At 43.1% G+C, this 71,772-nt stretch overlaps 2 protein-coding genes and 1 long non-coding RNA gene across 9 annotated transcripts; 1 reads left to right on the top strand and 2 right to left on the bottom strand.

Moving 5' to 3' along the window:
* The first annotated feature begins 1,559 nt into the window (after positions 1–1,559).
* Positions 1,560–9,198, top strand: LOC109196754 (uncharacterized). The gene is made up of 3 exons (XR_002058118.2): positions 1,560–1,764; positions 7,364–7,420; positions 8,215–9,198. It is a non-coding gene; the product is annotated as an uncharacterized LOC109196754 (long non-coding RNA).
* A 2,150-nt stretch (positions 9,199–11,348) lies between these two features.
* Positions 11,349–31,321, bottom strand: nrd1b (nardilysin b (N-arginine dibasic convertase)). 6 transcript variants are annotated; one of them, XM_005478752.4, is made up of 31 exons: positions 31,169–31,321; positions 27,172–27,375; positions 26,492–26,750; positions 26,286–26,367; positions 25,155–25,308; positions 24,045–24,118; positions 23,820–23,915; positions 22,946–23,068; positions 22,629–22,686; positions 22,228–22,301; positions 21,717–21,786; positions 21,115–21,192; positions 20,884–21,004; positions 20,703–20,761; positions 19,850–19,910; positions 19,465–19,569; positions 19,245–19,368; positions 18,217–18,303; positions 17,754–17,873; positions 17,120–17,171; positions 16,595–16,745; positions 15,806–15,933; positions 15,283–15,445; positions 14,592–14,623; positions 14,325–14,463; positions 13,917–13,964; positions 13,372–13,424; positions 12,933–13,016; positions 12,650–12,857; positions 12,133–12,222; positions 11,349–12,010 (listed from the first exon to the last, which is right to left on the bottom strand). In XM_005478752.4, exons 2-31 carry the CDS (start codon positions 27,360–27,362, stop codon positions 11,804–11,806), a joined length of 3,291 nt encoding a protein of 1,096 aa, XP_005478809.1. In that variant the 5' UTR covers positions 27,363–27,375; positions 31,169–31,321; the 3' UTR covers positions 11,349–11,803. The 6 variants fall into 6 exon arrangements, with proteins under 6 accessions (XP_005478809.1, XP_005478810.1, XP_005478811.1 ...); XM_005478753.4 differs by lacking the exon at positions 31,169–31,321 and adding an exon at positions 30,925–31,156; XM_005478754.4 differs by lacking the exon at positions 31,169–31,321 and adding an exon at positions 30,990–31,156.
* A 1,180-nt stretch (positions 31,322–32,501) lies between these two features.
* rab3b (RAB3B, member RAS oncogene family) lies at positions 32,502–48,368 on the bottom strand. Of its 2 annotated transcripts, none has more exons than XM_005478751.3 (5): positions 48,090–48,368; positions 45,271–45,495; positions 39,827–39,945; positions 39,626–39,750; positions 32,502–36,787 (listed from the first exon to the last, which is right to left on the bottom strand). In XM_005478751.3, exons 2-5 carry the CDS (start codon positions 45,493–45,495, stop codon positions 36,603–36,605), a joined length of 654 nt encoding a protein of 217 aa, XP_005478808.1. In that variant the 5' UTR covers positions 48,090–48,368; the 3' UTR covers positions 32,502–36,602. The 2 variants fall into 2 exon arrangements, with proteins under 2 accessions (XP_005478808.1, XP_003451390.1); XM_003451342.5 differs by lacking the exon at positions 48,090–48,368 and adding an exon at positions 47,900–48,050.
* Between the last annotated feature and the right edge of the window lie 23,404 nt (positions 48,369–71,772).

Raw genomic sequence — 71,772 nt, 5'->3', positions numbered from 1 at the left:
GAATACATTTTGGGGCATGTATTCAGTATTCTGTAATGGAATACATTTTAAAAGTAACCTTCCCAACACTGGAAATGACACACTCTTCACTAGTCAGGACAGTTACAAAGCTTTCCTCGTTATGAATGAGCTATACGTTTTTATGAAACATTTGAACATAATACAACACAAACTCTCGTAGAGGAGATAAAGTCCGATACATACATGTTTTGAAACGAGGTGCATTTAGTACACCTAGAGCGGCCGCTTAAAAACGATATACAAGCAGAGCTCAGCAGCCAGCGCAACAAATTCTGGATCCTTCACTCTTAGTTATCGGTGAGCACAGCGCATGTTGCATCCGATGTGAAACGGCCTTTATGCTGCATAGTGTGACTCATAGCAGTGGTCCCGGGTCAACCCTGAATTTATATTAAAGTAATAGAAAAGTAATAATGGTATTTCTGACCACTAGTATACCACAACTACATGCTTTTAACAGCTCCTCCAGCTTCAACTGTATTACCCTTCAAGGACCTGCAGTTCAAAAAAGCTTCCCTCTGACAGCCAAACCCATCTGTTCTCTGAAGAAAACCATTAATCAACATCTGAACATTACCTGATGCTGCTGAAGTGAAGCAGAGCAAAGTTAAAGGTTTTATTAGAGACACAGCTAAGCGTTTTGCAATTTTGCATAATTTTGCATAATTTTCAAGTTTAAATTTCTTCAGTATTGAACAGCAGAAATGAGGTTTTCTTTTCGTAAGTAAGTAAAAGGGAAAAAAACAGCAGCAGACAGCGCTGTAAACAACAGTAGACTTAGTAGTGCGTAACAAGCAAGCGAATAATGCAGAAAACAGATTTTTAGACGGGAAACTGTTCTTGAAGTATACTGAGAGAGAAAGATGTGCATGAAGCGTGATTTTATCGTGGTGGAAGCAAAACAGCAAAACTAAAAATGAATTCATGACGATGTTTTTGTGAATGTGATGTGTTTGGATCTTCTTTTGCTGCTGGTTCAGTCAGGATTGTTATTGTTATTGTGAGGTATTGTTTGGAGAGAGATAAAACCTGCAGCTTCAGAATCTAGCACAAAAACGGCGTAAACAAAAAGCGTGGACTCGCCGAAACATCAGAATCAGTGAGCTGTCGCCTTTCACCCCCGACCGTGTTCGTGCCGTTGGCGTCACGGTCCTGGGTCGGTGACCCAGTGTTTCGAGTTTCTTGTGTCTCTGAGTTTTTGTACTTTTATCTTAGTTCTCTTTGTTGCCCCAGTTTATTGTATAGTCTAGTGTCTTAGTTTGGCTTTCTTGTATTCTGTTTAGTTTTCTAAGTATTTGGTAGCTGCCCTCTTTGTCTCTTTGTTGTTGTTCTCTGTGTTTCTTAGTTGCTCTGTCTCCCCTAGTCAAGTTCGCGTCTCTGTGTTATACTTCCTGTTTTACTTTGAAGGTCTGTGTCTTATGTGAATGTGTCCTGCTTTGCTTCCTTGTCTCATCAGTTCTGATTTCTTCCAGCTGTGCCCTCCTTCTGTGTCTCATTCCCCGCGTTACTTCCCAGTGTATTTAAACCCTGTGTTTCTCTGAGTCAGTGTCGTGTCGTCCCTCAAGCTGTGTGTTTCCTTGTGTGCCTTGCTGTAAATTGTAGTTCATATTTTCCCAGTTTAGTTTTGTATGACTTTCCCCTGCCAGTAAATAAAGCTGAGTTCTTTGTATTTAAATCTCGTGCCTGAGTGCCTGCATTTTGGGTCCAACTCCTGCTTGCCACACAACACTTCCTGACAGTCGGGTGAGAAAGGCGACATCTCACTGATTCTGATCCGTCGGGGGTTCACGCTTTGTGTTCCTGCTCTCATTTACTGTTTTAGCTGTTTGGTGGTTATTGAAATTTTGTGAGGTTTAACCTGAGATTCTGACATTTTGGGCAAAATAAATTTATATAAAAAAATCGATTCAGGATTTTAATGAATTGATATCACATTATCCAAGCTAGAATTGATTTTAATCGATAAATCAATAATCAAAATCCACCTCTAGTAAACAGATCTACAGTGTCCTATGAGTATATCTACAGCAGTGGGAGTAGACAGTGTACGGACTATACCAGAAACTATACTATGTCAGTGTTCTAAACGATAGCATTAACCGATGTAATTAGAGCAGGGCAATATGGCCAAAAATATTTAACACGATATATATTTGAAAATTGGCGATAACAATGTAACTGACAATAAAATTGACGCGAGACAAAATACTTTATAACTCCACAACTTTAGTGCAAAAAAGAAACCCCATTAATGTATTTTCACTTAAACAAACAGCTGTTTTTTTTATGTGCATAAAAGTTATATAAAAATTTAAAAGTGCAAATGCAAATTCCTCACTGACAGTTTAACAAAAGGCATTTCCAGTGGAAATTGGCCGACATATCCTCAGCACAACCATGTATAATAACCACAAAACTTAAAAAGAGGTTATACACAAAATGCGGTAATATTATGTTGAGGCACAGTACGTGTTACAAGGCTCCTGACTGCGGTAGCCGTAATGCTCCAACAATCCGTCAAGCGGTGCGACTTTGTAGCTTAGCAAAGTCGTACTAAAACATTTTTGAGCACCATGTACGACATAAAATTGGTTCGGTAACAGTGTTGGGGAGTAACGGAATACATGTACCGCCGTTACATATTTAGAATACAAAATATGAGTAACTGTATTCCGTTACAGTTACCGTTTAAAAAGGTGGTATTCAGAATACAGTTACTTTGTTGAAATAAATGGATTACACGGCGGTACTTTCCTGTTTCATATTATCGCGGGTCAGGACTGTTTGGGTTTGTTTGACAGCTATGTTCTGTTGTTCCAGGCGGCAGCGTTACGGTTGCCATGGTTACAGGGTGACGCTCTCTCTCTGCGTGTTTCCTGGGTGAGAGAGCGCTTTTTTTGTTGTTGTTGTTGTGCTAAGCTAATAGGCAGAATGCTACAGGCATTCAATTCAATTTTATTTATATAGCGCCAAATCACAACAAAAGTCGCCTCAAGGCGCTTTATATTGTACAGTAGATAGCACAATAATAAATACAGAGAAAAACCCAACAATCATATGACCCCCTATGAGCAAGCAGTTTGGCGACAGTGGGAAGGAAAAACTCCCCTTTAACAGGAAGAAACCTCCGGCAGAACCAGGCTCAGGGAGGGGCGGCCATCTGCTGCGACCGGTTGGGGTGAAAGAAGGAAAACAGGATGAAAGACATGCTGTGGAAGAGAGACAGAGATTGATAACAGATATGATTCGATGCAGAGAGGTCTATTAGCACATAGTGAGTGAGAAAGGTGACTGGAAGGGAAAAACTCAATGCATCATGGGAATCCCCGGCAGCCTACGTCTATTGCAGCATAACTAAGGGAGGATTCAGGGTCACCTGGTCCAGCCCTAACTATATGCTTTAGCAAAAAGGAAAGTTTTAAGCCTAATCTTGAAAGTAGAGATAGTGTCTGTCTCCTGAATCCAAACTGGAAGTTGGTTCCACAGAAGAGGGGCCTGAAAACTGAAGGCTCTGCCTCCCATTCTACTTTTAAATACTCTAGGAACAACAAGTAGGCCTGCAGTGCAAGAGCGAAGTGCTCTAATAGGGTGATATGGTACTACAAGGTCATTAAGATAAGATGGGGCCTGATTATTTAAGACCTTGTATGTGAGGAGCAGGATTTTGAATTCAATTCTGGATTTAACAGGAAGCCAATGAAGGGAAGCCAAAACAGGAGAAATCTGCTCTCTCTTTCTAGTCCCTGTCAGGACTCTTGCTGCAGCATTTTGGATTAGCTGAAGGCTTTTCAGCGAGTTTTTAGGACATCCTGATAATAGTGAATTACAGTAGTCCAGCCTGGAAGTAATAAATGCATGAACTAGTTTTTCAGCATCACTCTGAGACAGGATATTTTTAACTTTAGAGCTGTTGCGCAAATGGAAGAAAGCAGTCTTACATATTTGTTTAATATGTGCGTTGAAGGACATGTCCTGGTCAAAAATGACTCCAAGGTTTCTCACAGTGTTACTGGAGGCCAAGGTAATGCCATCCAGAGTAAGAATCTGCTTAGATACCATATTTCTAAGATTTTCAGGGCCGAGTACAATAACCTCAGTTTTATCTGAATTAAGAAGCAGGAAGTTAGCGGCCATCCAGGTCTTTATGTCTTTAAGGCATTCCTGCAGTTTAACTAATTGGTGTGTGTTACCTGGCTTCATGGATAGATAGAGCTGCGTGTCATCTGCATAGCAGTGAAAATTTATGCTATGTCTTCTAATGATGTTGCCTAGGGGAAGCATGTATAACAGGGGTGCCCAATCCCAGTCCTCGAGAGCTACTGTCCTGCAGCTTTTAGATGCATCCCTACTCCAACACAGCTGAATCAAATAGTTGGATTACCAATTCGGCATGCCATCAAGTCTGGCAAAGGCCTGATAACGAGCCATTCATTTGATTCAGGTGTGCTGGAACAAGGACGCATCTAAAAGCTGCAGGGCAGTAGCTCTCGAGGACTGGGATTGGGCACCCCTGATGTATAATGTAAATAGAATTGGTCCTAGCACTGAACCCTGTGGAACACCATAATTGACCTTAGTGTGTGAAGAGGACTCTCCATTTACATGTACAAATTGGAGTCTATTAGATAGATATGATACAAACCACTGCAGTGCAGTACCTGTAATACCTACAGCATGTTCTAATCGCTCTAATAGGATATTATGGTCAACAGTATCGAATGCAGCACTGAGGTCTAGCAGGACAAGCACAGAGACGAGTCCACTGTCAGAGGCCATAAGAAGATCATTTGTAACCTTCACTAAAGCTGTTTCTGTGCTGTGCTGAGCTCTGAAACCTGACTGAAACGCTTCAAATAAGCCATTCCTCTGCAGATGATCAGTTAGCTGTTTGACAACTACTCTTTCAAGGATTTTTGATATGAAAGGAAGGTTGGAGATTGGCCTATAATTAGCAAAGACAGCTGGGTCTAGAGATGGCTTTTTAAGTAAAGGTTTAACTACAGCCACCTTGAAGGCCTGTGGTACATAGCCGATTATTAGAGATAGGTTGATCATATTTAAGATTGAAGCATTAATTAATGGCAGGACTACTTTGAGCAGTTTTGTAGGAATGGGGTCTAAAAGACACGTTGATGGTTTGGAGGAATTAATTATTGAAGTTAACTCAGAAAGATCAATTGGAGAAAAAGAGTCTAACTTAACATCAATGGTACTAAAAGTAGCTGTAGATAATATTACATCTGTGGGAATGTAATATGGCCCTAAAGAATGTAGCCTCATGGGCAGTGTAGTCCGTGCTGCAGGGAGAATGGACTACCGTACCCGTTATGTGTCTGTGAGCGAGGGAGGGAGAGAAAGGAAAAGTCCGAGTTGTCACGGAGCAAAAACGGGAGCTGGAAGCATGTAAATATAATAATAACCACTGCAGCCAAGAAGAGTGCCTGACGAGCCCAGCTGTAAGTAAGCTATTAAGACTCGACTGTACGCTGTGTTCGTTTTTTCCTCCGGAAAAAAATAAGTTCCGTTGGAGCAGCCTTTCAACGCCTCTCTCTGTCTCTGGCAAGCAAAGTTGACCCAGACAACAAAGTGAAGCTAGTTTTCGGCTACCAGCCCGACACGGAACCCACCGTATTAGCCAGAGGTCCCTTTACTACGGTTCGGAGCCGCGGACCTTCAGTATCAGTAATAAATCACAGCAATAGTACATTCAGTTAGTTGTAAACAGCATGATAATATATTAAGTAATCCAAAGTATTCAGAATATGTTACTCTCATTGAGTAACGTAACGGAATACGTTACAGAATACATTTTGGGGCATGTATTCGGTATTCTGTAATGGAATACATTTTAAAAGTAACCTTCCCAACACTGTTCGGTAATAATGACGTCCTGCTAGCATGCTCTACCAAAAAATGTGCTTTGGCGTGTATCTGACGGACGAAAGCCCAACCAGTTCCACACCACTGAAATTGCACCATTTTTACAAAGCAATTCTGGTTCATCTGATTCATTCAACGATCCGCTTTCCCCCTTCTCATTCTCCGTCGCCATGCTTTTTCCGCCATGTGCGTTTGAAAACAAAGTCACTGAGCATGTGCGTTTTACCGATTTTCTATCGCGATATTTCATTTTCTTATCATTGCCTAACATTATGATATTTATTATTATTATTATTATTATTGGCAGGATGAGAGGAGTCCCTGAGAACGATGCGTGCTTGGCATAGACATCTCTTCTCTTGGACATCCTCAGTGGCAGGAGGTGGAGTCCCTGTCATGCATTTTCTCTACCCGCTGCAGTGCCGTGCGGTCAGCAACAGTGCAATTCCCATACCAGTTACACAGTTGGTCAGGATGCTCTCTATCGCACAGCGGTGGAAATTACCCAGTATGTCAGCAGACAGGTGATTCTTCTTCAGTGTCCTCAACAAAAAGAGGCGCTGATGGGCCTTCTTGACCAGGCTGGAGGTGTTAGTTGACCAGGACAGATTCTCAGATGTGGGTCCCCAAGAGCTTGAAGCTGGAGGCCCGTTCAAGAGCTGTTCCATTTATGTAGATGGGGACATGGGTGTCTGTTTTCTCCCTCCTGAAGTCCACAATGAGCTCTTTGGTTTTGCTGGTATTCAGAAGCAGGTTATTGTCAGCAACACACAGCTAGGTGCTTTACTTCTTCCCTGTAGTCATACTCGTCGTTGTCACTGATGAGACAATCACCGTAGTATCATCTGCAGACTTGATGATGGAGTTTGGAGGGAATAACTGTACTGAATGCTGAGCTGAAGTCGCCGGAGAGTGTGGCATCCAACTAGCTCGATAGAGTTGTGTTTCCATTAGTATCATGACATTACAATCCATTAGTGTCCTGTTGTCAGTGATCCACAGTCATAACTCATTCACTTTATTCACCAGGCGTTAGCCTTAGATTAACTGTTAGCCCTCTGCGTTTCCCTTGCCTTTGTTTACAGTCTCTGTGCCGTCTTCGAGCACTTCCGGTTGGCCGAGCAGCCTGCAAAGCATCGGTGTTCTTCTTATTTCCGGGATGAGTCAAAGCTTGCTGATAAAACAGTCAAAGTTGTGTAATCCTAAATCCAAAACCTCTAGTTGGGTGTAAGATGTAAAAGCGAAGCTGTTCTACATGAACAGACCCAAAATAAACAGGAATAACACAGCAAACTTGTGAAATGTGAAGAGACACTGTGCCTAGTGTGATGCATGGGCCGCCATCTTGGTATTAGGCCTGACTCCATCTCCTTGTTAAGTTATGACACTCTTAATAAACACTTCACTTCTGAAATGACCAGATTTATGCATTTGAATTGAATGTTTTGTTTTTTTTAAACAGGCCCTTTGGTCACAACAACATGGTGGACAGAGTCAGAGGGTGATACTCCTGTGAAAGGTATTGTTACAACAAATATACACCTCAAGAGCTAGGGTGATATTTTATTTAAATTTTATTTAAATCTGCTGTCTGATATTCAGCTTTTGAAGTCAAACCCAAAGTCCACAGCAAAGAATATTAAACCTCTTCATGTGACTCAAAAACAAAGAACTTGGCCTAACTGTCCAAATTCTTTTGTAGGAGACGGTTTAATTATTTCATTGTTCCCTGTTGCCTGAAACAATTTTATCTTCAGTTGATGAATTTGTTGAACACAGTTAAAAGATTTTTATGGTGCTGTACAGGTTTTTATTTAGCTCTGGAAGTATGTTTGAGTTATTACAGCATTTGTATAACACCATACAGCAGAGGTGTCGAACTCCAGGCCTCGAGGGCCGCTGTCGTGCTTGTTTTCCAACTAACCTGCCCTTGTAGCTTCTTATTGGCAAAGCACACCTGATCCAGGTAATCAGCAGCAGGTATGGCAGGGATATCTCAAAAACAAGCAGGATACTAGCCCTCGAGGACTGGAGTTTGACACCCCTGCCATACATGGAAGTTTGTCAGTTTTGAGATATGTACATGCAGTACAATATCTCCCCTGAAATGGCAAAAATAAATGGGGGCTACTTTTTATTTCACTTGTTCACATATTGTATTTTACTTGTTCAGTTTCCTATTTTCCTGTCTGTCCCTCACACTAGTTTTACCAGTATGCTCTCGAAATCACTAACATCAGAAATATCACTTCACCTCACAGGCCCCTTCAATTAAAATTAATTATTACTATCAATACTTTTGTTTGTTCTCAGGAGCTTCACAGAAGAGAGGCTGGTCTGCAGCAGAGACTCTTGCTGTAGAAAAAAATGAGAAAAGGTTCATAGAAGGTGGCAAAGTTCCTGGTAAGGTGGATTGTATTGCGTGTATTGAATCTTCACCAAAAGAACTTGAACAAAGGACGTGGAAAGCAGTTAAGGTCTATGTCACAAACAGAATCGGAGCACTGAGGCACCAGAGTGCTGAAAGACTTTACGTTTTGGTTTAAAACACACAGTTGCACGTTTCAGTGCTGTTTTTTCATGTTTCATGTTGAAGCTCATATTTAGTTTACCCTCGGCTGGCCCAGTGTAAACTAAATTGAGTACTTTACATATTTGTGCACAACGGCACTTTTCATTTCATTATGGATTGTAGGAAGGTCAGTACAAGACAAAATAATAATGTGAATTGCTTTTTTTACATTATAAAACATTTGGATAAATGGAATACTTGGGATTTTTTGTTTAGAAATAAACAATCACTGCCCCATTTGCAGTTTTTTGTTTTTGTTTTGTTTATTAGGTGATGGGATATATGCCATGACATTTTGCTGCCATGCAAAATGTCTTGTGTTTTAAATAAAGAGCTTAAACACAGAAAAATGTTGTTTGGATTGAGAAATTTAACTGTGTTTGAGGTACACTATCACCATAGCTGCTGTAGTATTATAGCTGTTCTGTTTAACATGGTAGGAAATGTTAATAATTTGTGGTAAAAAGTAAAATTGCTAATTTAAATAGGAGGGTCCCCACAGGAATACCAAAATTCAGGTCATTTTTTTCATGTGAGTGTTTTTAATATATCAAGTGATTTTCCTCTTCACAAAAAATTTACATGAATTTAGCAATTAAAATCAATTTTCTAAACCATGTAGAAAAGGTGGATCCCACCAGCACCCTCCCAGTCAGGTGGGCCCACCAGGTAGTAAAAACGGGTGTGTGTGTGTGTGTGTGTGTGTGTGTGTGTGTGTGTGTGTGTGTGTGTGTGTGTGTGTGTGTGTGTGTGTGTGTGTGTGTGTGTGTGTGTGTATTAAACAAACACAAATATATACAGGCAAGTGGCGTGCCGGCACAGCAGTTAAACTGGTCAGCTTGCCTGTTAGACCAGACATGTTCAGAGCTGCCGTCCCTTCTCCATCATTGCCAGCTTTCCTGCTAATGTACTAAATGAGTTGTATAACAACTTTCCCACCCCCCCCATGTTGTCTACATCACACATGTTGGTCGAGGTAATAAGCAAGCAGAAACTCATTTGTTACAATTAAAAATCACTGAAGCTTGTTTATATGCTAGTGCTAGCTGTGTCTCCACACAAAGGGCAAATCATAACTGATCTCAGAGCAGTGAAAGCAGAGCCAGCAGCTGACATGCTGATTTCCCATCAGTAGTTTATCCACAATGAGCATGTGCAAATCACCACAAAAAACAAGCAAACAAAACTTGCTGGTCTGACAGCTTGCTCAGTTTTAGCAAACTGTCTAAAATGCTTTTAGTAGTTCAGTTAAGGCTCTCTGTTGTTTCACAGATAGTTGATTCTGTTCATCTGGACGTAGCGTTTTCAGTGGGAGAAACGTTTCGTCATCATCCAAGTGACCTCTTCACTCTCAGCTGACTGCAGGTTTCCCCAACCTTATAAACAGTACAAAATGAGCACATTGATCATTTGCTCTCTTCTACAGTCATTGGTGTAGATCAACAATGGATAATATGGAGTGCAGGAGAGAGTATGACCATGTAGCGTTTAAAGCGTGGAAGTGCTTATATTTAAGTTTTTGTCCTTTAAAAGTGACAGAAACATTAGCGTCCGCTGTACACTCTGCTTGGGAAGAAAACTTCTTGTTACAACGAAAAATTAAACTTCAAATCTGAGCAAGCACTGAGGAACCTTGCCACGGGAATGTGAAATTGACAGAGAAACCCTCAGATCCTCCCATTGACATGACCGCTGCGGCAACGGGCAAACCTCCGCCTGCTCCACTCCTGCTAAACAGGTGAAAACAGATTTAAGAGCGACAGGACTCAGTGCCGCTGAATCTTTGATTTTATTTATTTTGCAAGTGTTTTACTTGCATCTATTTGAAAGAGTGAGTGTAAACACAAAACATTATTTTAATTTATGCTGGAATATGCAGAAAATAGGTCTAAATGTTAAAGAATTTCTTCAAGTCAAAGACAGCTGCAGCTAATTTAATTTTTGCTTAATGCAATGTGCATAAAATTAAAAGATCATAAAACAAAACACTCATAAAACAATTTTTAAAAAGACTTTCCATTTGATTCGATTATATATAATGGATTTTGCATAAATATTTGCTTATACGTATTCAGGTTTATCATGTTTTTAAAAAGTAATAAACACGCAAAAAAAATATAACTAGTAATGAATACTTCAAATCAAAAAGATGGAGGATTTACAGGAAAAACATGAAACTCTCAATAAAACATAATCTTAAAACATACTTTTAAATTTAGAATGAAAACAAAAACATCTTTTCAAAATGCTTTTATTAAATTTTTAAAGAGAGATAAATAATCGGCTAAGAAAATCAAATTAAGAATAGGATTAATAATCTTTTCAGACATTGAAAATGGTGATTTCCACCCCTCGTTTTAAATTCTATTACTTTTCCCAGGCTGGATGAGCTATTGAATTAGCTTGTCATTTAGTTTCTGTGATTCTTTTGGTCCTTGGAGAAAACGCAATGCAAATTCATCTCTGACTGGTTAGAGAAGTGTTTGTGCTGCTCAAGGACATTTAGTCCACTGCATTGAAATGGAGCTGTGACCCTCTGAGGTGGTTAGGCTGAGTCCATTGTCTAATTATATTAATAGTAAACTTAAGTAATGAGATTGTTGCATATGTGTGCCTTTTTAAAAAGGTTATCAGACTAACTAAACAACTAATAATAAAAAGGCGAGAAAGAAGAAACCGTTCTCCTGTGTGTCCTTTCATGTTATCCAGGCATGTGTTAAGCTTAACACTGCATGTACTCCCACTCATTTAAGCTCATATTCTAGCTAAGAGTTATTTTTATTAGTGGTTATTCCAATTTCTAAACTGCAGGATTCCAAAAATCTGAGGATTTATTATAGTTTTTATAGTCAGTGATATTAATGGAGGTCAATGATTGCCTTTTTTGTCTGCTTTATTTCTGATTTTTTTCCAAATGAAAACAAGAAGTTGGAGATGAAATATGAAATGTCTTTAAATGTTTTATTACTGAAGGACAAACTGAAGCATGGAGTGAGCATAACAGGAAGAACACGTGTGTGTTTACAAGTAAAATAATGACTTTATTGATACCACAGCCCTGAGTCATCACGCTGCATTCATGTCTTGTGGGAAAAATCATTATTTCACAGTTGAAAGCTACAAGGAGGGGAATTTCATCGGACCCATGAAGGTGCCATGATTGTAGTTTTTCTGGACTCTTTGTCCAAAACTGACCTGAAATCTGTTTCTCAGAGCATATTAGTTCCCACAAGAAGTGAATGTAGCACTGTTGTAACCAATCACAGAGAGGAAGAGGACACAGCAGAAACATGACCAATCAGTAGGTGTTTCACTTGTAGGGGGTGGAGCCTAGTTGATGATTTTGTGGTAGGGGTGGAGGGGCAGGGAGGAGGTGAAAGCTCTGATGTCGGTGATGAGCGTGGCGTCTTGAAGAGATGGCGACGAGGTCGGCACAAATGTCAGCTCGCTCACTTCACCATAGGCCGAGGACGAGGTAGCAGAATCTGGGCTGCAGGCGGCGCTCTGATCACCTTCCTCCACACCGAAGCCGACCACCTGAGTGCAGACAGGAACAGGAAGGAAAATAAAGAGTGTGACTTTAACAACTCAACTTTACTGAAACAGCTCGTTCCTTACAAACGCAGCTCAGAGAGAAATACTGCTTCCTGTTTACTCACATGCACGCTGAGCTTCCTGCTGCTGCTGTTTCTGTGCTCCAGGAACCAGGAGACCAGCTCCTGTTGGGTGAACGTCTTCAGAACCTCAATCTGCAACGCAAACCACAGTCAGTCATCAACTGGGACCAGGACCAGCAACACAGCCTCTTAGCATCAAATTCCCGGGACAAACTCGCAATAGATCCATCCATCCATTTTCTTTACCACTTATCCAGTTCAGAATTTCAGGGGAGGAGGAGCCCATCCCAGCTGTAAGAGTGAGTGGTCGGTAGACCATTCACCAGCACTGGCACGGTCACTGGCTGGTTTGGTTAAACCTGAGCCTGCCTGTAGAACATGGTGAGAGAACACTTCATAGCATGACTTCTGGTAAGATTCACATTCATCCATCTCAACTTAGCTGGGATAGGCTCCACCCCCACTGCAACCCTGAATTACATAAACAGAAAAGAGACTAGGTGGATGGATGGGTGGATGTTGGTAAAGTAACATGCAAATGTAGTAACATGAGTGTCACCTCCTTGTTGAGCCGGTCAAAGACGTACTGCTGTGTGACCACCTCGAACCAGTTGCGGTCCACCTCCTCCCCCAGGTGTGCGTCCTCGCACTCCTTCAGCTTGATGAGCGCCGTCACCTGAGTCCCAAAGGCCTCGTCGCTCAGACCCGACAAACGCTCCCCGAAACTCACCAGGAACTCCTCGATCTTTGCCTCGACGAACTCGGAGCTGTGAGGAGGACGAAAAGAAGCTTTAAACTGGCTCACCTGAAAACCTCAGCTAAATTCACACAGGTATCCTCACCTGAATTTTGTGGCTTGAGTTTCCACGGTGACGGAGAATCCAAGCACACCCGACGTGTTCCTGCAGGTGGGGTACACCTGGTACCTGGAAGTCAGAAAGTCAGAGGTCAGCAAGTTAAAAACTCAGTGATGATGTGGTGAGTTTGGTGTTTTAGCGCCCCCTGCTGTTTCTTTGAATGTAAAAGCAGCTCAGAGTCCAGTCTGTGTGACACAGATATGAACAAGTGATCGTTTGTTATTAAAGGTTTCTGATTTTATTCAGCTGACGTTAAGGTGGGATCTCCTTTCAAGTTGGCTCAGGGTGGAGAGTTGTTCACTGATGGAGATTCTCATTATCAGTGACTGTGTTGCTATGGAAACCTGTTTTATGAAACCTGCTTTTTCAACATGATGATGCTGTGGGTTGAATCAGCGTGACAGTTAACCAGAGGAACACTCACCCCAGTGTCTCCTTCGTCCTCAGGAAGTCGAAGCAGGGCTCCTCCATGTGCATCTGTGAACACACACACATAAACTTCAAACAGGAAGCTGTAACAAGGTCACTTCCTGTAGTTTCAGTCAGAATACGTACCAGTGAACAGCCTTTAGCTTGATAAAATGAATGTGTATGAGGTGTGATCTATAAGCTTCATGACTTCACCCAGATTTAAAAACCCCACTTGTTTAAACCTGGACGATCTTTCCTTGAAGGCGGTCTCCTCTGAACCTTTTAAATATCTTCCTGTTAGTCCTGTGCGGACCGCCCCTTCCTCACCAGAGCAGAGGCTCGTGTTCGCTCTGTGAACGTGTTTGAGGTCAAATCACAGGGTGAGTGGTCAGAGCAGGTGCACAGGGAGACGACCTTAGAGGGGTGATCGTCCATCTTTACATCGGGTACAGGTTCTCATGGGCGGAGTCACAGAACTTTGTGAACCTGAACGATCTGGATTTATTCAGTTTGCTTCTAAATGTTAAACTTGTGTTCAGTGCTTGAGGCGACACTCACCACCATCAGCTCCATGAGAGCGTGCTCTCTGAGCTTCTTCAGCCCGGACTGTAACACACACACACACACACACACACACAGAATTAAAGCCCAGCAGGAAGCAGCTGGTTGTGATTGAAGGTGATACTATCAGGAGAGCGCTGCTGGCTTCATGCCCCAAATTAAAATAGAGGATGCTGTAAAGCAACTCGTGGCGCTGTGATGTCCCCGATACTCGCACTAAGGCATTTTACTGAAATAGAAACCACATAAATATAAAACATAGAATTATATCTGTTGTCTTGAGCTCTTCTATCAAAACCAGGATGAACATCATGAAATTTAGTTTTGTTCATTCTGGACGAGCTTGAGAGTGCCCCCTATTGGACAAAGCAGGAATCAGCAGTTCTGTGGTGTTGTGTTTTTTACCTGGTAGTAGACGGTGACCTCAGAGTTGGCGTCTCCTTTGTTGAGAGATTTCACTTTGCAGAGATGATGTTTCAGCGGCAGCTCCACCACACGAAACAGCACGGGGACCTCTGCAGGCAGCGGCTGGAACTGCAGCTTCCTGCACACAGGTTGGTGTGACATCAGAGCAGAAAGCTGAACTCTTCCCTGAATCTGTAAAACCTCGCTGACGTCCTTCAGAGGACTGAAGATGTCTCTGTGAGCTGATGAACAGCAGCAGATACTCACTCAGTGAAGTAGCGCAGAAACTCTTTGGACTCCTGTGGGAGGAAATTACATCATCAGTGAGATCAGACCTTCAACCTGGACTAAATATTCTTCTACTTGATTCTGATTTCCACATCGGTGTCATTTCAAAACACCTCGATCTTTGTAACCTGTTGCGGTTGAAGACACAATCAGGACTCAGAGAAGCAGAGATTCTAGAGTTTAAAAAAATTAAACTTCCTAGAGAAAACAGCATTTTCTGTACTTCCTGTTTCTTCTTCTTGTATAGCAGCGCCGCTGTGGAGGTTTTATCTGTTATGATGCATATTGTTCAGGAGGAACTCGGTCCCAGGATACACACTGACAGACTTTACCTTTAACCTCTGCTCTGTGTGCATGTGTGTCTATATGAACCATGTTTATACATACTTGTGAGGACCAAAAATTGGAATGCTACTATACTTGTGGGGACCAACAGCCCTTTTGAGGACAAAATGCCCTTCCCCATGAGTTTGAAGGCATTTTTGAGACTCCAAATGTGGTTTTAGTGTCAGAGTTACAGTTAGGTTATGGTTAAATTTAGGTTTAGGCTGAGGATTAGTCATTCATTTTTCATGGTTAGGGTAAGCGGCTAGGGAAAGTATTATGTCAATTAGATGTCCTCACTATATGAAAACAAGTCTGTGTCTGTGTGTGTGTGTGTGTGTCTCACCGCACTAGTGAAGTTTCCCTGCACCAGCCCCTCAGCATAAAGCTCCGCCTTCAGCCCTCTGACGAAGGTCATGAGGTCGTCGACAGTGAGACCTTTTGAGACTGCGCGATACTTCTGGATGACGGACCAGCGGCAGTGCTCGAGGATCAGCAGACGGATGTCTCTGCAGAGGAAACACCACACTGATCACATCCACCTACAGCTCCGCTGTAGACTGAGTCTCTCTCCTCAGAGGAAACGCTCAGTTTGGGAGCCGATACTGATCAAACCCTCAGAAATGTAGCCTGCATACTGACATCAGTGAGCATGCTCAGACTGAGCTCGGGGCAGAGAACATGAACACAGCTTGACGGAAATCATTGGGAATCGTTTATTTGATGGTAAAGTTTCTGATTAGCTTATTAAAATGTGACACGATTTACTGTTAAAACAGAACAGAACTGGTTCAGGAGCAGCTGTGCCTCAGAAGGTTCAACCCCCGGCTCCTCTAGATACTGAACTGAAAAGGCCTGCGTGGACGTACTTGCCCAGCCTGTCCGGCTTGATGAGGATATTGAAGTAGGTCTTCTTCAGCTGCTCTGAGAACATGGTGAAGACGCTCGGCTCGGTGCTGAAGTCTGCCAGCTGATCCACGATCAGCTGCAGCAGCAGCTGGAAGGAAAACAAAGCAGCTGAAATGATGTTTAACACTCCGACTCGCAGATATCAAACCAACTTCATTATTGTGTGCTTTCATCTTTAACTAACAGTCAAGTAACATCGAACTACTCTCATCAAAATTCAAACCTTCACAACAAAAAAGCTGATGAGACCTGCATAGAGCACTCACCCATGTGTTTTGTAGAGACTTTTATCTTTTGGAGATTATTTTTTCTCTGTGTTATTGTAGGTCTCTATACTACAATATAGAACGTGTTGAGGCGACTGTTGTTGTGATTAGGCGCTGTATAAATAAAATTGAGTTGAATTATCAGAGAGACCAGCACTCACAGTTCCTGAAGTTTGTGAGAATTCAGTGACACAAAGACGGTGGGATTTTATTTTATGGGGCAACCCTTCAGTAGTTTATCACATGTGACTGGTGATGATTGAAGTTTAAGTTAATTTAGATAATGATTTAGTATAAATGCCTAAATAAGTACCTGCTCATCTGCAGGACACTTCCTGCAATCTTTGGTTTTCAGAATAAAGAAGATAAAAGCAGAGACGGAGACTGTCAGAGCTGCAAGTGCTGACTCTGCAGCTTCACGCAGAGCAGGAATAACCTTCATACCAAATGTGTGTGTGTCTGAGTGTCTGTGTGTGTCCTCACAGGCAGTTTGTGGTTGAAGCCTTTCAGCCGGATCATCAATCCGTGCTCTCCGGCCACCAGTTTGTACTCAAGCTGAGCCACGTCGGCCTCGTAGGCCGGCTCTGCCAGGTTATGAGCCAGGATGTTCACAAAGAGGTCAAAGAGAACCAGGCTGAGGAGGAGGAGAGAGAGTTACCTTCATCATCGTGATCATCGTTGTGATCATCTCAGAATGTGAATGAACTGCTAGCTTAATATCTGAATTCTTTACGTGTCCGTTTGAACCACATCAGACCGAGCGCAACTCTCACTCTGAGCTGTGATCGCCACGCTCTGCTAACCTCTCTGTTCATAACTCAGTGACTGCATCGACAGATTTAGAGACTTTAGTGAGGCTCAGCCCACTCGCCTTCTGTGCCGCTCAAATTTAACAAATGCTGACTATGTAGCACAGGAAGTTATGTTTGTTTCAGTCACTGATTCCAGGTAACACTGTGCTGCACTGCAGGCGGGTCTAATATGTTCAGGTGTGTCGGTGGCTCTTACTTCTCCGGGCTCTTCTGGATCATCGGGGAGATCAGGTGGAAGCGAATGTAGGCTGAAATAAAAACACATCAGTGATTTTTTTATACAAACAGATTCTGATTCAGCTGACTGTTTCCAGCTGTTATCGTCTTGCTGATTCGTGTTCTGTGTAGCTGTAGGTATAAATACAGTTTTTAATTGAGTTGACATCACACCACATCACTCTTATTTGGATAAAGTGTAATGTCATCAAGTGTCCACAAGATGCAGCTGTTCCACCTGCTTCCCATCAGGCACATCCTGATAAAACCGAGCTTTAATGCCTGAGCTGGTTTCAGGTGGATAGTTTAAACTGGTCTGTCTGATTAAACCAGTATAAATCTTATTTATGGATTAAAATTGGACTGAAACACTGACTGAAAGTTTTTACTCTGCAGGTCGTCATCTTTGTGCTCAGTGCCTGAAGATGCTGCACACTCAGCAGAGGTCAGACTAGCACATTAACTCTCCTCTAACTCTGCTGCACTCGCTCACTGTCAGACACAGACTGTAAATAAAGTTGGAAGCATTTGGTTCTGAATTGTTGGTTGGTCCAAACTTTGGTCTCCCTTTTTGTGGTTCAGCTCCATCAGCAGACCTGGCCAGCCCAGCTCACCTTTGGGGATCTTGAACTTGTTGTCCTTCTTGTACCACAGACAGCCGCGCTCGCTGTTCACAATCCTCACAGGATACTCTGTGTCCGGACAGTCTGACGTTTTCAAGGTGAAATCCGTTGCTGCAGAAATGACAAAAAACCCAGAAGATCGAGTTTATTGGTTGTCAGTAATGTTGCTGTGATGACCGAAACACTGAAACGTACCGAAGTACAGCTGAAAGCATCAAACAGAAGTCACAGCGTGATGTTACAGGATGTAGAAATGCTTTTTTTTGTTATTTAAATTCTTAAATCCTGACTGATTTCAGATCTAAACTCCTGACTCCTTCAGCCGAAGGCTGGAAACTTGTTCCCGGCTCTGCTGTAGGAGTCTGAGAAGCAGAACCTTTCAGCCTTCAGCTGATCCTGAATCAGCTTGACGTGCTCTTCATCATCTGAAGCTGCCAAATGTGTTCACACTGACCAATGAATTTGTTCTCAGCAGGCAGGTGGAGTTCAGGGTTGAGTTCGAAGTCTCCGGCCCATCGCTCCGCCCACTCCTCTGGGATATCTGATGAGACAAAACAAACACACCCACATTTAGCGACAGACAGGAAGCAGTCACATGGTCAGACCGTCACCGCTGAGGACACCCTGAAACTTTAAACTCTGCGCTAACTTCACACCACTTAATTCTGATTGGCTTTTCCGGTCACTTCCTGTTTTGCCACCTTGTGAAGAGTTTGCAGTAACTGCGATGATGAAGACATTTGTGAACAAAGAAGCAGGTTTGACGGCAGATTTGTCCTGTCATCTTTATTATGATGAAGAAACAGGAGTGCTGGATGCAGTTTGCATGTTCCTCCTCTCACAGCCCAAAAAACAAGCATGTTTGGTTCAGCTGTACATGAAAACATGAACAGCTGATTTGTATTTAGTCTAAATTACAATGGATCTGGCTTTTTTTAAACTTTCATTATTTTAAAAGCTATCAGGATGCTGTACATTTATTATTATTATTATCATTATTATTGAAAGCAGACATTTTAAATTTGAGACATTCACACAAACAGGTAGGACTCAAAGTTGCCTCCACAGCTTTACTGTGTTTCAAAGCAGACATTTACTCCATAAATGATTTCAAATCGCACCTATCAGTAATGCCAACAGAATACATTTTGCAGCTTCATGCACACAAACGTTTGTTGTTATTTTGTTGGACTGTTTGCTGACAAACTAAACAGTAGTTTTACCCCAGACCTGCAGGTTTACGGCTGTCAGTGTTTTCATTCTGAGTTGCACGGTAACCTCCATGTTCTCCAAGGTGAAGTTTGATGTTACTATAGTAATGTATCAAAATGGTCTGTGTGAGTTAAGTGATGAAAATAATAAGAGCTTCATGCCCTCCCACCATGATGACCTGCCCCTGCCTCAGGGTCAGGGTTAGCTTTTAGCTACGCGCTCCTTGGTGCAGACTAACAGAGTAACTGTGCTGTGGTTAAAGCGTCGTACCCTCCATGCTGTAGCAGGTACCGAACCATTTCTCTTTGAGGGGGCAGCAGCCTTCGTTTTCAGGCGACAGCAGCAGCAGGTTCGCTCTGTCAGGTGTCAGCAGGGACAGAGCGGCGTTGATCACCTGACAACACAAACAGTTCACTGAGAGCGTAAACTCTGCACAGGACAGATTACTGCACTGATTCTGGATCAAGATCTGGATCACGATGGTGCTCACCTGGGGGTCATATTCGAACATGAGCTGGTCTCCGGTCAGGAAGTCCTGTTTGGGAAACAGCTGCATGTTCTCGCAGATGTTCTCCACAAACTCGATGGGATCCGTCTGCCCGACACAATCAGAAGTTAGCATTTCACAGAGAAAGACAGTAAAGAGTGAAGCTCTGCTCTGTGTTTGGAACATATCAAATTCAACGTTCTCACAGAAAAACACAGGAAACATCATGAGGAGCTACACAATGCTTGACTCTATTGTTTCTGTCCTACTCTGTCTCTGCTGTCCCTCATGAAGGTTCTCCTCCTCCTCTGAGTGTCTACCTTCAGCATCTGCTCTCCTCCCTGAGCTCACATCACTTCAGCCTGACTGTGTGTCTGTGGTGCAATACCTCTACCTGTTCCTGGTAGTGGAACTCGTTGGCTTCGATCTTCTGAATTTCCTCATAGATCCTGAAAAATAAAGAAAGCAAAAACAGAGGATTTCATTCAGACAAGGAACAAGAAATAAAAGCAGATAAAATAAAATAATCTCAAAGCTCAGTGACTTTGTCCCAGATTAATGCTTAAAAAGATTTTTTTCTTGGACGTCATTCTTGGCTCAACAAGTGTCTGGCTCCTCCCACCAGAACACCAAACAAACACAATGTTTTAATCAATAATTGTCTGAGTCCCATATCTCCTCCTTACATAACGTCTGACTTCAATGTGTGATAAGAACTCGTCCCTTTACTGATGTTCTGTTTAAGCATCTTTTACAGAAGAAAACTAACAATAAATCGATCCTATTATGCCGCTCTTCATTACAGATGGGATGTTCTGATTGGATGTAGCGCTGGATGTAGCGCTGAACGTGCCTGAGTGGACGGTGTGTGGTGGCGTGATCACACAGAAATCCATTGTCAACAAAGACACATCTGCTTTTCAGCAGGATGGTGTGATGGAGACATCTGCTGAACCTTCACTTTTCAACCAAATGTGACTGATTTTAGCTTCTACGTCTCAGCCAATCAGATGTCAGTTAGAGCTCTAATCAACAGGAAGCTGCTCAGAGGGAAAACAGGAAGTCACAGCTGGAATTGGGCTAAATTCACACCTTTGGAACAGCTTGCAAAGATTATGATCTTTCAACCACATATGGACCTAAATGGATTTGTTTTTAAACGGTGACGACCAGATTTGACCTAGAAAACATCGTTTATGGACATCTGCAGCTCAGATGGGAATTAAGTTTGTAAGCCTGACCTCTGCTGGGGGCCCAGAGTCTGCAGCATCTTCAGATACTGGAACACAAAGTGGACGACCTGCAGAGAGAACAGCAGCACAGTGAGGCCCCAAACCTAAAGCTTTAACATCAGCAAACACTATGATATATTCAGATATGAATACCCGACATGTATGTATGTGTGTGTGTGTGTGTGTGTACCTGGTAGAAGTTCTGGTAGCCCTGATCAGTGAGAGTAATGGAGATGGAGAAGATGGAGTAGGTGGTGTTCTGGTCGAAGCCAGTCTCGCTATTTCCTCCAAACAGAGCCAGAGCCCAGCATCTGCACACGTACACGCGCACACACACACACACACACACACACTTGTAAACACACAACACACAAACAGGGCAGTGTCTTCCTGCGTTCACACATCTGTTTTCATGACTCACTTCTTCCTGAGCAGCGACAGGATGCTGCCGGTCCCTTCATGTCCGATGAGCCAGGAGATGTAATGAAGAGGCTTCACTCTGACACGGGAACACAAACAAACATGTTCACACACTCAGCTGTGAACAAATTGCCTGACCGAGCCGCATGTCACACACACAACATCAGACCGGACGTTCAATACTCTTCAACCCGCAGCTCCATCATACAAGCTTTGCGTGATGGTGGTGTGAGGATAAAGCAGTTAACAGTTCAGTGATGTCAAAGTGAGTGAGTGGTCATCGTGTTTTCTGCTACACGCTGAATATTTCCTAAGAACACGTCTGAATTGGTCTATTTCCTGCTGCACAAGGAAAACTTTCAGATTCCTTCAGTAGAGTAAACAGCTTCAAACTGAGGATTTGTCTGACTGATGGTGACTATGACATTAGACTACAGCCGCGTGCAATAGCCAGGCTGCGCGTTACGATCAAAACAGTGATCAGTGATTGCTGTGCAATGAAATCTGAGTGCGAGCTGACTGAGACTCCTGCTCTTCATCCTGTGATACATCCCAGCCAGCTACGCTGAACGGTCAAGGGTTAAAGGTCAGAAAGTTACTCACCTGTAATGCTTCCCCTGCGGTGGGACGGCCCAGCTGATGGTCAGAGCGTGAACCTTCCTCACAGGCACCACTGCAACACACAAGCAGTCTTCATCAATCTCGATTTCTCACTGAACATCATCAACATCAGTTTCAGGACGTCTCCATGGCTTCACTTCCTGTAACTCTGCTGTCAGGTGATGGAAGACTGGCCAGTCAGAGAGGGGAAGTGTTCTTATTGGCCCAAGAAATTGACATTACTGTTACAGGTTGATTCTGATAAACTGTATTGATCAGGCAGTGGGTCTCCTCCTGACTGTGAGGTGTTTAGGACAATTTTCAGATTTCTGCCTCTTTCAACTTTACTAAAGACGACCTGTCGGTGAGCCACAGGTGATAAACCAGGTGCTACAGCAGGGACAGGAAACACACCTGGAAGCAGCAGGTGCTCATACTCCATATTCATAACCAAAGGATTGCTGCTAATAATAACAACAACATGGCATAATAATCAATAATCAGTATGAGTCACCTCTGTAGAGTTTGTTAAAGGCCGGCGTGTCAAACGGCTGCTGCAGGCGAGAGAAGTCAGGTCGAGGTTCACCGCTGGAAACAAACACAGGCACGTTGACATCATTTTCATTATTGATCGATCTGATCAGCACTCTCTCCACTAATCAATATCAATAAATATCAAACCTCTTCACTTTGAACAGATCAGGTAAGAAGCTGAACAACAGGTGTCACTGATGAAAGAATTTATTCATTTAAAGATTCTGATGATCACTGTTTATTAATTCTACACAGAACAAAGTTCAGGGTTTCTATGGCAACATGTAATTGGATGCAGACATGTGACATCACTTTAATGTGTGTGTGTGTGTGTGTGTGTGTGTGTGTGTGTGTGTGTGTGTGTGTGTGTGTGTGTCTTACTTGTTGGGCACCCTGATGAAGATCTCCCTCACCCACTCCTCCAGTGTGTCCAGAGTCTCTGAAGAACACAAACACTGTGATCCACCTGTTACAGAGCTCGTTTCTATCCACAGTTTCAGTTTAAAGCTGAACTTTACTCTATAAATAAACAGCGTTCAGTCCAGTCTGTTGGCACTTTGTGTTTTTGCTGCTTTCTGTGACACATTAGGAATAAACAGGTGCAAGGCTGAACACAGCTCATCAGCACGACAAGTCCTGCCCACAGACTCGGAGTAAAAACACGTGACAGACCGGCATGGCGGCGGTTCTACTGTTACCTTTGGACTGAACGGCGAGCGTCATGTACTGAGCTGAGTAATATCTCCTCCAGAAGTCCCTGAGCCGCTCGTAGGTGTTGATCTGCTTCTCTCGAGGCTCGTGCTTTAATGTCTGAGCGTTACCTGACGGGAACAAAACGACACCTGCTAAACACAAAAATCTGTCCACAACCAACAAGTGTGTGCAGGTCTACCTGGGCAGGAAACACAATGCAGCAAGAGGTGCAGCGAAAGAACTGAAAACAGACCTCGCAGATTACAGGCCGTCAGCCCAAGCCCACTGATTTAGACATCTGTTAAATACGTGTTACTGATTCACTAACACAAGAAGCTTGGAACAAAACTGGGAGGCATGTTTGATAAATCAGATGGTAATTCTGTGTCCACTTATTTTTTCACAGAATTTCACACATCTTTGTGAATGACATGCAGGGTTTTGCAAAATAAAATAAAAAAAAACAAAACAAAACAAACAAAAACAACAAAATCAAAGAGAGAGAAAAGTCTGCAAAATTTGGCTCCTAAAACATTTTTGCAAAAGGAACATTGTAATCTCTGAGATCTTCTTTGGGAACATGTCAAAGAAAACAGAGCAGGCATCATTCAGCAGAAGCACTGATCAGCTCAAATCAATACAAAACAACCTGAAGTTCAGAAAACTTGAGAAATTCAACTGAAAAATGCATCAAACTCCTCAGTCAGAGAGAAAACCTCGTCGAGGACAAGATGAATCACTAATCGTCACGGCACCTTCATGAAAAGTTCCCTGGTATTGAACCCTGATCGGACTGAACCATCAAACAAAGCCAGTGGAGTCAGCCTGGGTGTGTGTGTGTGTGTGTGTGTGTGTGTGTGTGTGTGTGTGTGTTCTCACCCCAGCAGAACTTGCCCATCGGGTGTCCCGGTTTGGCCAGACTCCCAAACAGCATCTCCTTCCGGTGGGAGTCGGATGGCCTCGCCAGCTGAAACTCTGAGTATCAGGGGACAGGAAGTGACATCACAGAAGGAGATATAGATAGAGGGAGCAGAAGACGGCGAGAGCCTCTGGCCGCGCGGTAACGTGCGGCAGATTTTAATATTCAAACATGTTTGGACTCACCGCTGTCGACTGCCTCCACCTCTCTGTCGACGGCGTCCTCGATCATCAGAGGACAGATGAAGAACTGAGCCCACCTGAAACGCAGACAGAACATCAGGGCTACAGCAGGTGTGTCAGCTGAGACTGAGAAAGGCAACAATATGTGTAGTTTAAATATTGTGTCCAACAGTTTGTCTGGCAGGAGAGATCAATGTGTTATAGGACAGTTTAAGCTCATGACACTAACTGTGTGTGATTTTTACAACGACCAGGCGGCTGGAGAGTAACAGTAACAGAGTAACAGTTAAGCTGCTTTTCCTCCTTTTTGTAAACGGCGACCCTCTTCCTTATTTTAAATGTTAACATTTGTCCCTGAATGTTGAGGAAATGTCTTCCAAGCAGAGGACATGGGTCGATTCTTCACTGTCCCTATCAATAAAGGCCAAAAATAAAATATTTTAAAAAAGGTAATGTTTTTTTGTTTATGTGAAAATCTAAATTAAGGCGTAAAATCTTAAAGTAAGCAAATAATTCTTGAAAACAGCTTGATCGAGAAAGCATAATGCTCATTTTAGGTAAAGATTTTCCTTCAAGGTAACAAGTCCAATTTTCTTAAGCATAAATTTTAGATAGTTTCGTCTTGTTAAAGGCATACAACAGTTAAATTCATTTGCTAGTTTTAAGGATTCTAACCAAGCAACTGCTGCTGGCAGATTTTTCTTCTGAAAACAATTCAATTTCGTCAGATTTAAAAGTATTTGTCTTATTTCAAGTAGAGCTGTTTTTGGCAGTGTACACACAGAGACAGAGGACTGTGGGAACTTTTTAACAGTTTCTGATATTTCTGAACCACAAATTCAAAAATCTACATGTCGGGAAACAGTGGGTATAACAGCCTCTCCATCCTCCAGAGGGCTCGTGTCCTCAGCCGTCCGTCTGTCCGCTGCTCTAAAAACAGCCTCAGAACAATGTGACCTCACAGCGTCTGCAGTGAACAGCTGACCTCCCATCAGAGGTCCAGATGGCCCAAACAGCTTCCGTCCGCTCGCAGCGAGGGCGCCGCCTTCACACGCCTGAAAGCTCACAGCGGATCCCACAAACAGCAGGTAACAGGAAACCCGAGGAGCTCACCTGTCGAGCGCGTCTCTGAAGTGCTTCCTCTGCACATCGAACTGGAAGATGGTCCGCTCGCAGTCTGTGGAGGCGTTGTCACTGCCGCCGTGCTTCTTCAGGAAGGCGTCGAAGCCGTTCTCCGCCGGGTATTTCTCACTGCCCATGAACACCACTAAGGGGGAGGAGGAAGAAGCACAGAGCGGTCAGATCATGTCTCTGCTGGCCAATCACAAGTTGCCAACATCTCGCAATCAAAGCTGCTGGGTTTAAACTAATCATCTGTAGGTCCAGCAGGTTAACGTGTTAACGTTCAGATGTTTGTGTGGTCATGTGAGGCTCCTCATTGTGACGTCTGGATTATTTCACGTAGGAAATACCACTCAAAAAGTCAGTGCCGCAGCAGGAAGTCTTTAGCTTTTTAAAAATTTCTCAAAGGGAAAATCATTTTCTTATAGTGAGGACTTCCTGATGAGTTTTTGGAGGCTAGGATCGAAGTCACACAGGCTGAGCTGACCACGTTTACAGCTTCTTTTTCCAGCAGTGCTCATACAAGTGAAAAAGGGGTGTTTCTAATATTTTGGCAGCATTTTAATATTAAAGTTTCTCCAGTGATTTCAGTAAATTCATGTTATTTACTCTTAACTTACAGCAGGCACTGCTAACAGAGGCGAGTTTGCATTTGCATTTGTTCAAATATTTCAGCGTCTGTAATAAAGTCTCTTCGTGCTGCGTCATCAGGATTCTCCTGAGGCAGTGAGGCGGGGTTTAGTGACGCTGTTTGAGGGCAGCTGGAGCTGCACGATTCAACAATGAAAGCACGTGGAGGAAAGTGAGGACTTTGCGATCACTTCTGAAAACGATTCCAGCTGTCGGCTGGACTCCTCCTTGTCCCATTGGCTGTGAGGGCCAACGCAGCTGTATTCATGTGAGTGAGGCGAGGTGTAACATTGCTTCGTGTCTGGTGTGAGCGCATCGTGAGAGTGGGTAGATTTGGGTGGGTAGGTTTGATGCTGGAAACAGACACCTGATGATGACTGTTCATTGACTTTCACATCACATCTCATTAATAAAGCTTTATTCTAATTAAAACCATGGGTGATCGTTTGTAAGACAAGCACAGGTGATGTTTGCGATGACGTTCACACTCACTGTGCTCCAGGAAGTGTGCGAGGCCGGGCAGCTCATCGGGGTCACTGAAACTTCCCACGCCGATGCACAGAGCTGCTGCAGCCTGAAAACACACAAGGGTCACTGCTGGTGGATCTGTCACAGAGAGCTGACGTAGTTAAACTGTTTTTGTTTAGAGACTCGGAGGAAGTGGATGAGCCTTCATCACCCATCCTCCACACACCCACCTGCTTCTCAGAGCTCTTCTTCTTCTTCACTGGGTTCTCCTCTTCCAGCTCTTCAAAGTCGCTGTCCTGCTCTTCCTCTGATCTGTCCCCTTCTTCCTCCTCTGAGCCCTCACCTGAGTCCCCTTCATCTTCTTCCCCACCCTCCTCCTCTTCCTGCTCTTCCTCCTGCTCTGCGGACTCTCCGTCGCCTCCCTCCCCGTCTGCCCCACTGAAGTCGGAAATGAGGAGTGCTCGGAGGCCATTGCTCAGCTCGATGTATCTGCAGGAAAGCAGAGGAGTTCATACAGTGAAGGCTCAAGTAACATCACACCTGGATTTCAGGTAACAACTTTAAACACTGGATGACCTTCCTGTCAGAGAGGCATCAGACTAAACTGAGAGGAACAAAGTGCAAAGCCTGAAAGAAATGCAGAAACAAACACTAATTTTCTGAAATGAAAAATAAAATGAAACTTCAGGAGGACCTTAGACAAATAACAGCCTGGTGGGCCAGAACAAAGTATTTCTAACAGTTCACTGGCTGGAAAACTTTTGTTTCAACCAATCACAGGTAGGAGTTCACTTGTGAAGCAAACACCTGAAATGGAGGTCTGTGGGGTTAAACTGCCAGTTGGACTCAGCAGTTTTCTGGTTGCATTTGAACCCTAATCGTGGGTTGAATAAATGCTTGTGTCACTCACCTGTATCTCTTTGGGTCGCTGGGTGATTTGACGATCTCTGGGTCTCCCTGGTCATCTACAGTGGCTCCCTCCTCTCTGTCTCCAGCAGCCACCTGAGCCCTGGCGTCCTCTGGGGGCGGAGGCTCACCTTGGTCTGGCACAGATGCTGCAGCAGCACCAGCACCACTCATCGACTTGCTGGTCTGAGGCATTGTGGAGAGTCCTCTGCAGTGAGACACACACATTAACACTAGAAGTCCCAGAGAAGAGCCATTTGGCTTTTCTACCTATAAAACCCACCGTCGAGCCAAATGGCTGGTAGGCTTTTAGCTAATATCCTTAATCACCTGTGAACAGCTGCTTTTGTTATGTAAATAAGGTGGGGCCATGCTGAACCACTTGGAGTGGTTAGTTTCCTGAGCCACAAGGAAACTTGTGTTTCAGTTTGCCTTAGGGAGAAATCAACACACATGGGTGTATTTCCTTTGTTGCTGAGATTTATTGATAAAACAGTACAAAAAAACAACCATTTGTACACATATTTACAAATAACAATAAAAAGTGAGTGAGTACATTTCAACATTTTCAGCAATCACTCACAATCCTGGCACTGCCATGGTATCTGTAGTCTGCATTTACCATGTGTATCTGTAGCAGTGAACACATCGCACAGTGGCATGATTGTTCTTGCATTTGTGTTTGACCTGACACGTGGCTCTTTTTGCAGGGCTAGGTGTGGAGGGTTGTGTCCGAAGCAACTGTTCTTTTCTTGCCTTCTTCCCAGCCATATGAGAGTTAGCCAACTCTCTTGCAAACTCCACCAGGAAGTCCACCCGTCTTTCCTGCGTCCCGTTGCATGCTTGATACAGCACATGTGCATTCAGTGCTGCCATGTCAATCATGTTATAGAACACGGCAACTGGCCAGCGCCGTGTTCCTCTGCGGACCGTGTACTCCCGCACCATCTGGTCCATCACATCCACGCCACACTTTGTGGTGTTGTAAAGGGTGACAGTGTTTGGCTTCCTTTTGGTGGTGTTATCAGTCTGAACCATGCTGTGCATGCTGCTAAGAATATAGACTGTCTTCTTCCGTTTGGCCGCATACGCCGTCAGCGTGGCAGCAGAGGTTGAAAATACCTAAGAAATAAGATAAATTGTTATTTCCATAGCACTTTTACACACAATGAAACACATAAACATAGAACCACAAAAGACCTGCAGCCTACCTGAGTGGTGAATTCATTGCGATTTGTGTATCTAGCGGATTGAGGAATTTCCCGGCGAATCTTGCTGACTGTGCCGAGGATGGTGGTTTTCCGTCTAAGAAGTTTTTGCGCAAGTGAAAGTGATGTGAAGAAATTGTCCGTGGTAACATTTCTGCCCTTGTCTAGGAATGGTTCCATCAGCCTCATCACTACATTTTCAGACAGTCTCTCCCCACTGGGACGATTGGGGTCCTTGCCAAGATATAGGAGGACATTGCAAATGTACTTGGATTTTAGGTCGCAGGCCACCCAAAACTTGATCCCAAACCTGTCAGGTTTACTTGCAATATACTGCAGGAAACAGCACCGAGTCTTTGATGGGAAGAGCTGTTCATCAACGGTGATATGTAGACCAGGGTTGTAGCACGTGATGCAGTTGGTGACAAATGATCCCCACACACTGGAAACTGCAGCGAACTTATCAGTCTTTGCTCGATCACTGCGGGTGGACCTGTCATCAAAGCGTAGGTGTTGCATGATGTCTTGGAAGCGGTTACGCGGCATAGTTCCAATGATCTGTGGGTTTCCCAGGTTTGCTGACCAGCAGTCACGTAGTGATGGAACCCTAGTAACCCCCCGCAAGATCAAGATCTTTGATCAAGATCAAGATCAAAGACTCGGTGCTGTTTCCTGCAGTATATTGCAAGTAAACCTGTCAAGTTTGGGATCAAGTTTTGGGTGGCCTGCGACCTAAAATCCAAGTACATTTGCAATGTCCTCACATATCTTGGCAAGGACCCCAATCGTCCCAGTGGGGAGAGACTGTCTGAAAATGTAGTGATGAGGCTGATGGAACCATTCCTAGACAAGGGCAGAAATGTTACCACGGACAATTTCTTCACATCACTTTCACTTGCGCAAAAACTTCTTAGACGGAAAACCACCATCCTCGGCACAGTCAGCAAGATTCGCCGGGAAATTCCTCAATCCGCTAGATACACAAATCGCAATGAATTCACCACTCAGGTAGGCTGCAGGTCTTTTGTGGTTCTATGTTTATGTGTTTCATTGTGTGTAAAAGTGCTATGGAAATAACAATTTATCTTATTTCTTAGGTGTTTTCAACCTCTGCTGCCACGCTGACGGCGTATGCAGCCAAATGGAAGAAGACAGTCTATATTCTTAGCAGCATGCACAGCGTGGTTCAGACTGATAACACCACCAAAAGGAAGCTAAACACTGTCGCCCTTTACAACACCACAAAGTGTGGCGTGGATGTGATGGACCAGATGGTGCGGGAGTACACGGTCCTATAACATGATTGACATGGCAGCACTGAATGCACATGTGCTGTATCAAGCATGCACCGGGACGCAGGAAAGACGGGTGGACTTCCTGGTGGAGCTTGCAAGAGAGTTGGCTAACTCTCATATGGCTGGGAAGAAGGCAAGAAAAGAACAGTTGCTTCGGACACAACCCTCCACACCTAGCCCTGCAAAAAGAGCCACGTGTCAGGTCAAACACAAATGCAAGAACAATCATGCCACTGTGCGATGTGTTCACTGCTACAGATACACATGTGGTAAATGCAGACTACAGATACCATGGCAGTGCCAGGATTGTGAGTGATTGAAATGTACTCACTCACTTTTTATTATTATCTGTAAATATGTGTACAAATGGTTGTTTTTGTAGAAATATTTTTTGGTTTTTTTGTACTGTTTTTATCAATAAATCTTTTGGAGATTTATTTTCCTGGATGATTGAGAATGCATCAAGACGAACACAAAATGAAGTTCACAGCTTTTAGCAGTTCCCCCTCCCCACACACAAACAAAGAGGCAGTTTGCAGTTAGAAATCCGCAATCATTCACACACCCCCACTCCCCTCCACAATTCTCAGGTAACGACCCAATTTACATATGAATTGATGCTAAAAGACTAGCCAAGTTAGCTTCCACTTAGCTGACAGAGGGTTAGAAAAGCCTGGGACTTCTAGTGTTAACAAGTTATCAATGAGTAATTCACTGGAAATAAATGTATCAGCACTGACTGTGATAATCGGTATAAACTGGACACTTTTCTTTAGGACAGCGTGGGAGAAACATGAATCCAGACTGTGCAGATTTTATTTAATCAAAAACGTCATTTATTCATTTAATCATGGGTGTCATTGGAATCACTTCATACATAAAACTAAACTCCCAATTTACAGAAAGAATCAGCATCAAGTAGCCAATAATAAAATACCATATACAGATTAAATGAATGCCGAATTGAAGAACAACGCCTCCTGCTTTGAAAAGTACCTCGGGTTTTATTTAAGCAAGTAATGGTTTTCGGTAAAAGGTAAATATCAGATTTTACGAGGGGATTTTGGTGACTCTGCATCGTCTCTCGCGAGAACAACGTTAAACGTTAACAAGGATTTAAACTGAGCGGAAGCTCATGTGAAATCCAGTCTATTTAACTGCTAGCTTCCCCGTTAGGAAACTAACGGAGGCGCTAACGGGTTGACCGATGCAGCGAACTTCATATAACCGCCGACGGCAACTCCACAAACACACCGAGCTCCGTGAGCCTCAGGTGGAGGCTCCGCCGGCTCGTTTCACAGCTATTAAATTCAGCATACTTTAATCCCACTGGTTAGCGGACTGCTAGCTACTCCAGATACTAGGAAGTAGCGTCAGCCAACCGCCCCGGCCGGGCAGGTGGAGGCTGTGTGTCCGTCAGCTGGAAGCAGCTTCACCTGGACTCCGACATGTGACGATGTGAGCCGTTTTTACCTGCCAGGAGAAATAAAACACTCACCTTCGTCTCTGAAGCCGCCGAAGTTTAAGCAAAGTAGCCCGGTACTACCCAGCTGGTCAAAACAAGGCCTCTGATTGGCTGAGGTCACGTCAATCACAGAAGACTGGCTGTTTAATTGGTCGCCACTAATCGAGCTGTAAAGCTTGTGTGAGAAACATGCTGGGGGGGGGGGGCACAGGTAGTAATGGAATAATTAATAAATAAGACATAGAGGCCTCCTGTTTGTCACAGTCTCGGTTATTGTTGTCATTAAAATAAAGAAACGTTCGTTTTCTTAAGTAAAAAGTTGCATCGTTTGGGCTGATTTTATTTTTATTTTATTGTATTTTTTAACCCTGTGAAAATCCACAGTTAAGCTGTTACAGCAGCCAAAATAACAAATAAGAAAAAACATTGTGTTCAGTGTTATTTTATTTATATAGCACCAAATCACAACAACAGTTGCCTCAAGGTGCTTTATATTGCAAGGTAAAGATCCTACCTGTTTACATTTATAATAATAATAATAGTAATAATGATAATAATAATGCAGATAATAACTACCACGTGTCTGTGCTTATTACTGCTGCTTCACAGCAAGAAGGTCATGGGTTCAAATCCATGATGTTTCTGAGGTTGTTCTGTGTGGAGGTTACATGTTTGTCCGGTGTTTAGTGTTTAGTTTCGTCCCCATAGTATGAAGTTGATGATTAATAATTAGGCTTGAATGGTTTTCTGTCTCTCTGTTAGCCCTGCCACAGGTTGGCGAGCTGTCCAGCATATACCCTGCCTCTCCCCCTATGTCAGCTTGAATACGCTGCTTCTCCAGCAGAACTCACTGACTGATAGAACATGTCCATCATTTTGCTGCACACAGTGAAGGATCTTGGCTTCTCTAGGAAACAGAGCCTGCTTGTCTCCTTCTTATGTCATCCCTCCAGTTCAGCCTGTTGTTGATGTGGACACTCTCCAACACACCCACATCCTGATCTTCGTTCTGAAGTTGACCACCATGTTTCTGCTTTTATTCACATTCTGTACCGTCCTCCTGCACATCACTGATATCCAACCTCTGCAGAACCACCAGAGTTCTTCTGTAGGTGTTGTGACTAGGGCTGCCACAAACGATTATTTTGATAGTCGACGTAATCGTGACTAGTCGACTAATCGTGGCAGCCCTAGTTGTGACCCATCAGAGGACTATGAGGTGAACGGTACAGCAGACCCCTGTGGAGCAAATCGCACTGAGGTCCGACACAACTTTCAGAACTGTTTGCAGATTTATGTAATTTTTAAAAGATTCTCTGGTGACGACTGCATACCTATGTATTCTACCAAGGAAAAGCGACACGCATTCTGATTAAAGATTGTGATTTTTATTATACTAAATCTGATCTATAATATACAAACATTCACAATATTTTGTACAATCACTTTGTGCTTCTCCCTGAACAGGAGCAAACCGTAAGACAACAAGTTTACAGGAACTCTCTAAGAATTAGTCCATGGTTACACTGCAGAAAAATAAACTCAACACCAGGATCAGATCTACCTCTATCATTTACAAAGTCACTTAGAAAATAATCATATGAAGACGATGTCCATGTTATTGTAAGTTCTTATCCATATGAAGACACACGGCAGGGAGTTACACACACCAACGTGCGCTGTGGTTGCTATACAACAGTTTGGCAGGATATAAGTTTATCAGAATATTTAAGAACAAATGTTTCTTCAAGTCTTCCATGAACACACGCACTGGAGCTCAAAATATCACAAGAACCCGTACAACTGAACACGCGATAAATATCATGATACTCAACACTAACACACACGCACACACACGCTCATGTAGGAAACACTGCAAACACGGCGGCTGTGCGACTACACCTGCTAAAGGGGGTGAGAGACGTGCTCTCCTCACTCATCAGTTCCACTCACGTGTGTGTGCGACTAAAAATCAGCCTCCGTGTGGCCTTGGCGGCACGGTCGCCGGTGCAAAAGCTGATTGCCACCATGAAGCAGGGCTGCAGCGCTCAGTGTGGCCCGGGCCAGGGTCTCTGATCCTGATCTCCTCTTCTGTCTTTGTTCTTCTGTGATTTCGGGAAAAAAGCAGACATGGAAGTCTGTTCACGCCATAGAAAGCAAAACTACAGCGAGCACGCACTCCAGCACCGGCCAGAGGCGAGACCCTGGATGCTTTTTACTCTTCTACGACTCGTGAACTCTGACTCAGCTTCCAGCAAAGTGCAATTCAAACAGGTTTACTTCAAACCTGAAGGTTGATGATTAGTGTGAATGCAAACATGACTCTTTTCTCACGCTCTCATTCTCCATCTCAGATTGTTTCATAATAACACCAAAAAGAGCTCCAAGCGTGTCTCCGTTTGTCTGGAACAGAATTTGTATTGAACTGAGCCCTTATGAGGACGCTCACACCACCAAAGGGAGTGGATGATCATTCAGCAGTGACGGTTGTCAGTTAACCTCAGAAACAAACCTCCTGCATGTCGGTTACTTTGGAGTTCCTGTTGCTGTTTGCAGCTTCCATTAATTTGAGTCCGTTGGCTTGATCCTGAACCAGAAAAGCTGTGTGTTACTGGAAGGTTTGGCTGCTGCAGCTCTGGGTTGTGTCGTCAGGTCTCAGTGGCTTTAAATAACTCCAGTCTTCATAACTCGTGCTCTGTTTCTCTGTAATTAAAGCTCAGAGGTCAGAGAGGTGAATCTAGAGCTTCGGTCCCACAGGAAGGACAGCGTTTCAGTTTAAAGCATCTCTCTTTCGGGGTCATCACTGATCCTCTGCTGTGTATTTAAAGAATCTCACGGCTCTGTGAAGGCAGAAACTCTGCATCTCACTTCTGAGCACAGCCTTACATTACAGCAAAAGGTACCTCAACTCAGGCTCCAGCAGCCACACCCACACTGGGCTTCAGAAATAAGCTTTAGATTCCTTGGAAGTCTTGGACCCCATAGGTCCATTCAGAAATCCTACCACACCTTCACAACACAATGGCAACAGCTGACACAGCGGCAGACATTTTGGGGCTTCCTGTCAATGAGAAGAAACACTGACTGAAGGCTGGAACAGTGAAGATCTGAAGGACTGCTTCATCAGACAGAAACAGGAAGGTTGAATAAGCTATGAAGGACACGCAAAGAGAACTGAAAGTCAAGCAGCATCACGTTAAGTCCTGCAGAACATCAGACTGAGAGCAGCTGCTGGAGGCTGCAGATTAGAGAGGACAGAGATAACAAACAGGGATTGTTTGTGCTCCTGCACACGCTCACATCAGACTTATATTGGTTCTGTTTGTTGTTAATAATCTTCCCGATGGAGACAATCTGAGTCAGAGTTCAGAGTTTGCTTTAGTGGATGGTTTGCACATGCTCAAAGAGCATCTGTGTATCTCAGTTTGGTTTCCACAGAGTGAACAGAGAAAATACCTTCACCTCTGGGATTTAGCATCACTGAAACCAAGACTGAAATCATCATACAAACATCCATAAAATCACAATGTAGTTTCATCTTCGTTTCACACCTGGTTACAGGTGTGATCAATACTCACTGCTGTTCATCCGATATGACTCTTGAAATGTATGAGTTGTTTCAGTTATACTTTGTTGTAACACCATTTTAAGTGTTTTCCTTCTCATTGAACTTTCTGTAATTATCTTAAGACCCTGTTAAACCACCAGGGGGTGGTGTCACTTCACCTATGACCCGGCTCCTCTGACCCGAGCGACTGGACTGCAGCCCTGTCAGAGTTGTGCGTTGGTGGTGCAGCCTTAAAGCGTCTGTCTGAGTAAGGCCAGTAAGAGTTTGTGGGCTATAGGCATGTTATATCAGAGGAACTACCGCTAGCTGTAGAGAAGCAGCATGAGTGATGACTCAGAGGAGGACTGTAAACACATGAGCAGCTGTGGCGTTGTGCTACACTTTGAGAGGAGAGGCAGTGCTGTGCTGACCTGTGACCCTGCTGACATCACACTCCAACTAAATGTGCATTTGGCGTGTTTGAGACACTAAACTTCACCTGCAGTGTTACTCAGTTAGAGGCCTGCTGCCTCACTGCACATGTGTCATTACAGCATGGAGCAAGCAGGTGTCATTCCTCGCGTCTAATCTCAGGCAGAGTAAGAAGATTCACCGTCTGTGTCCCGGTCAACATCACAGTGCTGCAATCAAAGAGAGCATCTTCAGAGTAACAAAGAGAAGTCGGACGGCGTCTTTGTGATGAATGAAAATGAAGCACACTTCTTAAGGGGTGTCCACACAGGAAGTGATTCACTCATCTTGCATCATTTTAATGGCAGCTAGATTATGGCTGTTCCTGGCTGTGGTTGCTTAGGTAACCCTCTAATGTATTTACCACCCCCTCATATGTCAGTCAGAGGTGTCCTTCTCTCTCACTGGTAGTTGCTTTAATCACTCACCTTTAAGTTAAGGAAAGTTTAACTCAAGAGTCACCCACTTTGTATCACCAGTGGTTATTTCTCTGTGAAGAAGTCTGCACTACAGAGTGGCACGCAGCGGCTTACAGAAATAAGCCTTTTACTAGTGTTAACAGTCATCTGCAGTTTGGTCTCTGCAGCAGCTGGATCGGATTGGTCCTCATGTCCCTCTGACCTGCAGTGGTTTCCTCCTGGATGTTTCACATCTGTGCAGCATTCTGGATCAGCTTCTGTTGGATTTGGCTTTCATGTTTGCAAGAAGTTGAGTCTGTGGTTGCCAGCTGTGCAGCTTTTTAGACATTAATTGTTTCCACCTTGAAGTCACACCAGCACAGAAAATGCGCAGATCTAATCATCCTGTTGGAAACACCTTCAGTGCATTTGTTTCTTGGTTGAAACAGTCCACTCTCCACCCCTGACTCACAAATTCACCCCACTTACCAAAAGAAAGTCTTCCTCACAGTCCTGACCTCTGACTCCTCACTCCACAGTAAAAGGCTCTACCTCACACACACGAATGTCAGCATTTCAACTAACACAACTATGAAATAAACCACGCACGCTCATCATCAGATGCTAAATATCCATGCGACAGCTAAGAGAACCAACCGGAAGTACCTGATGTCACTTTTTCAGCCTGTCTTAACTGTGTCACTTTCTAGTGTAATCAAGCCTTTGTTCTTTTTTTGTTTCTGCATAAGAGAAAAATCCTTGAAAACAGTCACTAGTCACAGTGATATCACCACCAGCAGCACAATAACCTTTTCAAACACGCCAAACCCGCATTAGCATGGAGTACGCTGACAGCTAAAGGGCCTCCCACGGACACTTGGGATGGTAAAAGTGGTTATATAGATGTTAGTTAGCAGGGCCTGGAGAAGGCGTAGTAATGGATGGCCGCTTACAAACATGAAGCAGAGCGAGTGTGCAGAGGAATGTTACAATAGATAATCTATTTTTTTTTTCTTTTTCTTATTTTGAGAGCTTGGGGGATGACGGACGATCAGCAGCACTTCTGAGGTAGCTGGGCAGGTTTGTCGGTCAGTCTGGTGGTCTTGGAACCAGGAGCTGCCGGCGCCTCTACGTCCACACGCTCCGACATCTTCACACAGATGATGTCCACCAAGCGCTCAAACACCTGCCGCACATTGATGTTCTCTTTGGCGCTTGCCTCGTAGTACTCGAAGCCTGCAGGAGGAGGTAGAAAAGTTTTACTTAAAAACCACTGCAGTAACAGCAACATTTAGAGACGTCGGACTCAGTGGATCACATTAGACTAGTGATAAAGAAAATGCTCCTTTATGCTGATGATGCCATGTTGTATAGCTCATAAACAAAGTGCTTTTAAACTCATTGGAAATGTCACGGTCCTGGTGCTTTACATTTCTGAATTCTCTGAATTTTCTGTTGGATTTTTTGAATATAGCATTTTGAAGTTAGTTTGTGGTAATGAAGATGTGTTTTCATGGATATTTGTTTTCATTTTTAGGTCGTACTCAGTTTCAGTTCACACTTTCAGTAGTGTTTCATTCCTTCAGTGTTTCTGGTCTGTTGGGCTTTACTTCCTGTCTGTTGATTGTCTTGAATATGTTTAACTGTGGCTTATTTCCCCCCGTCTAGTGTGTATAAACAGTCCTGTCTCCCTCTGTGTTCTTGTCAGATGAGGTTTTTATCTGTGCTTTGTGTTGTGCTGCCCTGCATCTCCATGGGTTTTCTTTGGATTGCAAAATTTGGGATATTCAAACAAATAAAGGCTTTCTTTTAACTACCTGCCTTGGTTTCCTGGATTTGGACCCTTTCCAACACCTCCACCTTCCAGTTTATGCAGGAAAACAACTTACTCGTGGGGTTCTTTCTTTAATTTAATGAATGAAACATAAAATGTCCTTTATGCTGATGACATTGTATTGTATTGCTCAGATGGGGTGGCTGCAGCTCAGCAGGTAAAGCAGGTCATCTACTAATCAGAAGGCTAGTGGCTTGATCCCTGACTGCTCCAGTCTGCATATTGGGCAAGAAACTAACCTCAACTTGCTCTCTGACGCATCAACCTGAGTTTGACTGTTCGATAGAAAGCATTTAAGCACATATAACATGTTGTATGAAAGGCTTTGAGTGCTCTGCTAGAGTAGAAAAGTGCTATATAAGAAAGATAATTTACATATATGTTTTTACTAGGTTCATTCTTGAATATTATTGGAAGAGGAAAGACAAAAAACCCTGAGAATAAGATGGAGGTGCTTACTGGAAAAGAACCAGAAGAGTTTTCTTCTTTTAAGTGGCTGAGTATTTTCACTTTTAGCTTTAGAACCTTCTGTTAGCTAAAACAAAACCTTGGTTTTCAATAGTAAGATAGATGCTGTTTATATTGAACTGTAAGGAAAAGTCAGTTTGCTTTATGAAAACTGTTGCCATTCAGCTACGTGTCAATGTCTGCTCTAGGTTTAAAAATGAAAGGGAATAAACTCCATATTTGATACCAGAGAGATCCTTAACATAATAAAGCTTAAAGTTTGGAGAGCAGACATTGGTTCATGTAAGAGCTGTCAGACAGACACTACTCATTTCTTTTCGAGTAGGTTTTGCCCGTGTCATGGAAATGATTTTCTGTTTTTTTATCAGACTGTGTGAGAAGCAGACACTTGAACAGATGCTCATTTAGCTGATGTGGAGAATCTGATTCACTCTCTTCCTCAGGCTACATGAAAGGTGAGTTAAACAGTTAATAGAGCTGCAGCAAGGCTCAGGCTCAGCTCTATTATTTGCATTAGGACAGAAAGCATGAGGAATGAAGCATCTCATCCCATATTTGTGTGTTTAATGTGTTTCAGGCTTTCGGCACAGCTCTCTGATGGACTGACCTCAGAGCAGCTTTGAATACACGTGACCTGAACAGCGGGCCCTGAATAACACCTGAGCTCGTCTAAAAACATTGGGAGTGAAGTCTGATGTCAGTAAAGTACAGATATGATAATGTTTATTTCTATTTTTCTGCATGTTCATTATTGATCATACGTAAAATTAGGCCGATCATGCATGTCGGGACTTAGGACACTGGAATAACAATGACAGCCTTGTATCACAAACTTAACTATAAATAAATAACACCATAAATTGTAACTTGATTTGCAACATAATGTAACAATGAAAAGATTCAAGGTATTTATATGAGTGTGCTTTGATTAATAATCATTTTCAGGCTAAACACCATCAAACAAACAAAAATCAATGCCGGTGCTCTGAATCACAGTTATTCATTTCTTTGTTCTGCAGTCGGCACACGGTGTGCGAAAACGAATTCACGTAGGGTGGTGCATTAATAAAATCTATCAACAATAAAGTGCAATGCTGCTTTTACTGGAATAAAAAACTACTCGCCCTTTCAGTGCTGAGAGCCGCAGCTTTTACCTGCATCATAATCTTGTTCTTCATGTTCTTGTGCATAAAGAGAAATTAAAGCTAAACTGAATACTTTCTAAATGTTCTGACCAAGAAAAAGCAAAAATAAAATAAACTTATAATCAGATTTCCTCCAATAGGTACAATTTAAAGAAAGTTCTTCGGCTCACAGGGATCACCTGGTGAAAACACACCTGCCCTCACTGTTTGCAGAAACCAACCCTGTTAGTCTGAAGGCTCCTCCTGCACTGCCTTCATGCTCAGGTGTTTGCAGGTAAATGTTAGATCATATGAGGAGGGTGTAAAACTGCTGATGGATTGTGTGTATGTATTTTAATCACACTATGGGTTTTTCTACTTTTTTACTACATCACACATACTACATGTCCCATGAGCCTCACCACAGAGCTGCTGAAGGAAGAGATGAGTCATCCCTTTTTCTTTCAATAGTTAAACTAAATAAGCACACACACACACACACTCATATATACATATAATTTTCTCTTTAGGTTCCTTTCTGGGGCCCTGAGGCAGTTTTTCTCTCACTCCAACCATCTCAAGCTAAAGAAGAAGAAAGGTTTCTGCTGCTGTCTGTACCACCTGAGGTGAAAGAGAGCTGAGTCTCACCTAGCTGGTCAGCCAGGTGTTTTCCCTTCTCAGGGGGTACCACTCTCTCCTCGTCCATGTCGCACTTGTTGCCCACCATGATCACCTGGGCGTTATCCCACGAGTACGTCTTGATCTGCGTGGCCCTGCAAACACACAGCAACACGACCTGAGCTGAGTTTCTCTTTATGATGAATCACAAGCTTCCAGCCAATCACCTACCAGTCCTGGACGGCGTTGAAGGACTCCTCGTTGGTGATGTCATACATGAGAATGAAGCCCATGGCACCGCGGTAGTAGGCTGTGGTGATGGTGCGGTAACGCTCCTGACCGGCCGTGTCCTGAAAACAAACACACAGCTAGTCGCATGACTGTGTCAGCTGCAAACAGACTTTACCTAATCAGCAACCTCCAAGTACTAAAATCTGCAGTTCCTCCAACATCCAGCAGAGGCTCCAGCAGTGAGTCAGTCCCCACAGACTCCGATGTTAAAGGTTTACAGCAAGAATAAACATATTTACAGCTCGATACACAAACTCGTCTGGTCTCTAATAATTAATAATTTCCCCCTTTATAACAACAGTATGGGAAGAGAGTGGTTTTAGAACTCCCTTGGAAAGTTTGCATCATTAGAGGCGTGGCCTCTTTGAGTGACACAAGTGCCTGTAGCTGCTTCCAGTCAATACCTCTGGACCCTGTTTGTGCTGTTGGAGCCTTTTTAATGACATTATGTCACCAGTAATATGGCTGCTGTGAGGTTACTGTACTAACAGACCATCTAGGAAGTGAAATTCTAGGTATCTGCATCTCTGTGATGTACCCATACAGTCTGTAGATGCATTCTGATAACAAGAGCATTAGCTGATAACTTAGCATTCCAGCCTCTCGTCTGAATATGGTCACATCTGGAAACAAACAAACAAAAAAAACCCAGCACGGTGAAGGCCGGAAGTAAACCCCAAAACTTCCAGACTTTGTGGCTGCATCCATATTTAAGGTCCACTCTATGAATCTACCACGATGAAGCCATCAGTGCTGAAGCTCCAGAATTAAAGCTGTAAAAATGTCTGTAAATCTGCTGGAGAAGAAAAAGAGAGGAAGACGCTGGATTGAGACACAGCGGGGAAAAACTCCTGAAACAAACATCCTCACAAATACATGAATATATAAACTGCACAGCAGGTTCATTATATATAATTTGTTTGGACCCTAAAATATAAGTGCGTTGATTCAGCTTAAGTGTTTCTTTGGACCCCTGCTGGGTTTCTGCAGAAGCTCAAAGGCTTGAAACTTCTGAAGAGTAAAGTGTGATGAATAAAAAGTTCATTTTTAATATTTAAGCAAAACAGTCATTCAGCTAACGGCATCAGCATCCCTCCCTGTGCTACTGTATATGTGCCAGTGCTGCTTTAATAACTCTGATGATGACGTGTGATATGACAGATTAAATAGACATCATATCTGTGGAAACTGAAGACGATCAGTAAAAATAATCTAAGAAAGCACCAGAGACTCTTTCAGCTAGTCTCAGGCCATTGATCTCTGCAACAAGCGGCCGGGCCACGGTGTGACTTTCACGCCGCCATCCTCCACTGCTTCATCCTCCGTATCACTACAGCTGCCCCGAGTCACTCTGCTAATTTTAGCTCTGACTCAACACTCCCTGATTCTGCCTTTATCCGGAGAGACACAGCGAGAGCTCGCATACGATTAATTAATTCAGACTGTGGAGTGTGTGTGTGTGTTTATGATGGAGGATGATCAGCCTCAGACTGAGTCAACATGATCAAAAATATGCAGACAGCTGAAACACTCTCCTACTTCCTACTCCTGTATGACACTAACAGAGCCAAAACGTCCAAAATAAATATCACGTTTTATTCCATAAGACCTGAGACCATAAACTCATCAGAGGTTTGCACTGAGCTCAGCTGAGCGGAAGGATCAATCTCCTCTTAAACTTCTATCCAATCACAATTTTTACAACCAGAGGTGTCACCCCTACTGACCACATTTATCTGTAAGCAGAGCCAGTGATCTAAAATCTGTGTTAATATGTTGAAGTTAACAGTCATGAACTACACCTCCCATGATGCTTTGGTCATAGCTCTCCATCCAACAGTTTGTGTTCAGTCTATTTTTATGCACAATGATGCTTTCAGTTTGAATCAGCTGGCTCTGATTGGCTCCAATTATGTCAACACACACACACACACACACACACACACACACACACACACACGCGCACACAAACACCTTCTGGGCCCTCTGTCTCCTGCCAGGTCTCAACCTCTCCACCCTGAGAGCTCCTTTTAATTGCCACTAAAGTCAACACAGTAATGGAGTATGTGTGTGTGTGCGCGCGTGTGTGTGAGCGTAAAGGGCCGCTGCCATGGCAACAACATCACCACTGATAAAAGGAGCTGTGAGTGTGTTTTTGCTGCAAGCAGAGCTCAGTCTGCTGATCCACTTTAAACACATGCAGCTGATCATTACTGCGCTTTATGAAAACGTGCGCTCTGTCACAGCACATTCAACATTACAGCTGACGTCACAGAATTATAACTTTTCGATGCAGTGTATTAAAGCAGCGAGAGCAGAGACATTACATTAGGAGGAGACACATCACTGAACCCTCTGAGACATTCAGCATCAACAGATATGGAGGCACAAGTTTAACTTGCAGGGAAAAGATGCTTTTTAAACTTTAATTTGAAGAAATAAACAGATAATTTTACAAAAACTGCCCGAATGGAACAAGTAAAGGCTCAAAATCCACATCAATCAAGCCAATTAAATAAAACACAGTGCAGGAAGCATCAGTGCGATCTGCAGCAGCTAAAGATTCGATCAAACCTTAGATCAGCGGTGGGCTGTCAGATGACCATCAGATGATGTGTGTGGTCAGTTTGTGGAAGGGTTTTGATTGTTTTGGTGTAACATGCATGAAAGCTGTGGTCTGATCTCGACTTAATGTGAGATCATTTGACCCGTCATTCTATTCATGCAGTTTTTATTTGTGGACATGAAAGCAAAAAATTGGAAAAGAAAATTAGTTAATTTCAGTAATTCTTCACAATAACTGCTCCAGTTCAATTCAGTTTTATTTGGACAGCACCAATTCACAACAATTGCCCCATGATGCTTTATAGTGTAGGATAAAGAGAAAACACCAACAATCAGACGATCCTCTGTGTGAGCACGACGTGGCAACAGCAGGAAGAAAGAATTCCCTTTGAACAGGAAGTTAAATCACATAAGATCCGATCAGACAAGTGCTTTAAGGTGTTTCCAAATTTCTGCTGAGGGGTGAAAAGTGCATCTTCAAGCACTTTGGCTCTGCAACTCAACATCTAAACCACATGGAGTATATCCAGAATTTAGAACGGGTCTGAAGTCGACTATTTCCTGCATCTGAGAAATTGCTGTGTCTGAAATCATCCGCTCAGTCGGCGTCCTCCTGACCCACCAGGACAGCGTGTTCTGCCATACCACAAAACCTCACCAGGAACAGGTTGAGGAACATGGCGCATCCATGGAGCTGGCCCAACCTCCAGACTTCCCCAATGGCTGCAGGTGAGCAGACATCCATTTCCCCAACAACATTTTCAGCTGAAGGATCTCTCTTAGAAAACCTTTCATCCTTGTTAACAGCTCACTTGATGCTGTGTCAGCTGAGATGCTCAGCATTGCAAGAAGAGCTGATTGGCTCACAAACTGTGACTTCCTCTATGGTTCAACTTCACTTTTGCACAGAGATGTATCTAAAAAAGGAGAGACCTTGGAGAAAATGTGTCACTGTTCCAGCGACTGTATCTGTTCGGGTAACCTGAGGTTAGCTTTGTATTTGGTGAGCTCAGACAACCTTCAGAGGAAGCTCATTTCTGCTGCCTGTATCCTCAGTCTCATTCTGCCATCACTGCCCACAGCTCTTGGTCATATGTGGGGTAGGAATGTGTAAGTTTGCTCACTTACAAATAAATGAACTGTCTCTATTTTTTATGATAGTTTCATTTTAATGGACAGAGACAGAATATCATTTGAAAATCCAGAAACTGACATTACATACACGTTATAAATACGTTTGTATGTTCATTGAGGGAAAAAAGTATAAGATGCTCTGCGAACAAGCCAGAACCTCCTACAGACTGGCAGTTTGCCATGTGGGAAACAGATTACAATCAATCAATCAATCAAAAACTCAGTGACCATCAATCAGTCCCAGTCTGGAGCTTCATGCGAGATCTTGCCTCATGCGATGAGGATAATCATGGGGAAAGTGGTGGATCAGCCCAGAACTCCTTGTTAATGGTATCGTGCTACGCTGTAATGGATTGGAATCTTCAAGGAGGCTCATGTTCAGGCCCGTCTTAAGTTTACCAGTGAACACCTAAATGAATCAGAGAAGGCTTGGGAGAAAGCCCTGTGGTCAGATGAAACCAAAATCGGGCTCCTGCTGAGGTTAAAGGAAGAGAAATGCTGAGTACGACTCAAAGAATAGCGTCCCCCACAGTCAGGCACTGAGGTGGAAACATTATGCTTTGGGCTGTTTTTCTGCTGAGGGTACATGATGATTTCACCGCACTGAGGGGCCAATGAATGAAGCCAAACTAGAACCAGAACCTCCTTCCCTCAGCCTGATCACTGAAGATGGGTCAAGGATGGGACTTCCAGCATTAAAATGACTCAAAACATATCGCCAAGGCAACAAAGGAGTGGCTAAAGAAGAAGCAAGTCCTGTGAAGGGACTAAGGCTTTGTGTTGGCAACTGATAGCCAAGAAAAGAGGAGTGGGCCAACTTCCCTCCTGAGAAGTGAGCAAACCTGATGACCAACAACAAGAAACATCGTACTGCTCTGCTCGCCAACAAGGCAACAAGACATGCAAGTCAGTTTATAATTTTTATGTAATGTGTTTGTTTTAAATTTTTGGTTGATATTCATCTCTCGGCATTAAAATGAAAATACCATAAAAAATGAGACTCTTCATTTCAACTGGGATCAAATCATTATTCCCCCTTTAAACCCTTCTGTAAACCAGCTCTGTCTTCAGCATTCATCGTCACCACGACACCGATACGAAGCTTGCATTGATTCCGAGGTCTGACTGACCCATTGGCCCATCTCATGCTTTTATCATCACTTTTAAACAACATCCTGAGATACTGAAGCAGCTGTGTGTTACGTCCCTGAATGACCATCAGTGTTGAGCCCTGAGCCTGTATGAGGGAAAGAGGTTATTGTTTGGTACCAACTTTTTAAAGGGCTGTTACAGAATCCAGGTAATGTTGCATCACCTTTCACCTTCTCAGCCTTACCTGCATGGACCCTACCACCTGCCCAGGTAAGGATGATGCAAATGAGACAAAATATAAACAAAGAGAAGTTCCTGCTGACTCTTCACTGCTAATTGACGCTACCATCGCATTTCCTGATTAACAAAAGAGCTAAAAAAACAAACAAAAAACAGACACACAAACACCGAGTTTAAATTGATTTGATGATAAATAATTAATGTTATCACGAACACATTTGGTGGTTGTGAAACCACTTCTCCCTAACAGAGGGGCTGGTTCTGAGGACTGACACCAATGCAGGTGTCCAAAGACACCATAGCAAACCAGGTTGAACAACTAACCACCAGCCTGACAAGCAAACCGTCCTCACCCAGATCTGCAGCTTGATCCTCTTGTCGTTGCGATACACCGTTTTCACTTTGAAGTCAATGCCCACGGTGCTGACGAAGGAGTTGCTGAAGGAGTCGTCGGCGTAGCGGAACAGGAAGGACGTCTTCCCCACGCTGCTGTTGCCGATGATCAGCAGCTTGAACATGTAGTCAAAGTTCTGGTCAGAGCCATCCCGCTGGCCGAAACGCTGGTCTGCCTTTGCCATCTGAAGATTTGAAAAGGACAAAAACACAAGAATCAGCAACATGACTATCCAACCGGACTGAGAGCTTCTTTTAAATCTCACCTGAGATCGCAGGGTTTACATTTGCTTATGTCACAGTCTGAGCATGTCAGTGGTATAAAAGCTCTTTTACTTTGATGGGATCAGGTGGGATGGGAAGAATCTGTCCGCTTACAGCGTTTTCACTCTGTATTCCAAACTGTGTTGATTGTTGTATAGAAAAAGGGTAAAGAAAATCCTTTGAAGGTGATTAAACATTTAGTGAAGAGAACACCTGAACAGCAGACGTCTCTTGTCGCCTAACCTGAACCTCATACAGGTCTGATGCACTGATGGTTTCAGTGGTGTTTCTGAGGTGTGATGCAGAGTGTTACTAAGTGCACGCGTGGACTACAGGAGCAAATTTCATGGTGGCGTGAGCGTCGTTTTGACCTAGTGTAACCGGTCAGCTTCACCACCAACAACATCAAGCGACTCACTCACTGGTGAGTCAAAGGAAACATAGAATAACCAACACTGACTTCATGTTTTATTCAGTACAACCTAAAACAAGTGGCTGAGCACATAAAACACAAAGAGGTCAGAGATCTCATAGACTTCTATAGGACCGAAGTCTGATTGCAGCCACCGCTGTCGCCCCCTGGTGGCCATTAAAAAGAAGGCAGCTTTAAGACATTTTCCACGCTGGCTACATTTTTCACACCTGAAGCTGCGTTGGTCTTTTCTACAGCCTGTGGGTGTGTGCAAGCAGTGTTTTTTCTGCACAGCATCCAGTATCTGCCTGCTCCTCCACAGAGTGAGGCGGTGTAATGTATGGTCTGAGATCGGTGCACCTGCAGCTCTGATTTACATGTTAAAGGGTTTAACACTCAGAACCTGCAGTCTGCTAGTTTTACTGAGTGGATTTTAATGGAGTGGATTTCATGATCTGAATGAGTGTTTCAGTCCACTCAGGCTCACTGCTGATTGGTTAAACCTGAAAAGGTTCTTTAAATGTGACCTACTGCTGCTCTCCACAGACACTCTGCTTCCACACATGCGGATCAGGCTCAGTTATAAACAGACTTCTTTCTTATTCAGGCTTGATTTCCTCATAAATCGTCAAAGGTGTGCAGATGATTCCAGGTGCTTGATTTGAAGGTGTGGTTGAAGGAGCTGAATAAAAAAGGAAGTCCTTAGGGTGCAAACATCAAGCAGATCCACCAGGGCGACCATCAGGAGAGGACAGATCACAGCTTGGTCCATTCAGAGGTCAAAGGTCTGGAAGTTACATCACAACACGAGGAAGCACTATGTGTAGCATGAAGAGAAGAACTGCAGGTGCAGAGGGTTCAGCCCGAACTGGAAACATCCATCAGGTGAAGCTGAACCCGAGCCATCTCGTGCCGCTTCCATTAGTGCATGTCATAATACGATATGATTGCCCCCCCCTTCACAAGCACTGGTGGAGAGCATACTGTAGATAATGTAACTGAGTACATTTACTCAAGTACTTTACTTAAATACAGTCTTAATGTACTTATACTTTCTTGAAGTATTTCTCATCTCAGCTACTTTGATTATTTTGGATGTTGTACTTTGTTTCTTCTTCTTCTGCAGATTTAAAAAAATAAATAAATTGACACATCATATCATTAATATCTACAGGTGCATCATTAAAGTCATAAACACATTAAAGAAGCAACAATTGGTGGTTTAATGAATCAATGATCACCACAGTGATTTTATACTGGCTGTAGGTGTTAATGGTTATCCCTCTCTCTCTGTTAACCTTGTGATACCTGTGCAGGTGTGCCCCGCCTGTCACCCTATGACAGCTGGGACAGTCTCTTCAGCTGAATAAGAAAATGATTCAATTTTATTTTATTTCTATAGCACCAAATCACAACAACAGTCACCTCGTTGTATGGAGTGCAATGACTAACACCGATGCTGCAGAAGCCAATGGAATTAGTCTCGTTTTCGCTTCTTTGGATAAAAATGATTGAAAACTATGACAAACAAAAGAGGTTTAAACTTCATGAAGTATCATGTAAAACGTGTGTGAAGGCACGGGACCAGACGGGGACCACAGAATCACACCCAGCAGGTCTGAGCTCACGTGCTGCTCTCCTGATAAGAAGCATCATACCAGATCGGATTATCTGATCATCACCAGGTTAACATCAGCACGCTTATTATCGCTAAATGAAAGGTGAAGATGATGAAGGTGCTGTTTGATAATCAGAATGAGCAGCCGTCCCTCCAATAGGGCCTCCGCAGGGAGGAGAAGCCACGGAGCAGCCTGAATCCCCGCAGACCAGCTGCACCTCTGACTTCATCATCATCATCATCATCATCATCCCACATGGACGTCATCAAGCTTCATAAAATACAAAATACAAACCATCGATTAGAGAAAGATCGAAGCCATCGATCAACGACGATGATGTGAAGATAATGATGAGGCTGGAGGAAAATCACAGAGATGCACGAGCCCCGGTGTCGCACCGGTGCAGGTGTGACCGACGTTTCTGGATCAGTGTGAGTGTGTGTGTCCGTATGTATGTGTGTGTGTGTGTGTCCGTGTGTGTCACCTCTGCTGGGCGGATCGGACGCTCTCTCGGTGTCTCGGTGTGCAGATAAAATCCGTGTCTTCTCAGCAGTGGCTCCTGCGTTGGGGAGAGGAGGAGGCGCGTGCAGACCGGATGTTTGCTGTGAAACGAGCTGAAGAGTCTGAATCTGTCCGCGCGCAGCTGCTTCACGCACGGCGGCAGGCTGACATGCTGCACACAACTCCTGCTGCTCCTCACGCGCCAGCAGCGGCTCTTCCACGGTCAACGAGCGGCTCCGTGCGCGCGCAGGCGGCTCCTCCTCAGCCAATCACAGCGCGCCGCTCCGCAGACGCTGCGCGCGATGACTCATAACAACGGAGGAGGCTGAAGGAGCGTGAGGACAGCAGCCTGTTGGAGCTACTGCACCATCATCATCTTCATCCTCTTCATCACCATCCTCTTCATCATCATCATTCTCATCATCTTCATCACATCATCATCTCATCATCATCAAATCATCTTCATCATCATCACCACGATCTTCATCATCATCACATCATTTTTCATAATCTTCATTACATCATCATCTTCATCATAACTTCTTCATCATCATCATCATCAACATCTTCAGCATCATCTTCAGCATCATCATCCTCAGCAGCAGCAGCAGGCAGACACTCACCTTTCACTTACAGATTCACACTGTGAGAAACATCAGCTGAGGGATCTGATCGGTTCATGCATGTGCAGGAACCACATGCAGATGGTGCAGTGCTGTAAGAACAGGTGGAGCAGCAGGGGGCGGGGCTGGCATTTAAAAAAATAGACCACCACCAGTCTGTACCTGACAGTGGTTCGGTAGGACGTGCGACCTGCTGATGTCTGTTTCTGTTACTCAGAAAAATGAAAGGTGTTTAACCAGACAGGTTTTATCAGCTCATCATTACAATCTTCTTGTTACAGGGCAGGTACCTCACCTCCTCACCACAGAGGCCCCTCAGCCTCCAGGGGCCACCGCCAGGGGGCGCCACACTCAGACTGACCACCTTTCTTCTTGCAACTCCACTCAGAGAAATCAGTAGAAAGAGATGTCTTGATGAATGCTCAATCATCCATGTAAGTAAATCCCAAAAGGTTGATTCTCTTCATCTGGACATAGCGTTTTCAGTGGAAGAAATGTTTCGTCAGTCATCCAAGTGACTTCTTCAGTCTCAGCTGACTGCAGGTTTCCCCAACCTTATAAACAGTAGTTTTACACAATGACTGAAACTAGCCCACTGAATAAACAAGTAGAACGAGATGTGCTGCCCCAACACTCACAGAGCAGAGTTCCTGTTGCAGTCCGCCTGCAGGGCATCTGCCTTGTAGCTCAGCCTCTGCAGTCGAGACCACGCAGTTACAACAGACCTACAACCATGCAGACATCTGCACAGAACCCCACAAAACTGACCTCACACACCTCGCAGAAACTATATTTTTAAGCACATTTGTTTCCTTCTACACATCATTGCCTCAGTCTTTATATGAATCTGTGCGTTCTTTAAACATTTACATGATGACACAAACTATAGCTGAGTTTATAGAGCTGCAATAATCCGACATTTGAAACAGAACAGGTAAAAATGCTCACCTGCCTGATGCCTGCAAAGAAACCACTGTAGAACCTGACAGTGTACCTGATGGAAACTTTATTTCATTCAAAAGCTTTTCCCGTGATTTCAGCCTTGCTTAGAGTATATATCCAGTAGATGGTGCTGTGACTCAATTTATTCACTCAGTGTCTGGGAGCTGTGTTGAGACAAAAAGTGTTGTAAATGAATTGTTGGCATATAATCCCCCAAAGCTTTGCCAAACACATCTGTGATGAAAGATATAAAGTCACTTTGAGGCAGAAAGGACATTCGTGTCCTGTCTGTTTTGGCAAAAGTGACTTTTAGATATCCTTTGAATAAAAAAAATATAAATTTTATGTCTTTTCATATAAAGGATCTGGCCAACAGGGCAGCAGAAATGGCAACAAACATAACATTGCTGTTTGATAAAGATATTTGAAGTGGCCGAATCAGGTTTTGGGACCACGCAAGTGAACTGCTGTTACTACACAGACACAATGAGCACAGAGCTCAATGAGCTCCCAACCTAGAAACTGCTTCTCAGCTTCTCATTGTGTGACCAGTATGTACGAGTCACTGTCGAGAACTCACCAAAACTCTGAAGGCAGGAATCAAACTAATGATCCAATCCAGACACAGCAGCCTGACAGAGGCCAATCACTGCACTCCACCTGTCACTGCATTACTCACACACACACACACACACACACACACACACACACTGTTAGGAGGAGCAGCGGATGTTGTCTCTTGTTGTGGTTCAGTCGATGCCAGATGTGTCATTCAGTGCCTGTCTCTAGAAATGTATCCAGGTCACTTGTTTTACTGAACAGTCTGTGAGAGAGCAGCTGCAGCACAGAGAAAAAGAAACCTGTTTGACGTTCAGCTCTTTATTTTTGACTCCAAACTTTACCTGTTTGATAATGAGCTGCATTGTTATTGATTTTTTTTTAATCATGTACAGCTCCTCAGGCTCTGCAGCCTCTCACTGCTGACCTTACCCGACCTTTTTATTCTAACTTCCATTATTTAAAGTGCGTGCCGCATACTCAACATTCGTGATGCCAATGTCACCACTTCCTGTTCATATCCAGTGTGATCACCTTTTTTTCCCGACTGAAGACATTTAAACACATGTGAAGAGGAAACTCATAAAACACTAAAGTTTTCATCACAGAGAAGAACAAACACCAGAGAGACACCAGGGAATCCTTTTCAAAGAGTTTATTTTATAGGCAAGCGCAGAGATAACCATAGAGCTATAATATGCTATAATCAATAACCCCCTCACCGATTTACAGATCAATACAATCATCTTTCATTAAAAATTAATTTTTGTAGCTCAGATGATCAGAATACAATTAGATTCTAAGCTTTACATGATAATAAATGCAGAAGAGAAACAGCATGATCATAAAAAAAACAATTTTCGAAAAGCAGACGAGTTTCTCTTCAGTCTTTAAATCTGCATTGATCACTCAAGCCTTTCAGCCTCTTTTAGCTCCTAGTTTCGGTTCTGCAGACATTCACTGCCCGATTTCCAATTTAAAGACCAATTTTGATGCTTTTCTTTATTAAACATGGGAGAAAATGAACATCAGACCGGACAAAACCTTTATCCACCAATCACATCGCAGAGGCTGATAAATTCAATCCTATTCTACTTATATAGCGCCAAATCACAACAACCGTCACCTCGAGGTTAAAGCAATCATTGCAGCTTTAAACGAGAGAAACCCTGCAGGTTCTCGCGGTTACTGTCAAAGAAGGGACAACATGACATACCTATGACACCAAACCACAGAAAAAGCAAAGAGCAGACGAATTCAAAAGAGGAAATCAAACCATGTTTACACCAGCTGGCCTGATTTTTACATCAATGTTTATACAATATAGGAATCTAAGTCCAGGAGCCCTGACACAGAAAACCAGACAAATTGCATGTCTGTGTGTGCAATATGAAAACCATCAGCTCATATATATATATATATATATATTTATTATATTATAGTAATATATGATTAAAATCTCCCAACTTCCACAGCGGAAGACCAGTCAGAGCAGCTGAAACACAGCTTGTGTCTCGCTGCTGACTTGAAAACTTTATGCTTTATACTTCTATTTATTTTCTGAAGTATCAGCTTCATCGCATTTCCTCGTTTATAAACCATGGCTCTGCGTCCTATGCGGCATTATGTAACAGACTGTCGGGTTTATAACGTTTAGTAGGATTCGGCATTCGAAGCCTGTTGTTGGCTCCAGGAGCCAAAAGCCCCGATGCACCAAGCCGAGCTCTGTTTCACCTGGATGTCCAGAGGATCGGATCTTAAAGGAAACTAAAGAGTGATTACATGAACATTGCAGAGCTCCTGCGACATTCATGTGAGATTTAAGCAGAGGCCAGATTCTCCATGAAGCTTTTTTCTCTGATGTGGGCAGTGTGGGTTTCAGGGTCGTTTGAGGTCAGCTTGGTGTGTCGGGGCACTGAATGTGGTTACGAACGTCAGGTGAATAACACACGGAGGTCCATATACCAGGATGAGTAAGACAGGACGGAAAAAACGCCGGTCGTAACACCCGCTTCTTTTTTTGAAGCTTTTCTTGAAGCTTTTTTTTTTAACGTTCAGACGACGTCTCCGAACTTGAAGCTTTGTGAGGAGATGTCAGTCTGGATCATCAGGTGTGAGCTGTGCCGTGAACACAATCACGGGGCACCTGCACCTGCGGTGTGCATTAGCACAATCTTACTGTGAAGTTGGGAGGATGGTGATGGTTTGGACACAGTGGGGCTGACAGCGTGAGCATCCAAGTATAAATGAATTCATCACGAGTAACATGATGCTGCACATGGTGAGTAAACACGTCATGTACGGCCCACTGGTCTTCAGAGCTTACAGACACGCAGCTTTACGTTGTAACCTGAAGAGCCAGACCTGAAGCTGCTCCAGGATCTGTTTCACCAAGGAAACCATCTCTGTGCAGAACCTCAGACTGGATCTCCAGGCTTGTTTTAAACGTGAACATAAACTATTGGGACCTGAAGGTCACCTTTAAACCCAAACACTGGATAAACAAAGTAAGAGTCCACTGTCGTGCGTGTTTGGATCGGAAGAAAAACTGGTGCGGGCAGGATTTACAGAACTTTTCAGTGAGAAAACCGAGAAATTAATTTCTAACCTGATAGCAGTAAAATGAATTCATGGCCAGTTCCTGTAACGTTTCTATAAGAACTGCTCAAGGCGGGAACGTCTGCTGGTGCAGCAGGTGGGTGATTGAGGTGGGGGTGGGGTTTGGATGACCTGTGAGGAACTGAAGAAGCAGTTAACCCTGTAATGCCAAATGTATCACTTTGAGGCCTCTACATTTATCAGCGTGATTTTTTTCCTGTGTAACCGTAATAAACTGAACAATAAGTTTGTAACATTTGTGTGCAGTTTCTTATAAAGTAAAAGTCATAAACAAACTGATATTAAATAAAAACAAGTCTGTCAGGTTTAATTAAAGATTAAAAAATGTGAATGTTTGGGGTAATTATTTCATGATCCAGGCTTTACAGGGTTAACAACCTCTCTCTGATTAACACGGGGATGTCGACGCTGCTTTGATGGACAGGAAGTGAAGTCACAGCTGGCTGCTCGCTCAGATTCATCTGTGATCGTTCCCTGTTTAGAAGCTCTGTCTATCCTGAGGGTAGCTGTGTAGCCCTGACCTCTGGTCGGACTGAATCTACGAAATCTACGAACTTATTGCTAAAAAGCAAAAAAAAGTCTTTTTGTTTGTTTTGTTTGTTTTTTTTAAACAGCTGGATCTGTTTGGGGCTCCTGGACTAAAACAAAACGTTTATCTTTACATCTGGCTCCATCATCATTTTAAACATATATATATATTTAAAGAGAATATCTAATAATACACTGAATGTTTATTTAACAGTCAATTATTATCATCATTATTATTATTATTATTATTATTATTATTATTATTATTATTGTTATTATTGTTATTGATGATGATGGAGCCGTGCAACGGGTTTGTTTGCAGTGTTTAAACAGTTTGAGCTGGAGTGTACAAAGCAGTTGGGGTCGTCACATGTTTTTTCTTATAGAAGCGCCAAAGCATGACAACGATGATGAAGACAAACAACAGAAGGCCGACAGCGACGATGGCTCCGGCTGTCCACTTCAGCTTGTCTGGGTGGGTGGAGTTTGCTGAGGAGACAAAAACATGAGGGCATTCTCAGTATCATTATTATTTTCACAGCTCGAACAGAAACATGCTGCTGGATGGTGATTGCGTGGTCCAGATGATGAGGCGCTGATCTGACTCCCTGACAGAAACAGGCTGTTTTTAAAGTCTTACTTCAGTTTCTACAGAGCGCCGCAGAGTCGATAGAGGCGAAAAATATTTCAAATGAGCGTGTGCTGAAAGTAGAGCGATCTGATGAGGCCGTAGGAAGGACAACAAGAATTTGTTTAATGTTTGTTAATGAGGCAAATTGTTTACCATCAAGAATGAGCGATCAAACAGAACGTAGAGAACAGTCTGGACCTGTTTTCATTCAGCTCTGCTGGGAGGAGCTTACGTATGAAATGACCCAGGGATGCTGAGATATTACCCTTGTTCTGCTGTTAGCTTTATACTAAGACTTAAACAGGCTGCCCAGGAAAGACGTGCTGTATGTGCGCCCTGCATGCGCCTGTGCTCCTAAACCAAAGTCATGTGGCACAGGTGAAGGTGAACGGGCGGCACAAACCTTCAGGAAAAAGTTTTTTATACCATCGATTTAATCTGAGTGAAGAAACGTGCAGAAGTTTGATATCTGTGGCTTCTCCTGTCTGCTCTCCTCAGATATGAACGGTTTAGTCTTCGATGTTTAACTGACACTCAGGTTATTAATGCAAAATAACCAGTTAGATTCTACAGAGAGTACATATTTCTACTTTAAAGAAACAGTCTCCAGGTGTTCCTCTGAGCTGAGGCGGTGTGGCGTTTACTGACACTCTGTGAAGCTGCAGTTCATGTCAGAGCAGAGTGAGGAGACTTGAACAACCATGTTCAGGAAACATGTGACTTACGGGAAAGTGAGGCAGGGTCCAGGTGAGAACTGCAGTTCACTAGAAGAGAAAAAGAAATGTTGTGAATGAAACAGTTGATGATAGAAAGCATTTCCTGTCTGCCGGAAAAACAAACAAACAAACAAAAACAAACACCTTTTAAGCTGAGTGTGGAAACGCCTGTATAAATTAATTATTAATTATTCTTTACAGCTCTCACCTGCGCAGTCGATGTCCTGCCGCATCTGAGGGAAAAAAAAAAAAAGTTGAGGTCAGAGCTAAAAATAGTTTTCTGAGAGCATACAAGCAACAGCAAACAATCGCTCTGTCAAACTGTGGAGATGAACTCTGCAGCTCTCGCTGAACATGCCCGGACATGTTTCAGACCTCTGTGGATGTTACTCTGCTGTAACTCTCACTAACAGGGTACACTACAAATTTAAAAAACAAAACAATCATTGGTAGATGTGACCCTGACAGGGGGCTGAAGGGGGTATGAAATCTGTAATGCCCATCTGAGCTTCATCATTTGAAAAATGAAGCCTTGAGCTCAGGGTCTTCACTGTCACCACCATGAGAGGGGCACATGTTTCCTGTGTTTCAGTTTCCTGGTGTCCTGCTTGCCTTCTTTGAGGTCACTTCTCATGTTTCTCATATTTTTCACTTTTTGTCTCTCTTTTCAGCCCCTTTCGTGGTTTTTCTGCCACATCTTATTTATTCCCCCATGTCTCATTTCCCATCAGCCTTCCTAGTCTTACCCTGATTCTTCACCCTCCTGTTTCATCGGCTTATTATCCTCGCATTCCCCCGTTATTCCAGCAGTTTTATCCTCGCATTCCACGTTATTCCAGCTGTTTGTTCCTTTCCTGCTCTAACCCTGCTTGTGTATGGTTGATGATCTGATTTTTCTGCTAATATCTCCTCTGACTCTGAAACTGAAGAAATCTGTATGCTCACATTTGCAACCTGTTAATCAATGTGTAACCCCGCCCTGTTTCCTCACGTTCCTCTGCTCCTTTTTGACTGTAACAGCTCCATAATCTAAAAAATGAACATCATGTTTAAATTTCCTGTCATAAAGTTAAACTAAAAAAAAACAAAACAGAGCAGATACAGAAATGGACAGTTTGCTTTTCAGTCAGTGACACAGAAGTGTTCAGGGAAATCAGCTGCACGCACTGAAATATAAATCTGTGTTTTGAAATGGATGAACTCTGTTTCTGTAAAATTAAAATATCACCGTTAAACTTTGCACACTGAGCTCAGCAGTGGAAGGTTTTAGTCTTTATGTAATAAAACCACAGAAGAAAGGTCTGAATCTGAGCAAGAAGCTTGTTTTTACCCCAGAGCACTCCAGGATGTAGGACAGGGGACGACAGTCAGCCAGGATGATCGAGTTGTCCGTCAGACTGTGGACAAAGCCTTTAAGAAAGCCTGAGTTGAGTGCCATGACAGTTTTCTGCGAAAGAAACAAAATACTTCATTATTACCATCCATCCTTTCACTGCTGCTTACGCAGGTGACGGAGGCAGCAGTCTAACAGAGACTCCCAGACCTCCCTCTCTCAGCAAGCCAGCAGACATAAACCCCAGCCAGGAGATGTCCTGGACAGACACTAAACCACCCTAGCTGGCTGACTCAGGTAACACCCATTGTTGACCTTTCCCTAACTGTCTCAGAATCGCTCTTCGTCTGGCCCCTCACCCAGGACCAATTTGCCTTGGGAGACCCTAACAGGGGCAAAATGCCCCCGACAACATAGCTCCTGGGATCACAAGGGCACACAAACCCCTCCACCACGATAAGGTGGCGATTCATGGAGGGGGTTATTGTAATTCTTCAGCAGCTAATCAAGGTTAAAATGATTGATCGCCAGAACACAGAGGAAGACTCTCTCAACTTTCATCTAGCACCAGCAACAGGTCAAATTTTGTTGCTCCAGAATTTAGATAGTGCATTTGGTTTGAACAGAGACACAGGCTGATTCTACAAACACAGTTAAAGGCAATAAGAAGATCTTCAGCTGGACTGCACTCAGTGTTAGGTCTTGAATGCAGCAGATCGATAATCTGATTATTAAACATCCCAAAACTGTTAGTGCGCCCCAGTTTGGTGTGTTTGAGTGAAGAGTTCACAGACTAAACATTACTGACTGGAGGTGAAAAATGATTCCAGATCTTTCACGGCGAGGTTTACTTTTTGTTTCATTTTTCACGCTGTTGCCACTAAATGTTGTTATTGTAACTGTGTTGTTTCCATAATCGAGTTTAAAAAGTGAAAACGTTACTTTACTCCTGTGTAACATTTGCCTGAACCATCCGAGTTTCAGTTTTCACAGAACGGCGAGAAACGAAAACAAAACGAAAAACAAAAGAGCAAAGACGCGCACACGCGCGCGCACACGCACGCACACACACACACACACACTCTATGCGATGCCGTCAGCCACAACTTTACAACCACACGAAGCCGCCAGCTTTCACTGAGAGGTTAATAAAGCAAAGAATGTTAATAACTTTGTGACTGAGTTACATCAGAGCTGCAGATCAAGAAAAACAAACAAATTCTTCTGCTCTTCTTCTTCTGCTTCACCTCACGGGGAAAGTCCAGTGGAAATCTGGGGAAAGTCTTCCTGCTATTGTTCCCTTTTTAAAACTCTGTTCACCGACTTTATACTTAGATTCACCGAGTCCTAGCATGCAAGGGGAAGGTCAAGAAGTTGAAAAAAAATACAAAATAGATTTGTGGATGAAACACAAAATAGATGCCACAATAGAGAAAATAAGCAATAGATGAGAAATAAAAATAAAAAAAGGCTACAACTCTCTGTATATAAGGGCACCAAAAGTAAAGAGATTTGTGTTTGGTTGATTATTTTTGCTGTAACAATGCTTGTTGGCACCTGGCACCTCTTCCTCATGCAGGTCAGTGGCCTGGTCACACACTGCTGTGGGATGGATCCCATTCATCAACTAGCATTTGTCAGCCAGCGTGGTTGTGTTGGCCACTCTGGCACAAACAGCGTGCTCAGGCTGATCCCACAAGCGTTCAGTTAGGTTGAATGGATTCACACCTACAGCCAATTTATAATCACCAGTTAAACAAACCTATTAACCCGTCTTTTGACTGAGCCGGGGGACTCCTTTTTCCCTACAGCGCATTGCGCCACAGCTTGTGAAAGTCGCTCTGATGATTTATGTAATACAGCAGTCAAACCTCCTTCCTGTCCGATGGCTCCACTCTCAGCGTCTGTCAGAAATTCTCAAACATTCCTGATAATCTGCCTGGGAGCTTTGCAGGGCTCAGACCCACTGCTGTCTTATTTCAGTGTGCTCACAAACAGGCGTTTGGCATTCGATCAGCAATTGGAGAAAGTCCCAGACTCTGACTTCAGTCCTTCTGCCTACAGAGTATCTCTTACTTGTCTGCATCACACAAACACAGCATGAATCTGGTTTCCTGATCAGCTTTGGTCGTACTTAAATGACACAAACGTGACGGATTTACTACCATACCATACAACCTACCATACAACCATACAACCTCACAGCATAGACTGACTCATTTAACCAGGTTCAGATGAATGAAAACTGGTTTCAGTTTCAAAGACAGCTGATTCGGTGAAAACCACAAACCTCCACCTCAGAGCTTCCTGCTGGCTCACAGCATCACTGGCAGCAGCTACTGTTTCTCCTCTGATGTGAGGACCTGTTTCCTGATCAGTAAAATCAAGTTTTCACTCAGCCAGATGATTTTTGCTTTGTCTGAGAATCAAAAGAAACAGTTAAGTAATTGAGGAAGGCCACACCCAAAGCATGGCAGCCGAGGCATTAGGAAGTATAACTGGAAGGACTAGATTTGATACCCATTCAGGTATTTATGTATGGCAGGATTTGACATTGCACTGGACCGTATCTCTTTGAGACTTCCTCCCAATCATTGTCTGGAATTGACGCTATTCAATGTGTCTGCCATACAGTTTTAAGCACAGCAGAAGAGCCTGAATGCTTAAATATATTCAGGGATCGTCCAGCTCAAGCCTCAGAAACACCTCAAACTCAGTGAGCATTTTGAAAATGAGCTACAGACATAACATCGAGCCTGAATGTACCTGAAGATGTGCCCTCTAGGAGCAAACATGCTGTTCTTCTCTTAGCCTTTGTCAATTAATTTGTTTTTCACCTGTGCTGTGTGAGCCCTGCCCCTCACTGCTGCTAACAGCCGAGCCACTCTGAGTGCCAATGATCACTCAGATTTATGTTCCCTGTCTGTTTATGGATTTCTCTGAGGTGCTTGTCTGGCTTTGTGATCTGACTCAGACTCACAGCCAGTCCAATGACCCGCTCAATGTTTGAAGTGTAAAAGCCAGTGACATAGTTCTGTCATAAAAGTGTGTTTATGGCTTTCTCTGCTGACACACCAAAGGACCAGGAGAGCTCAGAGGTCTCCAAACAAGGAAGTTAAAAGAACAAAATCTATGATGTAATCATGGTGTTGATCAATAGGAGCAAGTTGTGAAAGTGAAGTGTGTAATTGCTTGTGATTTGCTGATCTAACTCTGAGAGCATGTGTGCAGCAGTAACAGCGGTGGCATCATGTTGAGTGTGGTGGACTCACGTTCTGATCCTCCCAGCAGGTGCTGCAGCTGGATGAACTGGGCCTGTGTGACAGCTGGAACAGGACCGACCCATTAGAGAACAGTCTGGAGTTACAGGTTAGACTTGATGGAGACTCTGCTGCAGAAGGCTGAAGACCAGGCAGCAGCAGGAGGACGAAAACTGAAAGTAAACAAACAGCACAGTCACAGAACTTCAGAACTCTGAAACTGGACCAGTCTAACACCTAAAGATGGTCTCAGAGCTACGACGGCAGTTTGTTGTTGTATAAAGCAGCAGCAAAAGCGGAACGACTGGATCTGTTCCAGATGTTTACATCTAAAGCCAGCTGTCAAATTTATAGCAGTGCTCTGATACTATATTTTAAACTGTAGGGGTACACTAATAGAGCCCTGTGGGACTCCGTACTGTGTTTAGGGTCTTCGATTTGATTACCAGAACATTTCTAAAAGCTGAGCTTCAATTAAATTTTAGTACTATAGTACCAAATCACAACCTCAGTTGCCTCAAGGTGTTTAATATAGGTAAACACCCTACAATAATACAGAGAAACACCCCCTAATGAGCAAACACTTAGTGACAGTGGGAAGGAAAAACTCCCTTCATTTGCTCGGTAAGTTATAAAGATCATAAAGGTTCTAAAAGGTCTGATAGCTGAGGCCCAAAGAAAAAAAATGCTGTTTATGATGCATTACTTCAGAGGGGTGGTTTACAGAGGTTTAACCTTATGTGAGGTTTCTTGACATCACAGCTGTATTTGAGAGTTAGGAATATTTATCTGAGCGTGATAAAACAGACGATCTAAAAACTGAAGAGAAGTGCTGCCGCTAACATCGGGGATACTCTCCAGTCTCTTCCTGTTGAGCTCGAGGGTTACATGTTAGTACGTCTGTAGGTTCTCGGTCATCCAGGTCATGGTAGGCTAAGGAGCTTAGCAAGAAAGTGACTGGACTTCTTTAAGTTTCCTGAAGTTTGAACTTTAAGCTGAAATAAATGAAATGAGTCGCTTTCTTGCAAAGCTCATTAGACAACGTGTTAGGTGCAGGGCCCACCACTGGCCCTGCCCCTGAAGCAGCAGGCTGTACTGTTGAGTTGGTATGTATGGGACTGTGATATTTGTCATTTTTCATCCATTTTCTTCTGCTTATTGAAGGGTCACAGACGCCCTGAAGCCTATCTTAGCTGTTACAGGATGAGAGGCAGGGTACACCTGGACAGGTTGGCATTCGATCGCAGGGTTAAAGACAACCATTCACACCTACAACCTATATTAAAATCACCAGTTACCCTAATAACCCATCTTTGGCCCGAGTCGGAAAGAATTCACAGACACGGGGAGAACACGTAAACGCTGCACAGCTGTGAGGCGAGAGTGCTAACCACTGTGTCACCTGTATTTGTCATTTTTACTTTACCGATTCAGTGCTTTTTCTCGGCAACATTTCAACTCAGTAAGTAACCGACTGCTAGCTGTCTGCTAGCTTCACCTGAACTGGACCTCCCGACCGTGTTTGTGCTGTTGGAGCATTTTAATGACATTATCTGACCATTAATATGTCTGCCGTGAGGTTACTGTATTAACACACTGAGAAGTCTGAGCTCCAGCTTTGCTGAGTGAAATTCTGGGATTTATCCTGGATGTGACTGAACTCTAATCAGCAGGTATCTGTGTTTGTGTGATGCTCCCATAACGTCTGTAAGTGCAGACTGATAACCGGCCTAGGTAGTATTAACAGATAACTTAGCCTTCCACCCTCTCACCCAAATATGGTCACTTCTGGTCACTGACAAGCCAACAGGGTGGCGGCCAAAACACCATCTTTGCTGTTCCTCCAAACGAGTTTAAAAGATGTTTTCATCACTGGGAAAGTTCAGTGAGAAATGTCTGCAAAGTCCTTGTGCTGCTGTTGTAACAAACGTAAGCCTTCATTCATTCAGCTGTTTCTCTGCTGTGAGTGTGAGGACACTCCCACTGACATATTTTCACCTGTACACTGCAAGCCCCGCCGCCTTGCCACTGTTAGATTCTAACCATGAAGGCGAATGCCATTGGAAGAATTCCTCCTCCTCTTCCTGATGTGTTCATGTGTTGCTATGAAACATACTCCAGCACGCTGCCTCACATTAAAACTGTGTCAGAGTTTAAAGTGTGCCAGCCTAGGCGAGCCTTCTGCTTTTTATCACAGCGTGTCCTGACAGAAGGAAACGTACGGAGTGAAAATCCCCAAACAACAGCTCACAACAAACACGTTTCCATGGAGACATCCAGCTCTGATCAGCTGACTAACAGTCTGTGGTTCAAAGTTTTTCAGGCTGTGAAAGTCACTCTCATGTTTTATGATGCAGAAAACCATCAAACTTCCTTCCTCCGTCAGTGAAACCTCCGACCTCAGCCTGTTAGCCAGTCCTCATCCTGAAACATTCCCGATAACTTGTTTGTGTGTTTCACAGGAGTCACAAACCACTGCAGGATCTCACTTCACTTACATCTGTTAAAAAACAGATTCCCGTTGCTGGTTCCTCTCAGCAATAGGAAAACAAGTCCAAGAGACTCTTATCTGAATCTGTGGTTTCCTGACCAACTCCCGTCTGACGTAAGACACAAACACCAGGGATTTACTCACACAGATGCAACCTCAGAGCCAGGGTGGGGCTAACAAACTCAAACGAGGTTCAGTTAAAGGAAAACTCATCTGCTTTTAGCTTCAGAAACTCAGCTGATTCTGTGAATACGCCACAAACCTCCACCTGTTATCCTCTTTACCAACAGAAACACTCAGGAAAGCAAACAGGTGAATCTGAAGCAGCTAAACTCACCAATGACACATTAATACATCACAGTTCAGGTGACCTTGTGTTTCACTCTATGTGGGACTCCCAAAAGGTTGATTGTTTTCATCTGGACGTGATTTTTTCAGTGAGAGAAACATTTCGTCACTCATCCAGGTGACTTCCTCATTCTCAGCTGAATGAAACGTTTCTTCAGATGTAATTTACAAAGGTCAACGTGTGAATCTCGCAGGTAACGCAGTTAGAAAGACAACATCCGATGAGCTCATCCAGCATGAAGAAGTGGAAAGAGGAAGTTTGTCATGATGTGAACAAACTACCCTTAAACATGAAGAAAATACTCCGAAAGGACAAAGATGAAACCATTTCTCATCTAAATGTTCAGGCTACGTTCTGATTGGCTGTAATTTGCAAAGGTCAACATGTGACAGGAAACAAGGCTCACAAACGGCTTCTAACAAACTTTAGCTTCCATTCATGATCAGATTCACGCAATTAGTCCCAAATCAAATAACATCAAACATCAGAGATGATCAGTCAGCAACCAACACGAAAACAAGTGCCTCCAACCATCAACACACAAAGCAGGGTATGAAGAGACCTAAAGGAGGACTTTACTGAACCATGAAACCTTTGAGAGTAAAAAAGGCAGATGAATCACGCTCACTTTCTCCTGATGCTATATACAGAGAAGACCTCGTTATTAGCAGCCTGATAACAATCTGAAAGAGTGAGCAAAGCAGAACCTCGTGTGACCACAAAATCTTTCAGAACTCTTACTGATAAGAAGCTGTAACCACCTGAGAAAAAGTGGTTTTAAAAAAAAAGATATCTTAATTGTGGTAAATTGAGAACATTTAAGGGTCAGTTAACCCAGATCACAAACAGACACTCTGCGCTCAGAGTGACGTCAGCTGCTCTGATGGCTGTTTGTCTTTTTTTCCTTCGTTTGAGCTGACCTGGTTTCATTACTGCAGCGTGGATTTGAAACTCCACCCGACAAAAAGTCCCCCAACAGCCCAGCCGGATCTCTGACTTTCCCCTCACGTTCACTGTTTTTGTGCAGACCGATGATCTGTAGGTCAAAGGGCAAGCTGCTGTTTCCACGCTCCACCTGTTCTTACTTGCAGGTGAGACTCCATGAAAGGGAAATCAGCACTGCAGAGTGCTTTAAATATGTCCATTTCACAGATTTAAAGAAAGTTGTCACAGGTTCTTCTTGGTCATTCGCTTGTTTCAATCACATTCACCCTTCAGGCAGACTGACACACGGCTCAGGAAGGTAAAACGGTAACCAAAGGAATGTGTTGTTCATAATAATTTAGCGGGTTAAGATAAGAGGACAGGTCATCAGTGTCAAATTGTTCCATTATTCAGGCTGATTGATCAGTTTGGGGATTTAGTTGAAGGATGGAGACCGTCTCCCTCCCCCCACAGGAAGCCAACATGAAACACATCTGAGGGTCAAAGCAGGACAAACAGGATTGTTTGAGGACGAGCGAGAAACACCTCCTCTGAGCGCCGGACTTTCCAGGAAATCACTTCCCATTAACTAAATCACAGCTGCGTGTGCAGAAGGACTGAAAACACTGAAGCCATCATTAAAAATATGATGTCTGTTACTCTGTTTTTATTCACTGAGCGCAGCAGGCACTGTAATATGCTGTAACTACAAGAGCGACGTCATTATTTAATGAAACTTTAATTTTGATTCGCTCTCAGAGCAAATCTGAACATAAATTCTGATCTTTGCAGGTTTAATAAGGTTAACAGGTAACACGGTGAATGATAACAGGTTAGATGAGCGTCTCTGTGTGCCGTTGCCCTGCCCTGAAGTCCTCTGTTACACAGAGAGGAGGTGTTACAGTAACAGTGACTGATGATCGGAATTTATACTCGTGATCTTTTTGGCCCATTATAAAACAACAAGTTATTTATGATGGATTCAATCCCAGCAGTCATTTTTTGGTAAATACCAAAAATCCCTTTTTGGCTTTTGGGCACAGCACTGGCTATCGGAATGCGTCAAAGTGTGTCCGCTGTGTTCACCTGCTGCAGGTGAGACAGAAACCCTGACTGTGGCCGGCGGATAGTTAAATGGCCTGTATTTATATAGCGCTTTCTAGTCCCTAAGGACCCCAAAGCGCTTTACATATCCAGACATCCACCCATTCACACACACATTCACACACTGGTGATGGCAAGCTACGTTGTAGCCACAGCCACCCTGGGGCGCACTGACAGAGGCGAGGCTGCCGGACACTGGCGCCACCGGGCCCTCTGACCACCACCAGTAGGCAACGGGTGAAGTGTCTTGCCCAAGGACACAACGACCGAGACTGTCCGAGCCGGGGCTCGAACCGGCAACCTTCCGATTAGTTCACAGAAGAAAGAAAGCGAAGGAGGAAAATTTGAAACAAAGATCACACACAGAGACCGTCAGAGGGACAGACAACTCACCGCACACGGAGACCATCGTGATATTCGTGCTAGAAGAGATCACTTGCTAGCAGGTACTTGGCGGGTAACGCACTGAGCACTGAGCCACGGGTCGTGTCTGTTTGCTTTTATATCGGAAAGCCCCGCCCTCCATGGCTTCCCCCCACCCTCCCATTTTGACGCCATCTGTCGGTGGTCGGTATCATTACACTACTTTAACGTCTCACAAACATAATAATAATAATAATAATAATAATAATAATAATAATATTAATAATAATAATAATAATAAATTGCGAGTTTAGACCTTTTCTGGGGGTCCTCTAAATTCCATCATAGCATTCCTTAAATATCACCAGTAATCCTAATAATAATATCCTAATGTCAAATTTAACCAACTTGTCTTTTGGAGATGGTAAATGAATGAAAACAGGTTTAAACATGCACAGTTCTTCATGCCAGAATGCCACAGTGCACTCGCACAGAAGCTGTGCATGCCTCAGCAGTGTGGCAGTGTGCCACTGAAAGAAGAAGAGACAGATCAGTGGTGCAGATTTCATTCAGTTCAATTCAGTTTTATTTATACAGCCCCAAATCACAACAACAGTCGCTTTAAGGCGCTTTATATTGTAAGGTAGACCCTACAATAATACATACAGACAAAACCCTAACAATCATATGATTGCCAATGAGCAAGTACTTTGGTGACAGTGGGAATGAAAAACTCCCTTTTAACAGGAAGAAACCTCCGGCAGAACCAGGCTCAGGGAGGGGTGGCCATGACTGGTTGGGGTGAGAAAAGGAAGACAAGATAAAAGACATGCTCAGTGGAATAGACCCAGAGATTAATAACAAGTATGATTCAGTGCATTTAAAACACATTTTACCTGAAACGTTACCAAGTAAAAGTGCAAACTCTTCTGATGATGCTGGGTCATTAATGTGACCTAACACATGTCTGCTTATTGCTCTTTAATTAACGATAGTTAATATAGACTAGAGCAAATTCTCATGCTGGAATATCACGAGTTATCAGCCCAGGAGCTGATCAGCATTATGGTTTTAGTTTGTTATAGTTTCATGGTCTGTTTACAGCACATTTATAGGTAGTGACAGAAACCCCGACTTTTCTTTCTACATGAATTTAAAACCGTTACCTGTCAGCAGCAGCTCCCAGTCAATTACAATGCTGTAATAAATTCTGCTTCACTATTATACTTACCATTTGTGTGACAGCACAGAGCTTGAGTGGTAAGAGTGGACATGTAGTCAGAAGCACAGTTATAATGCCAAGGTACCTTGTGCTTTGCCCACATTCACTGATGATGATCATTTCACATAACTAAGCAGTGATTTGCACTGTTATCAAATGCAGATCTCCAACCTGCTCTTATAATAACTCAGATCATCATCCCTTATCATCAGTGTGACTGTCAGAGCAAAGAATGAGTGAGGAGGATGCAGAGATCGTACAAAAGTGGGAAGACCAGGTGAGCAAATTTGCAGGTAGGAAAGAAAAATCATAACTGTCTGGGTAATTTAAAAAAATAGATTTACACCCATTTCACAGATGCTTTGTGTGTTTTCCAAAACTTAAATTTATAGTGGACATTCTAAATAGTATTGATATGAACTAATGTGCATTTAACAGAACTGACAGGACTCTAAACATGCTTGAACAGGAAGGCTCCCTTCTGATCTTTGCTGTGTCTGCACGCCCACATTACCTGGTAATGGTCATCGTTTAAAAGGTGCTGCTCAGTAACCAAACATCGCTGTGTTATTTTGTCCTAAATATGCAAACCTGTCTCATCTTTGATCAGCTCAGAAAGCTTGACTACTGGATGCTTGTGTTTATCCTCAGAGTGACTTATATGACCTAAAATTAATAAACAGAATTTAAGAGGAGGGAGTGGAGGACATGATACAAACAGGCCTATTAGTGAACCATGCTGGAACAAACTGAGTGTTGCTCCTGTTTCTTTCAGTCTGAAACACATGTGTTGGAGTAAGTTTAGTGCACTCGGAGCTGATCAGTGTCTTTAAACTGAGGTGCAGACGAGACAAACAACATTACAAAACAATGCTGTGATCAAAAATAAATGGATTTAATGAAACTCACTGATTATATTGGTCAATGTTGGACCAAATTATTTAACATATATATCAATGACGTGTATTGTGCGCAAAGTAGTAACAAATTATACTTTTTCCATTATACTAATATTTTTTGTTCCCAAATTTATTTGATGAGATGAGTACCAAAATGAATAACTGTCATAACTGTGGAGCGGTGAGGAGTGTGAAACCAAATGCAGGCACTAATGATTAACTGTGAGTGAGTTTTATTTTTACTGGAAAGAGAAATGCAAACAAAAGCAGAGCATGGCAGTGACTTAAACCATCAAAACCTAAACTGGGAGAAGCTACAAAAGAATAATACAAAGGAACAAAAAGCCTGTGACTAGAAACCTGAGACGAGGAAACACGGAACATGAAGACCAGTGAGGAGAAACATGGAACCTGGAATGTGGAGAAATACAACAGGAGACATGCAGTAGAAATGCATGCACAGACATTGACAGAGTGACACAGAACTAAGACTAAACATACAGCATATGGAGACAAATAAGGAGAACAGAACTAAACCTTCACTAGAGCCATGACACCAGGAACACAGGGGAGGCACAGAAACAGAACAGAAACCTAAACCAGGAACTATAACTATAATACAGCAAACAGTAATTCAAAGTGTATAACTTAAACCAAAAAACTCAACCACTGGCTCACAGACCCAGTACAATGACAATAACATGATGCTTTAGCTTGATTGATGAGCTTTCTTGGGGTAATAACAGATGAGAGACTTAGCTGAAAAACACTTGTTAATGAGGTATTCATCCCAAAGTATCGAGAAGCATTGCGGGCGCTGGATTGGTGGCTGCCCACTGCTTCATTGAGTGAATGGGTTAAATGCAGAGAGAATAATTTCCCCACGGGGATCAATAAAGTATACATTATTAATTTTTATTATTACACACACACACATTGGGTATTCATACCTTGTGGGAATTGACATAATGCTTTCCCTAACCCCTTACTCTAACTAGGGATGGGTATCGGTATCCAGTGCCATCATAAACAGTAGTAACCAGACCGAAAAGCAGCGCACATTTTGGTGCTTTATTTCGGTGCTTTATTTTCCTGAGATGTCATACACTTTGGATTCTAGCCAATCATTTTACGTTTCCGAGGATAGTAGGCGGGCCCAGGTACGTACGTTCTTTTAGAGCAGAGCTACAGATTAAAAATGCCCAAGGCGAAGCGGTCAAAAGTCTGGCTGTACTTCACAGCAAAAGATGCAAACTCAGCAGCCTGCAACAAGTGCTTTAAGCTGATACTGTGCAAAGGAGGTAACACCTCGAATCTGATGAAACACCTGGCTACGTATAGCATTTTGTTAAAAGCCGAGAAATGCGCCGTATTTGATAGCTTGCTGCAAGACCTCACACCGAGCACATCTACTGCGGGTGTGGTGCCTGTTATCGGACCCGGAGTTAGCAACATCCCCCAAGAACCCGAAGAGTAGAGTCCTGGCCCCTGGCCCTGCCAGTGTAGCAGAAATGATGACGGATGATGATGGCAGCAGCAGCCGTTCTTCTCTGCGCGAGTAGCTTAATGTTGTTCGTGTGTAATTTACGTTGCATAGGCTAACCACTTTATTAAATTAATGCATGTACCATTTCAAAAGTACCGGTTTGGCACCGGTATCGGATAAAACCTAAATGATACCCATCCCTAACTCTAACCCAAATCATTAAAAATGAATGAATTGTAACCCTGATGCTAAAACCACATTTTGAGTCTAAAAAAATGCCTTTTAAACTTATGGGGACCAGGATTTTGTTCGTCATAAGGGCTGTTGGTCCCAAAAGTATAGTAAGCTTCCAATTTTTGGTCCTTACAAAGATATAATTACACACACACACACACACACACACACACACACACACACGGTAACTTACTTCACCTTAAGCATTCATCTTAGTTCAGGCCTATCAATAACTGTTCACAGGTTTCCACCTGCTGGTTTGTGTGTAATCATGGTGAATTATGCTATAACACTCAATGAAGGAATACTGTCAAAGGAAGCTAACAGCAGTGGCTAATATTTCCTTTACACCACCTTAGAATAACGGGAGCATCCACATGGTGCATCAGCAAACAGTCAACCTTAAATACAGGAAACGCATCACTGTAGGTCAAAGACACAAGACCACAGGAGTGGTTTGCTCAGGAGCCACACTCCAATGTAATTTACTTTCCATTCCAGTAGGTGGCGCATCACTACACAACATGTAAGGTGGAGCTGAACAATAAGAAAACACTTGTATAGAATTGTATAACATAAAACCCCCCAGCTGTGATCAGTTTTTTATGATATCTTAATCATCTTATAGTGCCATATCACCTCATTAGAGCACTTCGCTCTCACACTGCAGGCCTACTTGTTGTTCCTAGAGTATTTAAAAGTAGAATGGGAGGCAGAGCCTTCAGTTTTCAGGGCCCTCCTCTGGGGAACCAGCTTCCAGTTTGGATTCAGGAGACAGACACTATCTCTACTTTTAAGATTAGGCTTCAAACTTTCCTTTTTGCTAAAGCATCTAGTTAGTTTTGGATCAGGTGACCCTGAATCCTCTGCTTGCTGGGGAATTCCCATGATGCATTGAGTGTTTCTTCTTCACTCTGTGTGTTTATACATCTCTCTGCATTTAACTCCTTAGTGCCTGAAATATGATGTATTTGTCAGAAAATTAAATTTCTTTGAAAATGGAGATATTATTGAACCATTTGACAAATTTGTCTAAAAAATTAATTACATTTTAATTTCCATCATATTTACTATGTTTGGCTTTTAACGAAATTGTTTAAAAATGTATTGTGTAATTTATTAAGGTTTTCCATGGGGAAAATTATATCAAATATGTTACACTAGGTGTTAAGAGATTTAATTTACAAAATCAGTAGAATATGTCAGAAACTCCACAGACAACAAACACAGTGTGTTTGGGATTTTCATGGACTTTTATTGGACAGTTAATTGGATGTGATTTTTTGTTGAGAGAGAAGAAAATTATACTTTTTGTGTTTCTGTGCTTGGAGTGAAAGGAATGGTCTGAGTGTAAAGCTCTTCAAGATGAGGTACAACTATATAGTTTTAATGAGATATAAAGAAGAGAAAGAGATCAATGATGAAGATGAAGAGAGAGCGGAGTATAAAAGCAAAGCTTTCAATGTACCAGCTGATCTGCATCCCCAGCTTCACTTACGGTCACGAGCTCTGAGTAGTGGCTGAAAGAATGAGATCTTGGATACAAGCGATGGAGTTTTCTCCGAGGGGGGGCTGGCCTCTCTCTCAGAGAGGGGGTGCAGAGTCCAGTCATTCAAGAGGAGCTCAAAGTAGAGCTACTTCTCCTCCACAGCAAAAAGAGCTAGTTGAGGTGGTTCTTGCATCTGCCTAGGATGCCTTCTTTTAGGCGAGGTGTCTTAGACGTCCCACTGGGAGGAGTCCCTTGTGTAGACCGTGGACATGATGGCGAGCTTACAACCCCCGACTGGCCTGGGAACGCCGGTGTGAGTTGGAGGAGATGGCTGGAAAGAGGGAAGTCTGGGCTTCCAGACAAGGGGAAGTAAATGGAAAGATGGATGAACTGATGAATGGATGGATGGATGTCTTCAGTTACTACTTCATACTTATTGTAACTGTCCCTGAGACAGTTAGAATAAAGTAGTTTATTTCATATGTTTCTGTGATAGATTCATGCTTAATTTAGTTCATTTATTTGTTGGAGAGAATAAAAAATGTATTGGATAATATAATAAACGTGTAGCATTGATTAAAAAAACTTGTCTAAAATATGTGGTTACAAAATAAGGGTTTGTTAAAGATGTAAAGTTTGTTTGAGGTAGAGTTTGAAATGGTCACATGACCAGAGTTTGGCTGAGAGCACAACCATGGCATTGTGGGTCAGAACTAGCATGGAGCTACAGAGCTACAGATGCTGCTACAGCCACAACATTAATGTTATTCTACATGTGGTCCAAGAGGCGCACACGGTAATCGTTTTCATGTATATTGTTTATATAATGCTGCATACATGTTCTTCATTGGCAATAAGAGGACATTTTCCATTATTTAGCATTTTTTTTCCTGTTCTGCTGGCTCAAGACTGTTTATGGACACTAACACGAGAGACTCTGATAAGATCAAAGACATTTATGTTGTAAACTTTGTGTTTTCTTCAGTTTTCACGGTGTCTGAAGACAATACGAGAGCGAGAGAGAGAGAGAGAGAGGGAAATAAATTTCCGAAGACATCAGTATGATGCGTGGCCATTCTTTGTTGGACTCCTGTAGTTACATTATTCAGATTTTTAAATTAAGGTTCCAAATTTAACTCTGTAGGTGATTCTCCTGAGACGATTACCAATGTTATTCTGTTCCCTCCCAGACCGTGCAATATTACCCAAGAGTACTTATTGAATATTTGTTTCCATCCCCCCATCATAAGCTGCTACTCCCTTTATTCTATTGCACAATACTTTGTCACTTTCTAGAATCGCCTGCACTGATAGTTAAGTTATTTAGTCACCAGGATATAGTTATGTATATTACTTCGTTAGAGTTATTTGATACCATGTCTTGCACTATCCTACTACTGTATATTACTGTACACTATTCTTATTGTATATATTGTATATCTTATATCTTATTCATCTGTTCCTCTGTCTCTCCTGCTGCTTTGAGCATGTACAGGACAAAAGAATTTCCCTCGGGATAAATAAAGTTGTTCTTATTCTTATTCTTAAAAAAACAGGAGGCACTTGCTTTGATGTGTGCATGTAATCATGAAGCTCTAAAAACAAGATAATGTAACAATATTTTGTATTTTATGTACCTTATGTTTGCTAATGTGTAATTAGCAGTATGCTTATAGTTGTTGTTGAGGTTTATAACAATGAAGATAATTAAAAACTGATAACTTATGGCGAAGTGGTGGGATTACAAACGCGTGCACTTCTTCCCACTCGTTATCGATATGTAAACTGAATCTGTTGGTATCCGATTTGGGTCCTTTCTGTCTGCTTTCATAACAGCTGGGGTTATTCAATCATGTGTGATATCACTTATGTGTGCTATGGTTTATGCAGTGAAA

The sequence above is a fragment of the Oreochromis niloticus genome, linkage group LG23 (assembly GCF_001858045.2).
Source record: "Oreochromis niloticus isolate F11D_XX linkage group LG23, O_niloticus_UMD_NMBU, whole genome shotgun sequence".
Lineage (NCBI taxonomy): Eukaryota > Metazoa > Chordata > Actinopteri > Cichliformes > Cichlidae > Oreochromis > Oreochromis niloticus.
The sequence above is the reverse complement of the archived record's forward strand: the minus strand, read 5'-3'. Positions and strand labels throughout refer to the sequence as shown.

Bases quoted from the DNA above. Each gene is read 5' to 3' on its own strand.
- rab3b (XM_003451342.5), bottom strand. The intron at 39,946-45,270 runs GTGAGGACGGTT...GTTTGTTTTCAG, and splicing joins GGATCAAGCTGCAGATCTGG to GACACGGCCGGTCAGGAGCG. The intron at 36,788-39,625 runs GTGAGACTCAGC...CTCCTCCTGCAG, and splicing joins ACACCTGGCTGACCAGCTAG to GCTTCGAGTACTACGAGGCA.
- nrd1b (XM_025903103.1), bottom strand. From the start codon at position 27,395: ATGTGTGTGTCTCACTGCAGAGGACTCTCCACAATGCCTCAGACCAGC. The intron at 22,687-22,945 runs GTAACAGTAGAA...TGTGTTCTTCAG, and splicing joins GCTCGCCGTTCAGTCCAAAG to AGACTCTGGACACACTGGAG. The intron at 19,911-20,702 runs GTCAGGCTTACA...TTTATTTTTCAG, and splicing joins ACTCTGGGCCCCCAGCAGAG to GATCTATGAGGAAATTCAGA.